The sequence below is a fragment of the Oncorhynchus gorbuscha genome, unplaced genomic scaffold, assembly GCF_021184085.1.
Source record: "Oncorhynchus gorbuscha isolate QuinsamMale2020 ecotype Even-year unplaced genomic scaffold, OgorEven_v1.0 Un_scaffold_3205, whole genome shotgun sequence".
NCBI classification, from domain to species: domain Eukaryota; kingdom Metazoa; phylum Chordata; class Actinopteri; order Salmoniformes; family Salmonidae; genus Oncorhynchus; species Oncorhynchus gorbuscha.
The window spans coordinates 1-54,164 of NW_025747515.1; the positions used below are offsets into that span (position 1 = coordinate 1).

At 50.7% G+C, this 54,164-nt stretch overlaps 1 protein-coding gene and 1 pseudogene across 1 annotated transcript; both read left to right on the forward strand.

Moving 5' to 3' along the window:
* Positions 1 to 1,428: 1,428 nt before the first annotated feature.
* Positions 1,429 to 33,817, forward strand: LOC124027424 (transcription factor ETV6-like; the record flags this gene model as incomplete). The annotated part of the gene is made up of 6 exons (XM_046339853.1): positions 1,429 to 1,626; positions 1,743 to 1,853; positions 7,792 to 7,911; positions 8,064 to 8,206; positions 32,124 to 32,224; positions 33,349 to 33,817. Coding segments are annotated over 6 exons (860 nt in total), but the record flags the coding sequence as incomplete, so codon positions are not given.
* Positions 33,818 to 47,906: 14,089 nt separating this feature from the next.
* On the forward strand, positions 47,907 to 54,096 carry LOC124027423 (annotated as a pseudogene).
* Positions 54,097 to 54,164: the final 68 nt, after the last annotated feature.

The window sequence follows — 54,164 nt, forward strand, 5'->3', positions numbered from 1 at the left end:
TCTCTCTGTTTCCAGGTGATGTACTGTATGAGCTCCTCTCTCTGTTTCCAGGTGATGTACTGTATGAGCTCCTCTCTCTGTTTCCAGGTGATGTACTGTATGAGCTCCTCTCTCTGTTTCCAGGTGATGTACTGTATGAGCTCCTCTCTCTGTTTCCAGGTGATGTACTGTATGAGCTCCTCTCTCTGTTTCCAGGTGATGTACTCTACAGGATCCTCCTCTCTCTGTTTCCAGGTGATGTACTGTATGAGCTCTCTCTCTCTGTTTCCAGGTGATGTACTCTACAGGATCCTCTCTCTGTTTCCAGGTGATGTACTCTACAGGCTCCTCTCTCTCTGTTTCCAGGTGATGTACTGTATGAGCTCCTCTCTCTGTTTCCAGGTGATGCTCTGAGCTCTCTCTCTGTTTCCAGGTGATGTACTGTATGGCTCCTCTCTCTCTCTGTTTCCAGGTGATGTACTGTATGAGCTCTCTCTGTTTCCAGGTGATGTACTGTATGAGCTCCTCTCTCTGTTTCCAGGTGATGTACTGTATGAGCTCCTCTCTCTGTTTCCAGGTGATGTACTCTACAGGATCCTCTCTCTGTTTTCAGGTGATGTACTCTACAGGCTCCTCTCCTCTCTGTTTCCAGGTGATGTACTGTATGAGGCTCCTCTCTCTGTTTCCAGGTGATGTACTGTATGAGCTCTTCTCTCTCTCTGTTTCCAGGTGATGTACTGTATGAGCTCTCTCTCTCTCTGTTTCCAGGTGATGTACTGTATGGCTCCTCTCTCTCTCTGTTTCCAGGTGATGTACTGTACGAGCTCCTCTCTCTCTCTGTTTCCAGGTGATGTACTGTATGGCTCTCTCTCTCTCTCTGTTTCCAGGTGATGTACTGTATGAGCTCCTCTCTCTCTGTTTCCAGGTGATGTACTGTATGAGCTCCTCTCTCTCTCTGTTTCCAGGTGATGTACTGTATGAGCTCCTCTCTCTCTCTGTTTCCAGGTGATGTACTGTATGGCTCCTCTCTCTGTTTTCCAGGTGCTCAGGCTCCTCTCTCTGTTTCCAGGTGATGTACTGTATGGCTCCTCTCTCTCTCTGTTTCCAGGTGATGTACTGTATGAGCTCCTCTCTCTCTCTGTTTCCAGGTGATGTACTCTACAGGCTCCTCTCTCTGTTTCCAGGTGATGTACTGTATGAGCTCCTCTCTCTCTGTTTCCAGGTGATGTACTGTATGAGCTCCTCTCTCTGTTTCCAGGTGATGTACTGTATGGCTCCTCTCTCTCTCTGTTTCCAGGTGATGTACTGTATGAGCTCCTCTCTCTCTCTGTTTCCAGGTGATGTACAATACAGGCTCCTCTCTCTCTGTTTCCAGGTGATGTACTGTATGAGCTCCTCTCTCTGTTTCCAGGTGATGTACAATACAGGCTCCTCTCTCTCTGTTTCTAGGTGATGTACTGTTCGAGCTCCTACAGTGTGTAAAGCAGCAGAGAAGGGAGGTCTCCACAGGCCACACAACTCCACCCATCCTGACCCTCACCGAGCCCCCTCTCAGTCTCAACAAACTCCCCTCTACTAAATACACCCAGCCACCCCAAACCAATGGAAGCCAGGGTCCCCAACCCCTCGGAGCCAATGGATCAACACGTGAGTGTATGAGGTTCTGTTCTAACTGAGTGGAATCCCCACATCTGCTTTTCAGGGAGAAGATGACTGTATCCCTTAAAACGAAGCGTTATGACTATAACTACTGTTCCCTGAAGGAGGGAAACGAGGTACAACACACTATGGGAAGCCCCGCCTTGAAGGATCTACAGTCACGCCTGAAAAGGCCAATGAAATCCGGGCCTCGCTGGAAGCCCCGCCTTCCACAGGTGATAAGCATGAGGCTTCAAATGAATTTTTAAATGTAATACCGCACTTCCCGAGCAAAGGGACGGTGTGCCTCATTCCCTCCTTCAGGGAACAGTAGATATACTCAGAACTTTATGCTCCTTTTCAGTCAGTCAACTTCGGTACAACATACTAGGAGGAAATATAATCACCCCCCAAGCCGACACAACAGATACTAAATGAAACAATAGTAGACCCCCCAGACCTGACCCCCAGACCTGACCCCCAGACCTGACCCCCCCCAGACCTGACCCCCAAGACCTGACCCCCCAGACCTGACCCCCCAGACCTGACCCCCAGACCTGACCCCCCAGACCTGACCCCCCCAGATGTAGTAGACACCCCCAGACCTGACCCCACCAGATGTAGTAGACCCCCCAGACCTGACCCCCAGACCTGACCCCCAGACCTGACCCCCAGACCTGACCCCACCAGATGTAGTAGACCCCCAGACCTGACCACACCAGATGTAGTAGACCCCCCATACCTGACCCCCAGACCTGACCCCCCCAGACCTGACCCCCCCAGACCTGACCCCGCCCAGACCTGACCCCCCAGACCTGACCCCACCAGATGTAGTAGACCCCCCAGACCTGACCCCCAGACCTGACCCCCCAGATGTAGTAGACCCCCAGACCTGACCCCACCAGATGTAGTAGACCCCCCAGACCTGACCCCACCAGATGTAGTAGATCCCCCAGACCTGACCCCACCAGATGTAGTAGACCCCCCATACCTGACCCCCCCAGATGTAGTAGACCCCGCCCAGACCTGACCCCACCAGATGTAGTAGATCCCCCATACCTGACCCCCCCAGATGTAGTAGACCCCCCCAGACCTGACCCCACCAGATGTAGTAGACCACCCCAGACCTGACCCTCCCCAGACCTGACCCCCCGACCTGACCCCACCAGATGTAGTAGACCCCCCAGTCCTGACCCCCCAGACCTGACCCCACCAGATGTAGTAGACCCCCCCCAGACCTGACCCCACCAGATGTAGTAGACCCCCCCAGACCTGACCCCCAGACCTGACCCCCCAGATGTAGTAGACCCCCAGACCTGACCCCACCAGATGTAGTAGACCCCCCAGACCTGACCCCACCAGATGTAGTAGACCACCCCAGACCTGACCCTCCCCAGACCTGACCCCCCGACCTGACCCCACCAGATGTAGTAGACCCCCCAGTCCTGACCCCCCATACCTGACCCCACCAGATGTAGTAGACCCCCCAGACCTGACCCCACCAGATGTAGTAGACCCCCAGACCTGACCCCCCAGACCTGACCCCCAGATGTAGTAGACCCCCAGACCTGACCCCACCAGATGTAGTAGACCCCCCAGACCTGACCCCACCAGATGTAGTAGACCCCCAGACCTGACCCCACCAGATGTAGTAGACCCCCCAGACCTGACCCCACCAGATGTAGTAGACCCCCACAGACCTGACCCCCCAGATGTAGTAGACCCCCAGACCTGACCCCCCAGACCTGACCCCCTCCATACCTGACCCCACCAGATGTAGTAGATCCCCCTAGACCTGACCCCACCAGATGTAGTAGACCGCCCCAGACCTGACCCCCCAGATGTAGTAGACCCCCAGACCTGACCCCCTCCATATCTGACCCCACCAGATGTAGTAGATCCCCCTAGACCTGACCCCACCAGATGTAGTAGACCCCCCAGTCCTGACCCCATTAGATGTAGTAGATCCCCCAGACCTGACCCCACCAGATGTAGTAGACTCCCCAGACCTGACCCCACCAGATGTAGTAGACCCCCAGACCTGACCCCATTAGATGTAGTAGATCCCCAGACCTGACCCCACCAGATGTAGTAGACTCCCCAGACCTGACCCCACCAGATGTAGTAAACCCCCCATACCTGACCCCATTAGATGTAGTAGATCCCCCATACCTGACCCCCCAGATGTAGTAGACCCCCAGACCTGACCCCATTAGATGTAGTAGACCCCCTAGACCTGACCCCACCAGATGTAGTAGACCCCCCTAGACCTGACCCCACCAGATGTAGTAGACCCCCAGACCTGACCCCACCAGATGTAGTAGACCCCCCACTACCTGACCCCCCAGATGTAGTAGATCCCCCCCAGACCTGACCCCACCAGATGTAGTAGACCCCCAGACCTGACCCCACCAGATGTAGTAGACCCCCCAGACCTGACCCCACCAGATGTAGTAGACTCCCCCCAGACCTGACCCCCCAGACCTGACCCCACCAGATGCTAGGTAACCCTGGTGTAGTGGGTACGCACACCGCTAGGTAACCCTGGTGTAGTGGGTACGTAGACCGCTAGGTAACCCTGGTGTAGTGGGTACGTAGACCGCTAGGTAACCCTGGTGTAGTGGGTACGTAGACCGCTAGGTAACCCTGGTGTAGTGGGTACGTAGACCGCTAGGTAACCCTGGTGTAGTGGGTACGTACACCGCTAGGTAACCCTGGTGTAGTGGGTACGTACACCGCCAGGTATCCCTGTGTAGTGGGTACGTAGACCGCTAGGTAACCCTGTGTAGTGGGTACGTAGACACAGAGACAGACAGAGACAGACAGAGACACAGAGACAGAGAGAGACAGAGACACAGAGACAGACAGAGACATAGAGAGAGACAGAGACACAGAGAGAGACAGAGACACAGAGAGACAGAGACACAGAGACAGACAGAGACACAGAGACAGACAGAGACACAGAGAGACAGACACAGAGAGAGACAGAGACACAGAGAGACAGACACAGAGAGAGACGCAGACACAAAGAGAGATAGAGACACAGAGACAGACAGAGACACAGAGACAGACAGAGACACAGAGAGAGACAGAGACACAGAGAGAGACAGACACAGAGAGAGACAGAGACACAGAGAGACAGACACAGAGAGAGACACAGACACAAAGAGAGAGAGAGACACGGAGACAGACAGAGACACAGAGAGAGACAGAGACACAGAGAGAGAGAGACACAGAGAGAGACAGAGACACAGAGAGAGACAGAGACAGACAGAGACACAGAGACAGACAGAGACACAGAGACAGACAGAGACACAGAGAGACAGACACAGAGAGAGACAGAGAGACAGACACAGAGAGAGACAGAGACACAGAGAGACAGACACAAAGAGAGAGAGAGACACGGAGACAGACAGAGACACAGAGAGAGACAGAGACACAGAGAGAGAGAGACACAGAGAGAGAGAGACACAGAGAGAGACAGAGACACAGAGAGAGACAGAGACATAGAGACAGACAGAGACACAGAGACAGACAGAGACACAGAGAGACAGACACAGAGAGAGACAGAGACACAGAGAGACAGACACAGAGAGAGACAGAGACACAGAGAGACAGACAGAGAGAGAGACACAGAGACAGACAGAGACACAGAGAGAGACAGAGAGAGAGACACAGAGACAGACAGAGACACAGAGAGACAGAGACAGACAGAGACACAGAGACAGACAGAGACACAGAGACAGACAGAGAGACAGAGACACAGAGAGAGACAGAGACACAGAGAGACAGACACAGAGAGAGACACAGACACAAAGAGAGAGAGAGACACAGAGACAGACAGAGACACAGAGAGAGACAGAGACACAGAGAGAGACAGAGACACAGAGAGAGAGAGACACAGAGAGAGACAGAGACACAGAGACAGACAGAGACACAGAGACAGACAGAGACACAGAGACAGACAGAGACACAGAGACAGACAGAGACACAGAGAGACACAGAGAGAGACAGAGACACAGAGAGAGACAGAGAGACACAGAGAGACAGACAAAGAGAGAGAAAGAGACACAGAGAGAGAGACAGAGAGACTTCCGTCTAACACTGTTTTCCCATCATTGTATTGTTCTTAGTGCTTATGACAGGGACACTTCCTGGTGCACTATGCAACACACACACTCACACAGCCACACACTGACACAGCCACACAGATCAGCTGTAGGTGGTTTCCGTGAGGGCAGTAGGGTGTGTGTTTTGTCCCACCCCCCACCTAATCACACAGGGAAGAAAGCACCCTAGCAGAAGTCAAGGCACCATACACTGTAATTGTCTAGCTGTAATTGAAACTATCTTTGCAGAGTTATCTTGCAGTAACAGTCACGGATTAGAAACAGGAACAACTGCTCCTTTGTTGAGAAGAGATGTATCTTTCACTTTCTCTCCTAGCTTCTCCCCTCCTCTCTTTTTCTTTGTCACTCTCTCCTCTCTGTCTCTCTCCTCTCTGTCTCTCTCCTCTCTGTCTCTCTCCTCTCTGTCTCTCTCCTCTCTGTCTCTCTCTTCTCTGTCTCTCTCCTCTCTGTCTCCCCCCTCTCTCCTCTCTGTCTCTCTCTTCTCTGTCTCTCTCTCTCTGTCCCTCTCCTCTCTGTCTCTCTCCTCTCTGTCTCTCTCTCTCTGTCTCTCTCCTCTCTGTCTCTCTCTCCTCTCTGTCTCTCTCCTCTCTGTCTCTCTCCTCTCTGTCTCTCTCCTCTCTGTCTCTCTCCTCTCTGTCTCTCTCTCTCTGTCTCTCTCTTCTCTGTCTCTCTCCTCTCTGTCTCCCCCTCTCTCCTCTCTGTCTCCCCCTCTCTCCTCTCTGTCTCTCTCCTCTCTGTCTCCCCCTCTCTCCACTCTGTCTCTCCTCTCTGTCTCTCCTCTCTGTCTCCCCCTCTCTCCTCTCTGTCTCTCTCCTCTCTGTCTCCCCCTCTCCCCCTCTCTCCTCTTCCTCTCTGTCTCCCCCCACTCCTCTCTGTCTCCCCCTCTCTCCTCTCTGTCTCTCTCTTCTCTGTCTCTCTCCTCTCTGTCTCTCTCTCTCTGTCTCCCCTCTCTCCTCTCTGTCTCTCCTCTCTGTCTCTCCTCTCTGTCTCTCCTCTCTGTCTCCCCTCTCTCCTCTCTGTCTCTCTCTTCTCTGTCTCTCTCCTCTCTGTCTCTCTCTTCTCTGTCTCTCTCCTCTCTGTCTCCCCCTCTCTCCTCTCTGTCTCTCCTCTCTGTCTCTCTCCTCTCTGTCTCTCTCCTCTCTGTCTCCCCCTCTCTCCTCTCTGTCTCTCTCTTCTCTGTCTCTCTCCTCTCTGTCTCTCTCCTCTCTGTCTCTCTCTTCTCTGTCTCTCTCCTCTCTGTCTCTCTCCTCTCTGTCTCTCTCTTCTCTGTCTCTCTCCTCTCTGTCTCTCTCTTCTCTGTCTCTCTCCTCTCTCTCTCTCCTCTCTGTCTCCCCCTCTCTCCTCTCTGTCTCTCCTCTCTGTCTCTCCTCTCTGTCTCTCCTCTCTGTCTCCCCCTCTCTCCCTCTCTGTCTCTCCTCTCTGTCTCTCCTCTCTGTCTCCCCCCCCTCTCCCCCTCTCTCCTCTCTGTCTCCCCCACTCCTCTCTGTCTCCCCCTCTCTCCCCTCTGTCTCTCTCCTCCCTGTCTCTCCTCTCTGTCTCTCCTCTCTGTCTCCCCCTCTCCCCCTCTCTCCCTCTCTGTCTCCCCCCACTCCTCTCTGTTTCCCCCACTCCTCTCTGTCTATCTAGTCTCCTAGTCCAATAGAGGTGTAGCTGTTCTGCCCAATGGTCCAGCAGCCATCTAGTACACACACTCTGCACAACACACACAGATTGGTCAGTTATTAACACACACACACACACACACACACACACACACACACACACACACACACACACACACACACACACACACACACACACACACACACACACACACACACACACACACACACACACACACACACACACACACACTGGTGAGTACCAAGCACTCTGCACATCAACTGCTGGTGAACATGCATTTGAATATGTTTGTGATCTCTCTCTCTCTCAATTCAATTCAAGGGGCTTTATTGAGATGGGAAACATGTGTTAACATTGCCAAAGCAAGTGAACTAGATAATAAACTAAAGTGAAATAAACAATAAAAATCTCTTTCTCTCAGATGTGTCGAAGTGTCATCCCACAATCCCTAGCTCCCAGGAGGAGGAGCCTCTCAACCTGTCCAATCAGGAGAGGACTGAGAGAGAAGTCCCACCTAGAGAGGCTAACGGCAAGATCCCAGGTAACACACACACACACACACACACACACACACACACACACACACACACACACACACACACACACACACACACACACACACACACACACACACACACACACACACACACACACACACACACAGACCCACTGTAGCTCTCTCTCTCTGTGTAGACTGCAGGTTGCTGTGGGACTATGTGTACCAGCTGTTGTCAGACCAGCGCTACCAGCCCTTCATCCGCTGGGAGGACCAGGAGAGCCTGGTGTTCAGGGTGGTCGACCCCAACGGACTAGCTCGACTCTGGGGGAACCACAAGGTACGCTGAGGGTCTGTCTGGAGCTCACAGTGGACGGATGGTGGAACAGAGTTTTAGTAAAGGCGACCACTTGCATGGTTCGGGTCAATTCCATTCCAATTCAGTCAATTCAGGAAGCATTTTTGGAAATAGAATTTCAGTTTCTTACTAGAATTTAAATGTAATTGACCCAACCTCTGGCTGGGTAGCGAGATGACCTCTGGCTGGGTAGGGAGATGACCTCTGGCTGAGTAGAGAGATGACCTCTGGCTGAGTAGAGAGATGACCTCTGGCTGAGTAGAGAGATGACCTCTGGCTGGGTAGGGAGATGACCTCTGCCTGAGTAAGGAGGTGACCTCTGGCTGAGTAAGGAGGTGACCTTTGGCTGGGTAGCGAGATGACCTCTGGCTGAGTAAGGAGGTGACCTTTGGCTGGGTAGCGAGATGACCTCTGGCTGGGTAGGGAGATGACCTCTGGCTGAGGAAGGAGGTAACCTTTGGTTGGGTAGCGAGATGACCTCTGGCTGAGTAAGGAGGTGACCTTTGGCTGGGTAGCGAGATGACCTCTGGCTGGGTAGGGAGATGACCTCTGGCTGAGGAAGGAGGTAACCTTTGGTTGGGTAGCGAGATGATCTCTGGCTGGGTAGAGAGATGACCTTTGGCTGGGTAGGGAGATGACCTCTGGCTGGGTAAGACCTCTGGCTGGGTAGGGAGATGACCTCTGGCTGGGTAGAGAGATGACCTCTGGCTGGGTAGGGAGATGACCTCTGGCTGGGTAGGGAGATGACCTCTGGCTGGGTAGGGAGATGACCTCTGGCTGAGTAAGGAGGTGACCTCTGGCTGAGTAAGGAGGTGACCTTTGGCTGGGTAGCGAGATGACCTCTGGCTGAGTAGGAGATGACCTCTGGCTGAGTAAGGAGATGACCTCTGGCTGAGTAGGGAGAGATGACCTCTGGCTGGGTATGACCTCTGGCTGGGTGGGGAGATGACCTCTGGCTGAGTAGGGAGATGACCTCTGGCTGGGTATGACCTCTGGCTGGGTAGGGAGATGACCTCTGGCTGGGTAGGGAGATGACCTCTGGCTGGGTAGGGAGATGACCTCTGGCTGAGTAAGGAGGTGACCTCTGGCTGAGTAAGGAGGTGACCTTTGGCTGGGTAGCGAGATGACCTCTGGCTGAGTAGGGAGATGACCTCTGGCTGAGTAAGGAGATGACCTCTGGCTGAGTAGGGAGAGATGACCTCTGGCTGGGTATGACCTCTGGCTGGGTGGGGAGATGACCTCTGGCTGAGTAGGGAGATGACCTCTGGCTGGGTATGACCTCTGGCTGGGTAGGGAGATGACCTCTGGCTGGGTATGACCTCTGGCTGAGTAGAGAGATGACCTCTGGCTTAGTAGGGAGATGACCTCTGGCTGGGTATGACCTCTGGCTGGGTATGACCTCTAGCTGGATAGGGAGATGACCTCTGGCTGGGTAGGGAGATTACCTCTGGCTGAGTAAGGAGATGACCTCTGGCTGAGTAGGGAGATGACCTCTGGCTGAGTAGGGAGATGACCTCTGGCTGAGTAAGGTGACCTTTGGCTGGGTAGCGAGATGACCTCTGGCTGGGTATGACCTCTGGCTGGGTAGGGAGATGACCTCTGGCTGGGTATGACCTCTGGCTGAGTAGAGAGATGACCTCTGGCTGAGTAGAGAGATGACCTCTGGCTGAGTAAGGAGGTGACCTCTGGCTGAGGAAGGAGGTGACCTTTGGCTGGGTAGCGAGATGACCGCTGGCTGGGTAGAGAGATGACCTTTGGCTGGGTAGCGAGATGACCTCTGGCTGAGGAAGGAGGTGACCTTTGGCTGGGTAGCGCAATGACCTCTGGCTGGGTAGAGAGATGACCTTTGGCTGGGTAGGGAGATGACCTCTGGCTGGGTAAGACCTCTGGCTGGGTAGAGAGATGACCTCTGGCTGAGTAGGGAGATGACCTCTGGCTGAGTAAGGAGGTGACCTCTGGCTGAGTAAGGAGATGACCTCTGGCTGAGTAGGGAGATGACCTCTGGCTGAGTAAGGTGACCTTTGGCTGGGTAGCGAGATGACCTCTGGCTTGGTAGAGAGATGACCTTTGGCTGGGTAGGGAGATGACCTCTGGCTGAGTAAGGAGAGATGACCTCTGGCTGGGTATGACCTATGGCTGTGTATGACCTCTAGCTGGATAGGGAGATGACTTCTGGCTGGGTAGGGAGATGACCTCTGGCTGGACAGGGAGATGCCCTCTGGCTGGGTAAGGAGATGACCTCTGGCTGGGTAGGGAGATGACCTCTGGCTGGGTAAGGAGATGACCTCTGGCTGGGTAAGGAGATGACCTCTGGCTGAGTAAGGAGATGACCTCTGGCTGAGTAGGGAGATGAACTCTGGCTGAGTAAGGTGACCTTTGGCTGGGTAGCGAGATGACCTCTGGCTGGGTAGAGAGATGACCTTTGGCTGGGTAGGGACATGACCTCTGGCTGAGTAAGGAGAGATGACCTCAGGCTGGGTATGACCTCTGGCTGGGTAGGGAGATGACCTCTGGCTGAGTAGGGAGATGACCTCTGGCTGGGTATGACCTCTGGCTGGGTAGGGAGATGACCTCTGGCTGGGTATGACCTCTGGCTGAGTAGAGAGATGACCTCTGGCTTATTAGGGAGATGACCTCTGGAGGAGTAGAGAGATGGCCTCTGGCTGAGTAGAGAGATGACCTCTGGCTGAGTAAGGAGGTGACCTCTGGCTGAGTAAGGAGGTGACCTTTGGCTGGGTAGCGAGATGACCTCTGGCTGAGGAAGGAGGTGACCTTTGGCTGGGTATGACCTCTGGCTGGGTAGGGAGATGACCTCTGGCTGGGTATGACCTCTGGCTGAGTAGAGAGATGACCTCTGGCTTAGTAGGGAGATGACCTCTGGAGGAGTAGAGAGATGGCCTCTGGCTGAGTAAGGAGGTGACCTCTGGCTGAGTAAGGAGGTGACCTTTGGCTGGGTAGCGAGATGACCTCTGGCTGAGGAAGGAGGTGACCTTTGGCTGGGTAGCGAGATGACCTCTGGCTGGGTAGAGAGTTGACCTTTGGCTGGGTAGGGAGATGACCTCTGGCTGGGTAAGACCTCTGGCTGGGTAGAGAGATGACCTCTGGCTGAGTAGGGAGATGACCTCTGGCTGAGTAAGGAGATGATCTCTGGCTGAGTAGGGAGATGACCTCTGGCTGAGTAAGATGACCTTTGGCTGGGTAGCGAGATGACCTTTGGCTGGGTAGGGAGATGACCTCTGGCTGGGTAGAGAGATGACCTCTGGCTGGGTATGACCTCTGGCTGGGTAGGGAGATGACCTCTGGCTGGGTATGACCTCTGGCTGGGTAGGGAGATGACCTCTGGCTGAGTAGGGAGATGACCTCTGGCAGGGTATGACCTCTGGCTGGGTAGGGAGATGACCTCTGGCTGGGTATGACCTCTGGCTGAGTAGAGAGATGACCTCTGGCTGAGTAGGGAGATGACCTCTGGAGGAGTAGAGAGATGACCTCTGGCTGAGTAAGGAGGTGACCTCTGGCTGAGGAAGGAGGTGACCTTTGGCTGGGTAGCGAGATGACCGCTGGCTGGGTAGAGAGATGACCTTTGGCTGGGTAGCGAGATGACCTCTGGCTGAGGAAGGAGGTGACCTTTGGCTGGGTAGCGCAATGACCTCTGGCTGGGTAGAGAGATGACCTTTGGCTGGGTAGGGAGATGACCTCTGGCTGGGTAAGACCTCTGGCTGGGTAGAGAGATGACCTCTGGCTGAGTAGGGAGATGACCTCTGGCTGAGTAAGGAGGTGACCTCTGGCTGAGTAAGGAGATGACCTCTGGCTGAGTAGGGAGATGACCTCTGGCTGAGTAAGGTGACCTTTGGCTGGGTAGCGAGATGACCTCTGGCTGAGTAGGGAGATGACCTCTGGCTGAGTAAGGAGATGACCTCTGGCTGAGTAGGGAGAGATGACCTCTGGCTGGGTATGACCTCTGGCTGGGTGGGGAGATGACCTCTGGCTGAGTAGGGAGATGACCTCTGGCTGGGTATGACCTCTGGCTGGGTAGGGAGATGACCTCTGGCTGGGTAGGGAGATGACCTCTGGCTGGGTAGGGAGATGACCTCTGGCTGAGTAAGGAGGTGACCTCTGGCTGAGTAAGGAGGTGACCTTTGGCTGGGTAGCGAGATGACCTCTGGCTGAGTAGGGAGATGACCTCTGGCTGAGTAAGGAGATGACCTCTGGCTGAGTAGGGAGAGATGACCTCTGGCTGGGTATGACCTCTGGCTGGGTGGGGAGATGACCTCTGGCTGAGTAGGGAGATGACCTCTGGCTGGGTATGACCTCTGGCTGGGTAGGGAGATGACCTCTGGCTGGGTATGACCTCTGGCTGAGTAGAGAGATGACCTCTGGCTTAGTAGGGAGATGACCTCTGGCTGGGTATGACCTCTGGCTGGGTATGACCTCTAGCTGGATAGGGAGATGACCTCTGGCTGGGTAGGGAGATTACCTCTGGCTGAGTAAGGAGATGACCTCTGGCTGAGTAAGGAGATGACCTCTGGCTGAGTAGGGAGATGACCTCTGGCTGAGTAAGGTGACCTTTGGCTGGGTAGCGAGATGACCTCTGGCTGGGTATGACCTCTGGCTGGGTAGGGAGATGACCTCTGGCTGGGTATGACCTCTGGCTGAGTAGAGAGATGACCTCTGGCTGAGTAGGGAGATGACCTCTGGAGGAGTAGAGAGATGACCTCTGGCTGAGTAAGGAGGTGACCTCTGGCTGAGGAAGGAGGTGACCTTTGGCTGGGTAGCGAGATGACCGCTGGCTGGGTAGAGAGATGACCTTTGGCTGGGTAGCGAGATGACCTCTGGCTGAGGAAGGAGGTGACCTTTGGCTGGGTAGCGCAATGACCTCTGGCTGGGTAGAGAGATGACCTTTGGCTGGGTAGGGAGATGACCTCTGGCTGGGTAAGACCTCTGGCTGGGTAGAGAGATGACCTCTGGCTGAGTAGGGAGATGACCTCTGGCTGAGTAAGGAGGTGACCTCTGGCTGAGTAAGGAGATGACCTCTGGCTGAGTAGGGAGATGACCTCTGGCTGAGTAAGGTGACCTTTGGCTGGGTAGCGAGATGACCTCTGGCTTGGTAGAGAGATGACCTTTGGCTGGGTAGGGAGATGACCTCTGGCTGAGTAAGGAGAGATGACCTCTGGCTGGGTATGACCTATGGCTGTGTATGACCTCTAGCTGGATAGGGAGATGACCTCTGGCTGGGTAGGGAGATGACCTCTGGCTGGACAGGGAGATGCCCTCTGGCTGGGTAAGGAGATGACCTCTGGCTGGGTAGGGAGATGACCTCTGGCTGGGTAAGGAGATGACCTCTGGCTGGGTAAGGAGATGACCTCTGGCTGAGTAAGGAGATGACCTCTGGCTGAGTAGGGAGATGAACTCTGGCTGAGTAAGGTGACCTTTGGCTGGGTAGCGAGATGACCTCTGGCTGGGTAGAGAGATGACCTTTGGCTGGGTAGGGACATGACCTCTGGCTGAGTAAGGAGAGATGACCTCAGGCTGGGTATGACCTCTGGCTGGGTAGGGAGATGACCTCTGGCTGAGTAGGGAGATGACCTCTGGCTGGGTATGACCTCTGGCTGGGTAGGGAGATGACCTCTGGCTGGGTATGACCTCTGGCTGAGTAGAGAGATGACCTCTGGCTTAGTAGGGAGATGACCTCTGGAGGAGTAGAGAGATGGCCTCTGGCTGAGTAGAGAGATGACCTCTGGCTGAGTAAGGAGGTGACCTCTGGCTGAGTAAGGAGGTGACCTTTGGCTGGGTAGCGAGATGACCTCTGGCTGAGGAAGGAGGTGACCTTTGGCTGGGTAGCGAGATGACCTCTGGCTGGGTAGAGAGTTGACCTTTGGCTGGGTAGGGAGATGACCTCTGGCTGGGTAAGACCTCTGGCTGGGTAGAGAGATGACCTCTGGCTGAGTAGGGAGATGACCTCTGGCTGAGTAAGGAGATGATCTCTGGCTGAGTAGGGAGATGACCTCTGGCTGAGTAAGATGACCTTTGGCTGGGTAGCGAGATGACCTTTGGCTGGGTAGGGAGATGACCTCTGGCTGGGTAGAGAGATGACCTCTGGCTGGGTATGACCTCTGGCTGGGTAGGGAGATGACCTCTGGCTGGGTATGACCTCTGGCTGAGTAGAGAGATGACCTCTGGCTTAGTAGGGAGATGACCTCTGGAGGAGTAGAGAGATGGCCTCTGGCTGAGTAGAGAGATGACCTCTGGCTGAGTAAGGAGGTGACCTCTGGCTGAGTAAGGAGGTGACCTTTGGCTGGGTAGCGAGATGACCTCTGGCTGAGGAAGGAGGTGACCTTTGGCTGGGTAGCGAGATGACCTCTGGCTGGGTAGAGAGTTGACCTTTGGCTGGGTAGGGAGATGACCTCTGGCTGGGTAAGACCTCTGGCTGGGTAGAGAGATGACCTCTGGCTGAGTAGGGAGATGACCTCTGGCTGAGTAAGGAGATGATCTCTGGCTGAGTAGGGAGATGACCTCTGGCTGAGTAAGATGACCTTTGGCTGGGTAGCGAGATGACCTTTGGCTGGGTAGGGAGATGACCTCTGGCTGGGTAGAGAGATGACCTCTGGCTGGGTATGACCTCTGGCTGGGTAGGGAGATGACCTCTGGCTGGGTATGACCTCTGGCTGGGTAGGGAGATGACCTCTGGCTGAGTAGGGAGATGACCTCTGGCAGGGTATGACCTCTGGCTGGGTAGGGAGATGACCTCTGGCTGGGTATGACCTCTGGCTGAGTAGAGAGATGACCTCTGGCTGAGTAGGGAGATGACCTCTGGCTGAGTAAGGAGGTGACCTCTGGCTGAGGAAGGAGGTGACCTTTGGCTGGGTAGCGAGATGACCGCTGGCTGGGTAGAGAGATGACCTTTGGCTGGGTAGCGAGATGACCTCTGGCTGAGGAAGGAGTAGACCTTTGGCTGGGTAGCGCAATGACCTCTGGCTGGGTAGAGAGATGACCTTTGGCTGGGTAGGGAGATGACCTCTGGCTGGGTAAGACCTCTGGCTGGGTAGAGAGATGACCTCTGGCTGAGTAGGGAGATGACCTCTGGCTGAGTAAGGAGGTGACCTCTGGCTGAGTAAGGAGATGACCTCTGGCTGAGTAGGGAGATGACCTCTGGCTGAGTAAGGTGACCTTTGGCTGGGTAGCGAGATGACCTCTGGCTTGGTAGAGAGATGACCTTTGGCTGGGTAGGGAGATGACCTCTGGCTGGGTATGACCTATGGCTGTGTATGACCTCTAGCTGGATAGGGAGATGACCTCTGGCTGGGTAGGGAGATGACCTCTGGCTGGGTAGGGAGATGACCTCTGGCTGGACAGGGAGATGCCCTCTGGCTGGGTAAGGAGATGACCTCTGGCTGGGTAGGGAGATGACCTCTGGCTGGGTAAGGAGATGACCTCTGGCTGGGTAAGGAGATGACCTCTGGCTGGGTAGGGAGATGACCTCTGGCTGGACAGGGAGATGCCCTCTGGCTGGGTAAGGAGATGACCTCTGGCTGGGTAGGGAGATGACCTCTGGCTGGGTAGGGAGATGACCTCTGGCTGGACAGGGAGATGCCCTCTGGCTGGGTAAGGAGATGACCTCTGGCTGGGTAGGGAGATGACCTCTGGCTGGGTAAGGAGATGACCTCTGGCTGGGTAAGGAGATGACCTCTGGCTGAGTAAGGAGATGACCTCTGGCTGAGTAGGGAGATGAACTCTGGCTGAGTAAGGTGACCTTTGGCTGGGTAGCGAGATGACCTCTGGCTGGGTAGAGAGATGACCTTTGGCTGGGTAGGGACATGACCTCTGGCTGAGTAAGGAGAGATGACCTCAGGCTGGGTATGACCTCTGGCTGGGTAGGGAGATGACCTCTGGCTGAGTAGGGAGATGACCTCTGGCTGGGTATGACCTCTGGCTGGGTAGGGAGATGACCTCTGGCTGGGTATGACCTCTGGCTGAGTAGAGAGATGACCTCTGGCTTAGTAGGGAGATGACCTCTGGAGGAGTAGAGAGATGGCCTCTGGCTGAGTAGAGAGATGACCTCTGGCTGAGTAAGGAGGTGACCTCTGGCTGAGTAAGGAGGTGACCTTTGGCTGGGTAGCGAGATGACCTCTGGCTGAGGAAGGAGGTGACCTTTGGCTGGGTAGCGAGATGACCTCTGGCTGGGTAGAGAGTTGACCTTTGGCTGGGTAGGGAGATGACCTCTGGCTGGGTAAGACCTCTGGCTGGGTAGAGAGATGACCTCTGGCTGAGTAGGGAGATGACCTCTGGCTGAGTAAGGAGATGATCTCTGGCTGAGTAGGGAGATGACCTCTGGCTGAGTAAGATGACCTTTGGCTGGGTAGCGAGATGACCTTTGGCTGGGTAGGAGATGACCTCTGGCTGGGTAGAGAGATGACCTCTGGCTGGGTATGACCTCTGGCTGGGTAGGGAGATGACCTCTGGCTGGGTATGACCTCTGGCTGGGTAGGGAGATGACCTCTGGCTGAGTAGGGAGATGACCTCTGGCAGGGTATGACCTCTGGCTGGGTAGGGAGATGACCTCTGGCTGGGTATGACCTCTGGCTGAGTAGAGAGATGACCTCTGGCTGAGTAGGGAGATGACCTCTGGAGGAGTAGAGAGATGACCTCTGGCTGAGTAAGGAGGTGACCTCTGGCTGAGGAAGGAGGTGACCTTTGGCTGGGTAGCGAGATGACCGCTGGCTGGGTAGCGAGATGACCGCTGGCTGGGTAGAGAGATGACCTTTGGCTGGGTAGCGAGATGACCTCTGGCTGAGGAAGGAGGTGACCTTTGGCTGGGTAGCGCAATGACCTCTGGCTGGGTAGAGAGATGACCTTTGGCTGGGTAGGGAGATGACCTCTGGCTGGGTAAGACCTCTGGCTGGGTAGAGAGATGACCTCTGGCTGAGTAGGGAGATGACCTCTGGCTGAGTAAGGAGGTGACCTCTGGCTGAGTAAGGAGATGACCTCTGGCTGAGTAGGAGATGACCTCTGGCTGAGTAAGGTGACCTTTGGCTGGGTAGCGAGATGACCTCTGGCTTGGTAGAGAGATGACCTTTGGCTGGGTAGGGAGATGACCTCTGGCTGGGTATGACCTATGGCTGTGTATGACCTCTAGCTGGATAGGGAGATGACCTCTGGCTGGGTAGGGAGATGACCTCTGGCTGGACAGGGAGATGCCCTCTGGCTGGGTAAGGAGATGACCTCTGGCGGGGTAGGGAGATGACCTCTGGCTGGGTAAGGAGATGACCTCTGGCTGAGTAAGGAGATGACCTCTGGCTGAGTAGGGAGATGAACTCTGGCTGAGTAAGGTGACCTTTGGCTGGGTAGCGAGATGACCTCTGGCTGGGTAGAGATGACCTTTGGCTGGGTAGGGAGATGACCTCTGGCTGAGTAAGGAGAGATGACCTCAGGCTGGGTATGACCTCTGGCTGGGTAGGGAGATGACCTCTGGCTGAGTAGGGAGATGACCTCTGGCTGGGTATGACCTCTGGCTGGGTAGGTAGATGACCTCTGGCTGGGTATGACCTCTGGCTGAGTAGAGAGATGACCTCTGGCTTAGTAGGGAGATGACCTCTGGAGGAGTAGAGAGATGGCCTCTGGCTGAGTAAGGAGGTGACCTCTGGCTGAGTAAGGAGGTGACCTTTGGCTGGGTAGCGAGATGACCTCTGGCTGAGGAAGGAGGTGACCTTTGGCTGGGTAGCGAGATGACCTCTGGCTGGGTAGAGAGTTGACCTTTGGCTGGGTAGGGAGATGACCTCTGGCTGGGTAAGACCTCTGGCTGGGTAGAGAGATGACCTCTGGCTGAGTAGGGAGATGACCTCTGGCTGAGTAAGGAGATGATCTCTGGCTGAGTAGGGAGATGACCTCTGGCTGAGTAAGATGACCTTTGGCTGGGTAGCGAGATGACCTTTGGCTGGGTAGGGAGATGACCTCTGGCTGAGTAAGGAGAGATGACCTCTGGCTGGGTATGACCTCTGGCTGGGTAGGGAGATGACCTCTGGCTGGGTATGACCTCTGGCTGGGTAGGGAGATGACCTCTGGCTGGGTATGACCTCTGGCTGGGTATGACCTCTAGCTGGATAGGGAGATGACCTCTGGCTGGGTAGGGAGATGACCTCTGGCTGGGCAGGGAGATGCCCTCTGGCTAGGTAACGAGATGACCTCTGGCTGGGTAGGGAGATGACCTCTGGCTGGGTAAGGAGATGACCTCTGGCTGAGTAGGGAGATGACCTCTGGCTGAGTAAGGTGACCTTTGGCTGGGTAGCGAGATGACCTCTGGCTGGATAGAGAGATGACCTCTGGCTGGGTATGACCTCTGGCTGGGTAGGGAGATGACCTCTGGCTGGGTATGACCTCTGGCTGAGTAGAGAGATGACCTCTGGCTTAGTAGGGAGATGACCTCTGGCTGGGTATGACCTCTGGCTGGGTATGACCTCTAGCTGGATAGGGAGATGACCTCTGGCTGGGTAGGGAGATTACCTCTGGCTGAGTAAGGAGATGACCTCTGGCTGAGTAAGGAGATGACCTCTGGCTGAGTAGGGAGATGACCTCTGGCTGAGTAAGGTGACCTTTGGCTGGGTAGCGAGATGACCTCTGGCTGGGTATGACCTCTGGCTGGGTAGGGAGATGACCTCTGGCTGGGTATGACCTCTGGCTGAGTAGAGAGATGACCTCTGGCTGAGTAGGGAGATGACCTCTGGAGGAGTAGAGAGATGACCTCTGGCTGAGTAAGGAGGTGACCTCTGGCTGAGGAAGGAGGTGACCTTTGGCTGGGTAGCGAGATGACCGCTGGCTGGGTAGAGAGATGACCTTTGGCTGGGTAGCGAGATGACCTCTGGCTGAGGAAGGAGGTGACCTTTGGCTGGGTAGCGCAATGACCTCTGGCTGGGTAGAGAGATGACCTTTGGCTGGGTAGGGAGATGACCTCTGGCTGGGTAAGACCTCTGGCTGGGTAGGGAGATGACCTCTGGCTGAGGAAGGAGGTGACCTTTGGCTGGGTAGCGAGATGACCTCTGGCTGGGTAGAGAGTTGACCTTTGGCTGGGTAGGGAGATGACCTCTGGCTGGGTAAGACCTCTGGCTGGGTAGAGAGATGACCTCTGGCTGAGTAGGGAGATGACCTCTGGCTGAGTAAGGAGATGATCTCTGGCTGAGTAGGGAGATGACCTCTGGCTGAGTAAGATGACCTTTGGCTGGGTAGCGAGATGACCTTTGGCTGGGTAGGGAGATGACCTCTGGCTGGGTAGAGAGATGACCTCTGGCTGGGTATGACCTCTGGCTGGGTAGGGAGATGACCTCTGGCTGGGTATGACCTCTGGCTGGGTAGGGAGATGACCTCTGGCTGAGTAGGGAGATGACCTCTGGCAGGGTATGACCTCTGGCTGGGTAGGGAGATGACCTCTGGCTGGGTATGACCTCTGGCTGAGTAGAGAGATGACCTCTGGCTGAGTAGGGAGATGACCTCTGGAGGAGTAGAGAGATGACCTCTGGCTGAGTAAGGAGGTGACCTCTGGCTGAGGAAGGAGGTGACCTTTGGCTGGGTAGCGAGATGACCGCTGGCTGGGTAGCGAGATGACCGCTGGCTGGGTAGAGAGATGACCTTTGGCTGGGTAGCGAGATGACCTCTGGCTGAGGAAGGAGGTGACCTTTGGCTGGGTAGCGCAATGACCTCTGGCTGGGTAGAGAGATGACCTTTGGCTGGGTAGGGAGATGACCTCTGGCTGGGTAAGACCTCTGGCTGGGTAGAGAGATGACCTCTGGCTGAGTAGGGAGATGACCTCTGGCTGAGTAAGGAGGTGACCTCTGGCTGAGTAAGGAGATGACCTCTGGCTGAGTAGGGAGATGACCTCTGGCTGAGTAAGGTGACCTTTGGCTGGGTAGCGAGATGACCTCTGGCTTGGTAGAGAGATGACCTTTGGCTGGGTAGGGAGATGACCTCTGGCTGGGTATGACCTATGGCTGTGTATGACCTCTAGCTGGATAGGGAGATGACCTCTGGCTGGGTAGGGAGATGACCTCTGGCTGGACAGGGAGATGCCCTCTGGCTGGGTAAGGAGATGACCTCTGGCGGGGTAGGGAGATGACCTCTGGCTGGGTAAGGAGATGACCTCTGGCTGAGTAAGGAGATGACCTCTGGCTGAGTAGGGAGATGAACTCTGGCTGAGTAAGGTGACCTTTGGCTGGGTAGCGAGATGACCTCTGGCTGGGTAGAGAGATGACCTTTGGCTGGGTAGGGAGATGACCTCTGGCTGAGTAAGGAGAGATGACCTCAGGCTGGGTATGACCTCTGGCTGGGTAGGGAGATGACCTCTGGCTGAGTAGGGAGATGACCTCTGGCTGGGTATGACCTCTGGCTGGGTAGGGAGATGACCTCTGGCTGGGTATGACCTCTGGCTGAGTAGAGAGATGACCTCTGGCTTAGTAGGGAGATGACCTCTGGCTGAGTAGGGAGATGACCTCTGGCTGAGTAAGATGACCTTTGGCTGGGTAGCGAGATGACCTTTGGCTGGGTAGGGAGATGACCTCTGGCTGAGTAAGGAGAGATGACCTCTGGCTGGGTATGACCTCTGGCTGGGTAGGGAGATGACCTCTGGCTGGGTATGACCTCTGGCTGGGTAGGGAGATGACCTCTGGCTGGGTATGACCTCTGGCTGGGTATGACCTCTAGCTGGATAGGGAGATGACCTCTGGCTGGGTAGGGAGATGACCTCTGGCTGGGCAGGGAGATGCCCTCTGGCTAGGTAACGAGATGACCTCTGGCTGGGTAGGGAGATGACCTCTGGCTGGGTAAGGAGATGACCTCTGGCTGAGTAGGGAGATGACCTCTGGCTGAGTAAGGTGACCTTTGGCTGGGTAGCGAGATGACCTCTGGCTGGATAGAGAGATGACCTCTGGCTGGGTATGACCTCTGGCTGGGTAGGGAGATGACCTCTGGCTGGGTATGACCTCTGGCTGAGTAGAGAGATGACCTCTGGCTTAGTAGGGAGATGACCTCTGGCTGGGTATGACCTCTGGCTGGGTATGACCTCTAGCTGGATAGGGAGATGACCTCTGGCTGGGTAGGGAGATTACCTCTGGCTGAGTAAGGAGATGACCTCTGGCTGAGTAAGGAGATGACCTCTGGCTGAGTAGGGAGATGACCTCTGGCTGAGTAAGGTGACCTTTGGCTGGGTAGCGAGATGACCTCTGGCTGGGTATGACCTCTGGCTGGGTAGGGAGATGACCTCTGGCTGGGTATGACCTCTGGCTGAGTAGAGAGATGACCTCTGGCTGAGTAGGGAGATGACCTCTGGAGGAGTAGAGAGATGACCTCTGGCTGAGTAAGGAGGTGACCTCTGGCTGAGGAAGGAGGTGACCTTTGGCTGGGTAGCGAGATGACCGCTGGCTGGGTAGAGAGATGACCTTTGGCTGGGTAGCGAGATGACCTCTGGCTGAGGAAGGAGGTGACCTTTGGCTGGGTAGCGCAATGACCTCTGGCTGGGTAGAGAGATGACCTTTGGCTGGGTAGGGAGATGACCTCTGGCTGGGTAAGACCTCTGGCTGGGTAGGGAGATGACCTCTGGCTGAGTAAGGAGGTGACCTCTGGCTGAGTAAGGAGATGACCTCTGGCTGAGTAGGGAGATGACCTCTGGCTGAGTAAGGTGACCTTTGGCTGGGTAGCGAGATGACCTCTGGCTTGGTAGAGAGATGACCTTTGGCTGGGTAGGGAGATGACCTCTGGCTGAGTAAGGAGAGATGACCTCTGGCTGGGTATGACCTATGGCTGTGTATGACCTCTAGCTGGATAGGGAGATGACCTCTGGCTGGGTAGGGAGATGACCTCTGGCTGGACAGGGAGATGCCCTCTGGCTGGGTAAGGAGATGACCTCTGGCTGGGTAGGGAGATGACCTCTGGCTGGGTAAGGAGATGACCTCTGGCTGGGTAAGGAGATGACCTCTGGCTGAGTAAGGAGATGACCTCTGGCTGAGTAGGGAGATGAACTCTGGCTGAGTAAGGTGACCTTTGGCTGGGTAGCGAGATGACCTCTGGCTGGGTAGAGAGATGACCTTTGGCTGGGTAGGAACATGACCTCTGGCTGAGTAAGGAGAGATGACCTCAGGCTGGGTATGACCTCTGGCTGGGTAGGGAGATGACCTCTGGCTGAGTAGGGAGATGACCTCTGGCTGGGTATGACCTCTGGCTGGGTAGGGAGATGACCTCTGGCTGGGTATGACCTTTGGCTGAGTAGAGAGATGACCTCTGGCTTAGTAGGGAGATGACCTCTGGAGGAGTAGAGAGATGGCCTCTGGCTGAGTAAGGAGGTGACCTCTGGCTGAGTAAGGAGGTGACCTTTGGCTGGGTAGCGAGATGACCTCTGGCTGGGTAGAGAGTTGACCTTTGGCTGGGTAGGGAGATGACCTCTGGCTGGGTAAGACCTCTGGCTGGGTAGAGAGATGACCTCTGGCTGAGTAGGGAGATGACCTCTGGCTGAGTAAGGAGATGATCTCTGGCTGAGTAGGGAGATGACCTCTGGCTGAGTAAGATGACCTTTGGCTGGGTAGCGAGATGACCTTTGGCTGGGTAGGGAGATGACCTCTGGCTGGGTAGAGAGATGACCTCTGGCTGGGTATGACCTCTGGCTGGGTAGGGAGATGACCTCTGGCTGGGTATGACCTCTGGCTGAGTAGAGAGATGACCTCTGGCTGAGTAGGGAGATGACCTCTGGCTGAGTAGGGAGATGACCTCTGGCAGGGTATGACCTCTGGCTGGGTAGGGAGATGACCTCTGGCTGGGTATGACCTCTGGCTGAGTAGAGAGATGACCTCTGGCTGAGTAGGGAGATGACCTCTGGCTGGGTATGACCTCTGGCTGGGTAGAGAGATGACCTTTGGCTGGGTAGGGAGATGACCTCTGGCTGGGTAAGACCTCTGGCTGGGTAGAGAGATGACCTCTGGCTGAGTAGGGAGATGACCTCTGGCTGAGTAAGGAGGTGACCTCTGGCTGAGTAAGGAGATGACCTCTGGCTGAGTAAGGAGATGACCTCTGGCTGAGTAAGGTGACCTTTGGCTGGGTAGCGAGATGACCTCTGGCTTGGTAGAGAGATGACCTTTGGCTGGGTAGGGAGATGACCTCTGGCTGAGTAAGGAGAGATGACCTCTGGCTGGGTATGACCTATGGCTGTGTATGACCTCTAGCTGGATAGGGAGATGACCTCTGGCTGGGTAGGGAGATGACCTCTGGCTGGACAGGGAGATGCCCTCTGGCTGGGTAAGGAGATGACCTCTGGCTGGGTAGGGAGATGACCTCTGGCTGGGTAAGGAGATGACCTCTGGCTGGGTAAGGAGATGACCTCTGGCTGAGTAAGGAGATGACCTCTGGCTGAGTAGGGAGATGAACTCTGGCTGAGTAAGGTGACCTTTGGCTGGGTAGCGAGATGACCTCTGGCTGAGGAAGGAGGTGACCTTTGGCTGGGTAGCGAGATGACCTCTGGCTGGGTAGAGAGTTGACCTTTGGCTGGGTAGGGAGATGACCTCTGGCTGGGTAAGACCTCTGGCTGGGTAGAGAGATGACCTCTGGCTGAGTAGGGAGATGACCTCTGGCTGAGTAAGGAGATGATCTCTGGCTGAGTAGGGAGATGACCTCTGGCTGAGTAAGATGACCTTTGGCTGGGTAGCGAGATGACCTTTGGCTGGGTAGGGAGATGACCTCTGGCTGGGTAGAGAGATGACCTCTGGCTGGGTATGACCTCTGGCTGGGTAGGGAGATGACCTCTGGCTGGGTATGACCTCTGGCTGGGTAGGGAGATGACCTCTGGCTGAGTAGGGAGATGACCTCTGGCAGGGTATGACCTCTGGCTGGGTAGGGAGATGACCTCTGGCTGGGTATGTCTCTGGCTGAGTAGAGAGATGACCTCTGGCTGAGTAGGGAGATGACCTCTGGAGGAGTAGAGAGATGACCTCTGGCTGAGTAAGGAGGTGACCTCTGGCTGAGGAAGGAGGTGACCTTTGGCTGGGTAGCGAGATGACCGCTGGCTGGGTAGAGAGATGACCTTTGGCTGGGTAGCGAGATGACCTCTGGCTGAGGAAGGAGGTGACCTTTGGCTGGGTAGCGCAATGACCTCTGGCTGGGTAGAGAGATGACCTTTGGCTGGGTAGGGAGATGACCTCTGGCTGGGTAAGACCTCTGGCTGGGTAGAGAGATGACCTCTGGCTGAGTAGGGAGATGACCTCTGGCTGAGTAAGGAGGTGACCTCTGGCTGAGTAAGGAGATGACCTCTGGCTGAGTAGGGAGATGACCTCTGGCTGAGTAAGGTGACCTTTGGCTGGGTAGCGAGATGACCTCTGGCTTGGTAGAGAGATGACCTTTGGCTGGGTAGGGAGATGACCTCTGGCTGGGTATGACCTATGGCTGTGTATGACCTCTAGCTGGATAGGGAGATGACCTCTGGCTGGGTAGGGAGATGACCTCTGGCTGGACAGGGAGATGCCCTCTGGCTGGGTAAGGAGATGACCTCTGGCTGGGTAGGGAGATGACCTCTGGCTGGGTAAGGAGATGACCTCTGGCTGAGTAAGGAGATGACCTCTGGCTGAGTAGGGAGATGACCTCTGGCTGAGTAAGGTGACCTTTGGCTGGGTAGCGAGATGACCTCTGGCTTGGTAGAGAGATGACCTTTGGCTGAGTAGGGAGATGACCTCTGGCTGAGTAGGGAGATGACCTCTGGCAGGGTATGACCTCTGGCTGGGTAGGGAGATGACCTCTGGCTGGGTATGACCTCTGGCTGAGTAGAGAGATGACCTCTGGCTGAGTAGGGAGATGACCTCTGGCTGGGTATGACCTCTGGCTGGGTAGAGAGATGACCTTTGGCTGGGTAGGGAGATGACCTCTGGCTGGGTAAGACCTCTGGCTGGGTAGAGAGATGACCTCTGGCTGAGTAGGGAGATGACCTCTGGCTGAGTAAGGAGGTGACCTCTGGCTGAGTAAGGAGATGACCTCTGGCTGAGTAAGGAGATGACCTCTGGCTGAGTAAGGTGACCTTTGGCTGGGTAGCGAGATGACCTCTGGCTTGGTAGAGAGATGACCTTTGGCTGGGTAGGGAGATGACCTCTGGCTGAGTAAGGAGAGATGACCTCTGGCTGGGTATGACCTATGGCTGTGTATGACCTCTAGCTGGATAGGGAGATGACCTCTGGCTGGGTAGGGAGATGACCTCTGGCTGGACAGGGAGATGCCCTCTGGCTGGGTAAGGAGATGACCTCTGGCTGGGTAGGGAGATGACCTCTGGCTGGGTAAGGAGATGACCTCTGGCTGGGTAAGGAGATGACCTCTGGCTGAGTAAGGAGATGACCTCTGGCTGAGTAGGGAGATGAACTCTGGCTGAGTAAGGTGACCTTTGGCTGGGTAGCGAGATGACCTCTGGCTGAGGAAGGAGGTGACCTTTGGCTGGGTAGCGAGATGACCTCTGGCTGGGTAGAGAGTTGACCTTTGGCTGGGTAGGGAGATGACCTCTGGCTGGGTAAGACCTCTGGCTGGGTAGAGAGATGACCTCTGGCTGAGTAGGGAGATGACCTCTGGCTGAGTAAGGAGATGATCTCTGGCTGAGTAGGGAGATGACCTCTGGCTGAGTAAGATGACCTTTGGCTGGGTAGCGAGATGACCTTTGGCTGGGTAGGGAGATGACCTCTGGCTGGGTAGAGAGATGACCTCTGGCTGGGTATGACCTCTGGCTGGGTAGGGAGATGACCTCTGGCTGGGTATGACCTCTGGCTGGGTAGGGAGATGACCTCTGGCTGAGTAGGGAGATGACCTCTGGCAGGGTATGACCTCTGGCTGGGTAGGGAGATGACCTCTGGCTGGGTATGTCTCTGGCTGAGTAGAGAGATGACCTCTGGCTGAGTAGGGAGATGACCTCTGGAGGAGTAGAGAGATGACCTCTGGCTGAGTAAGGAGGTGACCTCTGGCTGAGGAAGGAGGTGACCTTTGGCTGGGTAGCGAGATGACCGCTGGCTGGGTAGAGAGATGACCTTTGGCTGGGTAGCGAGATGACCTCTGGCTGAGGAAGGAGGTGACCTTTGGCTGGGTAGCGCAATGACCTCTGGCTGGGTAGAGAGATGACCTTTGGCTGGGTAGGGAGATGACCTCTGGCTGGGTAAGACCTCTGGCTGGGTAGAGAGATGACCTCTGGCTGAGTAGGGAGATGACCTCTGGCTGAGTAAGGAGGTGACCTCTGGCTGAGTAAGGAGATGACCTCTGGCTGAGTAGGGAGATGACCTCTGGCTGAGTAAGGTGACCTTTGGCTGGGTAGCGAGATGACCTCTGGCTTGGTAGAGAGATGACCTTTGGCTGGGTAGGGAGATGACCTCTGGCTGGGTATGACCTATGGCTGTGTATGACCTCTAGCTGGATAGGGAGATGACCTCTGGCTGGGTAGGGAGATGACCTCTGGCTGGACAGGGAGATGCCCTCTGGCTGGGTAAGGAGATGACCTCTGGCTGGGTAGGGAGATGACCTCTGGCTGGGTAAGGAGATGACCTCTGGCTGAGTAAGGAGATGACCTCTGGCTGAGTAGGGAGATGAACCCTGGCTGAGTAAGGTGACCTTTGGCTGGGTAGCGAGATGACCTCTGGCTGGGTAGAGAGATGACCTTTGGCTGGGTAGGAGATGACCTCTGGCTGAGTAAGGAGAGATGACCTCAGGCTGGGTATGACCTCTGGCTGGGTAGGGAGATGACCTCTGGCTGAGTAGGGAGATGACCTCTGGCTGGGTATGACCTCTGGCTGGGTAGGGAGATGACCTCTGGCTGGGTATGACCTCTGGCTGAGTAGAGAGATGACCTCTGGCTTAGTAGGGAGATGACCTCTGGAGGAGTAGAGAGATGGCCTCTGGCTGAGTAAGGAGGTGACCTCTGGCTGAGTAAGGAGGTGACCTTTGGCTGGGTAGCGAGATGACTCCTCTGGCTGAGGAAGGAGGTGACCTTTGGCTGGGTAGCGAGATGACCTCTGGCTGGGTAGAGAGTTGACCTTTGGCTGGGTAGGGAGATGACCTCTGGCTGGGTAAGACCTCTGGCTGGGTAGAGAGATGACCTCTGGCTGAGTAGGGAGATGACCTCTGGCTGAGTAAGGAGATGATCTCTGGCTGAGTAGCGAGATGACCTCTGGCTGAGTAAGATGACCTTTGGCTGGGTAGCGAGATGACCTTTGGCTGGGTAGGGAGATGACCTCTGGCTGAGTAAGGAGAGATGACCTCTGGCTGGGTATGACCTCTGGCTGGGTAGGGAGATGACCTCTGGCTGGGTATGACCTCTGGCTGGGTAGGGAGATGACCTCTGGCTGGGTATGACCTCTGGCTGGGTATGACCTCTAGCTGGATAGGGAGATGACCTCTGGCTGGGTAGGGAGATGACCTCTGGCTGGGCAGGGAGATGCCCTCTGGCTAGGTAACGAGATGACCCTGGCTGGGTAGGGAGATGACCTCTGGCTGGGTAAGGAGATGACCTCTGGCTGAGTAGGGAGATGACCTCTGGCTGAGTAAGGTGACCTTTGGCTGGGTAGCGAGATGACCTCTGGCTGGATAGAGAGATGACCTTTGGCTGTGTAGGGATATGACCTCTGGCTGAGTAAGGAGAGATGACCTCTGGCTGGGTTTGACCTCTGGCTGGGTAGGGAGATGACCTCTGGCTGAGTAGGGAGATGACCTCTGGCTGGGTAAGGAGATGACCTCTGGCTGGGTATGACCTCTGGCTGGGTAGGGAGATGACCTCTGGCTGAGTAGGGAGATGACCTCTGGCTGGGTATGACCTCTGGCTGGGTAGGGAGATGACCTCTGGCTGAGTAGGGAGATGACCTCTGGCTGGGTATGACCTCTGGCTGAGTAGGGAGATGACCTCTGGCTGGGTATGACCTCTGGCTGGGTAGGGAGATGACCTCTGGCTGGGTAAGGAGATGACCTCTGGCTTAGTAAGGAGATGACCTCTGGCTGGGTAGAGAGATGACCTCTGGCTGAGTAGGGAGATGACCTCTGGCTGAGTAGGGAGATGACCTCTGGCTGAGTAGGGAGATGACCTCTGGCTGAGTAGAGAGATGACCTCTGGCTGAGTAGGGAGATGACCTCTGGAGGAGTAGAGAGATGACCTCTGGCTGAGTAGAGGGATGACCTCTGGCTGAGTAGCGGGATGACCTCTGGCTGAGTAGAGAGATGACCTCTGGCTGAGTAGAGAGATGACCTCTGGCTGGGTATGACCTCTGGCTGGGTATGACCTCTGGCTGGGTAGGGAGTGACCTCTGGCTGAGTAGAGAGATGACCTCTGGCTAGGTATGACCTCTGGCTGGGTAGGGAGATGACCTCTGGCTGGGTAGGGAGATGACCTCTGGCTGATGATGATGATGAAGAATGTAGTGATTATGATGATGGTGGTGATAATGAAGACAGTAGTGATGATGATGATGGTGGTGATAATGAAGACAGTAGTGATGATGATGATGATGGTGGTGATAATGAAGACGGTAGTGTGATGATGATGGTGGTGATGATGAAGACAGTAGTGGTGATGATGATGATGGTGGTGATTATGAAGACCGTAGTGATGATGGTGGTGATGAAGACAGTAGTGGTGATGATGATGGTGGTGATGATGACAGTAGTGGTGATGATGATGGTGGTGATGATGATGATGGTGGTGATGATGAAGACAGTAGTGGTGATGATGATGGTGGTGATGAAGACAGTAGTGGTGATGATGATGGTGGTGATGATGAAGACAGTAGTGATGATGATGAAGACAGTAGTGGTGATGATGATGGTGGTGATGATGAAGACAGTAGTGATGATGATGATGATGGTGGTGATGATGAAGACAGTAGTGATGATGGTGGTGTTGATGATGAAGACAGTAGTGATGATGATGAAGACAGTAGTGATGATGATGAAGACAGTAGTGATGATGATGGTTGATGGTGTTGATGATGAAGACAGTAGTGATGATGATGAAGACAGTAGTGTTGATGATGAAGACAGTAGTGTTGATGATGAAGACAGTAGTGATGATGGTGGTGTTGATGATGAAGACAGTAGTGATGATGATGGTGGTGATGATGATGGTGATGACAGTAGTGGTGATGATGATGGTGGTGATGATGAAGACAGTAGTGATGATGATGATGGTAGTGATGATGGTGGTGGTGATGAAGACAGTAGTGATGATGATGGTGGTGATGATGATGGTGATGACAGTAGCGGTGATGATGATGGTGGTGATGATGAAGACAGTAGTGATGATGATGAAGACAGTAGTGATGATGGTGGTGGTGATGATGAAGACAGTAGTGATGATGGTGATGGTGGTGATGATGAAGACAGTAGTGGTGATGATGATGATGGTGGTGATGAAGACAGTAGTGGTGATGATGATGGTGGTGATGATGAAGACAGTAGTGGTGATGATGATGATGGTGGTGATAATGAAGATGGTAGTGTGATGATGATGGTGGTAATGATGAAGAATGTAGTGATTATGATGATGGTGGTGATGATGAAGACAGTAGTGGTGATGATGATGGTAATGATGAAGACAGTAGTGATGATGATGATGATGGTGGTGATGATGAAGACAGTAGTGATGATGATGATGATGATGGTGGTGATGATGATGAAGACAGTAGTGATGATGATGATGATGATGGTGGTGATGATGAAGACAGTAGTGATGATGATGATGGTGGTGATGATGAAGACAGTAGTGATGATGATGATGATGGTGGTAATGATGAAGACAGTAGTGATGATGATGATGATGGTGGTGATGATGAAGACAGTAGTGATGATGATGATGATGATGGTGGTGATGATGAAGACAGTAGTGATGATGATGATGGTGGTGATGATGAAGACAGTAGTGATGATGATGATGATGGTGGTGATGATGATGGTGGTGATGACAGTAGTGATGATGATGATGGTGGTGATGATGAAGACAGTAGTGATGATGATGATGATGGTGGTGATGATGAAGACAGTAGTGATGATGATGATGGTGGTGATGATGAAGACAGTAGTGATGATGATGAAGACAGTAGTGATGATGATGATGATGGTGGTGATGATGAAGACAGTAGTAGTGGTGATGGTGGGGATGAAGAAGACAGTAGTGATGATGAAGAAGACAGTAGTGATGATGAAGAAGACAGTAGTGATGATGAAGAAGACAGTAGTGATGATGAAGAAGACAGTAGTGATGATGATGATGATGGTGGTGATGATGAAGACAGTAGTAGTGGTGATGGTGGTGATGAAGAAGACAGTAGTGATGATGAAGAAGACAGTAGTGATGATGAAGAAGACAGTAGTGATGATGATGAAGACAGTAGTGATGATGATGATGATGATGGTGGTGATGATGAAGACAGTAGTGATGATGATGATGATGATGGTGGTGATGATGAAGACAGTAGTGATGATGATGATGGTGGTGATGATGAAGACAGTAGTGATGATGATGATGATGGTGGTGATGATGATGGTGGTGATGATGATGATGGTGGTGATGATGAAGACAGTAGTGATGATGATGATGATGGTGGTGATGATGAAGACAGTAGTGATGATGATGATGATGATGGTGATGATGAAGACAGTAGTGATGATGATGATGATGGTGGTGATGATGAAGACAGTAGTGATGATGATGATGATGGTGGTGATGATGAAGACAGTAGTGATGATGATGATGATGATGGTGATGATGAAGACAGTAGTGATGATGATGATGATGGTGGTGATGATGAAGACAGTAGTGATGATGATGATGATGGTGGTGATGATGAAGACAGTAGTGATGATGATGATGGTGTTGATGATGAAGACAGTAGTGATGATGATGATGGTGGTGATGGTGTTGATGTTGAAGACAGTAGTGGTGATGATGATGATGGTGGTGATGATGGTAGTGATGATGAAGACAGTAGTGATGATGGTGGTGGTGATGATGAAGACAGTAGTAGTGGTGATGGTGGTGATGATGAAGACAGTAGTGATGATGGTGGTGATGATGAAGACAGTAGTGATGATGGTGGTGGTGATGATGAAGACAGTAGTGATTATGATGATGGTAGTGATGATGAAGACAGTAGTGGTGATGATGATGATGGTGGTGATGATGAAGACAGTAGTGGTGATGATGATGATGGTGGTGATGATGAAGACAGTAGTGATGATGATGATGGTGGTGATGACAGTAGTGATGATGATGGTGGTGTTGGTGATGATGAAGACAGTAGTGACGATGATGATGATGGTGGTGATGATGAAGACAGTAGTGGTGATGATGATGATGGTGGTGATGATGAAGACAGTAGTGGTGATGATGATGATGGTGGTGATGATGAAGACAGTAGTGATGATGCTGAATACAGTAGTGATGATGATGGTGGTGTTGGTGATGATGAAGACAGTAGTGGTGATGGTGATGGTGGTGATGATGAAGACAGTAGTAGTGATGGTGATGGTGGTGGTGATGAAGACAGTAGTGATGATGATGATGGTGGTGATGATGAAGACAGTAGTGGTGATGATGATGATGATGATGATGATGAAGACAGTAGTGGTGATGATGATGGTGGTGATGATGAAGACAGTAGTGGTGATGATGATGATGATGATGATGATGGTGGTGATGATGAAGACAGTAGTGGTGATGATGATGATGGTGGTGATGATGAAGACAGTAGTGATGATGGTGATGGTGGTGATGATGAAGACAGTAGTGGTGATGATGATGATGATGAAGACAGTAGTGATGATGGTGGTGATGATGGTGGTGATGATGATGGTGGTGATGATGAAGACAGTAGTGGTGGTGATGATGATGATGATGATGATGATGGTGACAAAGAGGAAAGTGTGTGTCTCCCTGTAGAACCGAGCCAACATGACGTATGAGAAGATGTCTCGTGCTCTGAGACACTACTACAAACTCAACATCATCAAGAAAGAACCAGGACAGAAACTACTCTTCAGGTGGGAACACACACACACACACACACACACACACACACACACACACACACACACACACACACACACACACACACACACACACACACACACACACACACACACACACTGAAACACACACTGAAACACACACAGACACACACACTGAAACACACACAGACACTACTACAAACTCAACATCATCAAGAAAGAACCAGGACAGAAACTACTCTTCAGGTGGGGAACACACACACACACGCACACTCACTGAAACACACACACACACACACACTGAAACACACACACACACACACACACACTGAAACACACACACACACACACTGAAACACACACACACACACACACACACACACACACACACTGAAACACACACACACACACACACACACACACACACACACACACACACACACACACACACACACACACACACACACACACACACACACACACACACACACACACACACACACACACAGAAACACACACACACTGAAACACACACACACAGAAACACACACTGAAACACACACACACACCGAAACACACACACACACACACACAACACACACACACACACACACACACACACACACACACACACACACACACACACACACACACACACACACACACACACACACACACACACACACACACACACACACACACTGACACACACACACACACACACACACACACACACACACACACACACACACACACACACACACACACTGAAACACACACTGACACACACACACACACACACACACACACACACACACACACACACACACACACACACACACACACACACACACACACACACACACACACACACACACACACACACACACACACACACACTGAAACACACACACACACACTGAAACACACACACACACACTGAAACACACACACACACACACTGAAACACACACACTGAAACACACACACACACACACACACACACACACACACACACACACAACACACACACACACACACACACACACACACACACACACACACACACACACACACTGAAACACACACACACTGAAACACACACACACTGAAACACACACACTGAAACACACACTCAGCCCTTCTCCTCTCTCCAGGTTCCTGAAGACCCCTCAGGAAATCAAGCGACACAGAGTGGACCGCCTCGACTTAGCAGATTCCCCTGAACACTCACCCTCACACTCACCCTCACACTCACCCCGGCGGGACTTCAGTGAGGAAGGTTTGGAGGTGTCCCCTGAATACAGCGCCCCAAGCTCTAACACCCTAAGCATGACGGTATGAACACGGGTACTCCTGTGTTGAGGTATTGGCTCTCTTGCACTGTGAAATGGCTATGTTTTTGTGGCAGTAATCTACAACCCACTATTACACTGTGGAAACTTTATGGAGGTGCTGCGTAGCTAATAACTAGCGTGTCCCCCCCCCCTTCCCCCCAAAAAACACTATTCATCAGGAAAGATCAGAGCTGTCTGATCACAAACGTTTACTACTAATTTACTAATAGTAGTTTACTAGTTTACTAATCTGCAGCTTCATGAATTACAGCATCACTTTAAAACTATACACACAAATACTACAACTAACAGTCCGGTTTCCAGTTCTTCCTGGGTCTGACGTGGGACTTGTCAAATGCACTGGGTAAATAGAATTGTAATATGATCAAAATAAAAGTTGCACCTTACAAGCAGGTCCCACACGCTAATAGCTGTCCCCATTAGTAGTCATTCATTTGATCATAATATTTACCTTTTGCTTCTGTACATATTTTCAAACTCTGAATTTGTGGAATGAATTAAATTGTTTTTTTTTGTAATGTTTTTTGTTTGTAGTTTTAATGATTTGTTGTTGTTGTTGTTGTTGTTGTGGCAACCCATCCCTTATGGGATTAATTGACCCATGGTAGAAAGGACAATAGAGGATAACATGAGTTTCGTTCACTACTTCTTCAGGGTCACAATAGTTACATAGGCCTTCCTCTTCCAGGTCACCACTGTTAGGAGTTAATGTTCTTAAAATAACACAGACCTCAGAGCAAATCAGGGGGAGACAAATAGATTCATTTGAAAAGGACAAATCATAGATGTTATGCTGGGAGGTACATGTTTATTCCCCCTGACCTCAGCTTGTCACCATAGAACAAAGAGACAGGATGCCCCTTACAGCCCCCCCCACGCTCACCTGGGGTTGACCAATCAGAAGTCCTTGCATTACAACTGGGCAGACCAATGAAAACATAGCACACATAGCTCTGTGGAGTGTCAGGACTGACATACCATAGATTCTATCCAGCTGTTGAACTGAGACCATAGATTCTATCCAGCTGTTGAACTGAGACCATAGATTCTAACCAGCTGTTGAGCTGAGACCATAGATTCTATCCAGCTGTTGAACTGAGACCATAGATTCTATCCAGCTGTTGAAATGAGACCATAGATTCTAACCAGCTGTTGAACTGAGACCATAGATTCTAACCAGCTATTAAACTGAGACCATAGATTCTAACCAGCTGTTGAACTGAGACCATAGATTCTATCCAGCTGTTGAACTGAGACCATAGATTCTATCCAGCTGTTGAACTGAGACCATAGATTCTAACCAGCTGTTGAGCTGAGACCATAGATTCTAACCAGCTCTTGAACTGAGACCATAGATTCTATCCAGCTGTTGAAATGAGACCATAAATTCTATCCAGCTGTTGAACTGAGACCATAGATTCTAACCAGCTGTTGAACTGAGACCATACATTATATCCAGCTGTTGAACTGAGACTATAGATTCTATCCAGCTGTTGAACTGAGACCATAGATTCTAACCAGCTGTTGAACTGAGACCATAGATTCTAACCAGCTGTTGAACTGAGACCATAGATTCTATCCAGCTGTTGAACTGAGACCATAGATTCTAACTGAGACCAGCTGTTGAACTGAGACCATAGATTCTAACCAGCTGTTGAACTGAGACCATAGATTCTAACCAGCTGTTGAACTGAGACCATAGATTCTAACCAGCTGTTGAACTGAGACCATAGATTCTAATCCAGCTGTTGAACTGAGACCATAGATTCTACACCAGCTGTTGAACTGAGACCATAGATTCTAACCAGCTGTTGAACTGAGACCATAGATTCTAACCAGCTGTTGAACTGAGACCATAGATTCTATCCAGCTGTTGAACAGAGACCATAGATTCTAACCAGCTGTTGAACTGAGACCATAGATTCTAACCAGCTGTTGAACTGAGACCATAGATTCTAACCAGCTCTTGAACTGAGACCATAGATTCTAACCAGCTGTTGAACTGAGACCATAGATTCTAACCAGCTGTTGAACTGAGACCATAGATTCTAACCAGCTGTTGAACTGAGACCATAGATTCTAACCAGCTGTTGAACTGAGACCATAGATTCTATCCAGCTGTTGAACAGAGACCATAGATTCTAACCAGCTGTTGAACTGAGACCATAGATTCTAACCAGCTGTTGAACTGAGACCATAGATTCTAACCAGCTGTTGAACTGAGACCATAGATTCTAACCAGCTGTTGAACTGAGACCATAGATTCTATCCAGCTGTTGAACAGAGACCATAGATTCTAACCAGCTGTTGAACTGAGACCATAGATTCTAACCAGCTGTTGAACTGAGACCATAGATTCTAACCAGCTGTTGAACTGAGACCATAGATTCTAACCAGCTCTTGAACTGAGACCATAGATTCTAACCAGCTGTTGAACTGAGACCATAGATTCTAACCAGCTGTTGAACTGAGACCATAGATTCTAACCAGCTGTTGAACTGAGACCATAGATTCTAACCAGCTCTTGAACTGAGACCATAGATTCTAACCAGCTGTTGAACTGAGACCATAGATTCTAACCAGCTCTTGAACTGAGACCATAGATTATATCCAGCTCTTGAACTGAGACCATAGATTCTAACCAGCTGTTGAACTGAGACCATAGATTATATCCAGCTGTTGAACTGAGACCATAGATTCTAACCAGCTGTTGAACTGAGACCATAGATTCTAACCAGCTGTTGAACTGAGACCATAGATTCTATCCAGCTGTTGAACTGAGACCATAGATTCTAACCAGCTGTTGAACTGAGACCATAGATTCTAACCAGCTGTTGAACTGAGACCATAGATTCTAACCAGCTGTTGAACTGAGACCATAGATTCTAACCAGCTGTTGAACTGAGACCATAGATTCTAACCAGCTGTTGAACTGAGACCATAGATTATAACCAGCTGTTGAACTGAGACCATAGATTATATCCAGCTGTTGAACTGAGACCATAGATTCTAACCAGCTGTTGAACTGAGACCATAGATTATATCCAGCTGTTGAACTGAGAACATAGATTCTAACCAGCTGTTGAACTGAGACCATAGATTCTAACCAGCTGTTGAACTGAGACCATAGATTCTAACCAGCTGTTGAACTGAGACCATAGATTCTAACCAGCTGTTGAACTGAGACCATAGATTCTATCCAGCTGTTGAACAGAGACCATAGATTCTAACCAGCTGTTGAACTGAGACCATAGATTCTAACCAGCTGTTGAACTGAGACCATAGATTCTAAACAGCTGTTGAACTGAGACCATAGATTCTAACCAGCTCTTGAACTGAGACCATAGATTCTAACCAGCTGTTGAACTGAGACCATAGATTCTAACCAGCTGTTGAACTGAGACCATAGATTCTATCCAGCTGTTGAACAGAGACCATAGATTCTAACCAGCTGTTGAACTGAGACCATAGATTCTAACCAGCTGTTGAACTGAGACCATAGATTCTAACCAGCTCTTGAACTGAGACCATAGATTCTAACCAGCTGTTGAACTGAGACCATAGATTCTAACCAGCTGTTGAACTGAGACCATAGATTCTAACCAGCTGTTGAACTGAGACCATAGATTCTAACCAGCTGTTGAACTGAGACCATAGATTCTATCCAGCTGTTGAAATGAGACCATAGATTCTATCCATTCTATTCCAGCTGTTGAACTGAGACCATAGATTCTAACCAGCTGTTGAACTGAGACCATAGATTCTAACCAGCTGTTGAACTGAGACCATAGATTCTAACCAGCTGTTGAACTGAGATTCTATCCAGCTGTTGACGTGGAAGATTCAGAATTTGTTGGTAACATTTGTACTATGTTCTATATTCATCAAATGTGTGTAAGGTAATTCTCATCAGAATGGTATTTTTGTATAATACTGTGGCGAGGTTGCAGTTATCTGTTCTATGTCAAAACTAAGTTGCCTGGGCCACAGAGAGGGGAGAGGTCAAAGTGTCATCATGTGGGCGGCAGGGTAGCCTAGCTTTGGACTAGTAACCGGAAGGTTGCGAGTTCAAACCCCGAGCTGATAAGGTACAAATCTGTCGTTCTGCCCCTGAACAGGCAGTTAACCCACTGTTCCTAGGCCGTCATTGAAAATAAGAATTTGTTCTTAACTGACTTGCCTAGATAAATAAAGGTAAAATAAAAATAAATAAAAATGTGTAAACATCCTTTACTCCCTACCTTTCCCAGTGGGGAAAGGAGGGTGGCAGTGTCTGGAATCATTCTATGCTCCCTCTAATGTTGTTTCTATCTTAACCTATAGCCTCACTCTCATCTCCGTGAGTTTGTATTTAGAGTGGTTGTATCTAAATGACAATTTGATATATGCCTGTTGATTTGGAGGATTGGTTTATGGTTCTGGGGTTTGAGAAAGGAGAAAAAGCTGAACGATGAATTATGTCTATGCTGTCTGACTATGTGTGTTCTTTGCTATGAAGGATCCCATTTTGCCATTGTGTGGGGACTCTCAACTTTTCATTAGAGATACTGAACTGTTGAAAGTCAAAATGCTATTGCAAAAGCTTAATTATTATTAAAGGTGAAGATGAAGCATATCTCTGACTCGTGTGATTTGCTCTCTCATCAGTTGGTAATTAAGGAAATTTCCACGACACTGTTGAACTGAGACCATAGATTCTATCCAGCTGTTGAACTGAGACCATAGATTCTAACCAGCTGTTGAACTGAGACCATAGATTCTATCCAGCTGTTGAACTGAGACTATAGATTCTATCCAGCTGTTGAACTGAGACCATAGATTATATCCAGCTGTTGAACTGAGACCATAGATTCTAACCAGCTGTTGAACTGAGACCATAGATTCTAACCAGCTGTTGAACTGAGACCATAGATTCTATCCAGCTGTTGAACTGAGACCATAGATTCTAACCAGCTGTTGAACTGAGACCATAGATTCTAACCAGCTGTTGAACTGAGACCATAGATTCTATCCAGCTGTTGAACTGAGACCATAGATTATATCCAGCTGTTGAACTGAGACCATAGATTCTAACCAGCTGTTGAACTGAGACCATAGATTCTAACCAGCTGTTGAGCTGAGACCATAGATTCTATCCAGCTGTTGAACTGAGACCATAGATTCTAACCAGCTGTTGAACTGAGACCATAGATTCTAACCAGCTGTTGAACTGAGACCATAGATTCTATCCAGCTGTTGAACTGAGACCATAGATTATATCCAGCTGTTGAACTGAGACCATAGATTCTAACCAGCTGTTGAACTGAGACCATAGATTCTAACCAGCTGTTGAGCTGAGACCATAGATTATATCCAGCTGTTGAACTGAGACCATAGATTCTAACCAGCTGTTGAACTGAGACCATAGATTCTAACCAGCTGTTGAGCTGAGACCATAGATTCTATCCAGCTGTTGAACTGAGACCATAGATTCTAACCAGCTGTTGAACTGAGACCATAGATTCTAACCAGCTGTTGAACTGAGACCATAGATTCTATCCAGCTGTTGAACTGAGACCATAGATTCTATCCAGCTGTTGAACTGAGACCATAGATTCTATCCAGCTGTTGAACTGAGACCATAGATTCTATCCAGCTGTTGAACTGAGACCATAGATTCTATCCAGCTGTTGAACTGAGACCATAGATTCTATCCAGCTGTTGAAATGAGACCATAGATTCTATCCAGCTGTTGAAATGAGACCATAGATTCTATCCAGCTTGTTAACTGAGACCCCACCTCTGGCCTGCTCGCCTCCCTACCACTGAGGAAGTACAGCTCCCGCTCAGCCCAGTCAAAACTGTTCGCTGCCCTGGCCCCCCAATGGTGGAACAAACTCCCTCACGACGCCAGGACAGCGGAGTCAATCACCACCTTCCGGAGACACCTGAAACCCCACCTCTTTAAGGAATACCTAGGATAGGTTAAGTAATCCCTCTCACCCCACCCCCCTAAGTTTTAGATGCACTATTGTTAAGTGACTGTCCCACTGGATGTCATAAGGTGAATGCACCAATTTGTAAGTCGCTCTGGATAAGAGCGTCTGCTAAATGACTTAAATGTAAATGTAAATGTATTGACCATTATTCCTCTATTTAGCTGTTTGTCCTCTACATCTTCTGTGTTTTTATCTTCAAAATATACTGACCTGTTTCAATTCGCAAAGGCAATATCCCTGATCTGACCTGTTTCAATACGCAGAGACAATATCCCTGATCTGACCTGTTTCAATACACAGAGACAATATCCCTGATCTGACCTGTCTCAATACACAGAGACAATATCCCTGATCTGACCTGTTTCAATACACAGAGACAATATCCCTGATCTGACCTGTTTCAATACACAGAGACAATATCCCTGATCTGACCTGTTTCAATACACAGAGACAATATCCCTGATCTGACCTGTTTCAATACACAGAGACAATATCCCTGATCTGTACAATAAAGGCCTGATTGGTGAAATGCTGCAGAGATGGTTGTCCTTCTGGAAGGTTCTCCCATCTCCACAGAGGAACTCTTGTTACAGGTGGTTCTTCTGGAAGGTTCTCCCATCTCCACAGAGGAACTCTTGTTACAGGTGGTTCTTCTGGAAGGTTCTCCCATCTCCACAGAGGAACTCTTGTTACAGGTGGTTCTTCTGGAAGGTTCTCCCATCTCCACAGAGGAACTCTTGTTACAGGTGGTTCTTCTGGAAGGTTCTCCCATCTCCACAGAGGAACTCTTGTTACAGGTGGTTCTTCTGGAAGGTTCTCCCATCTCCACAGAGGAACTCTTGTTACAGGTGGTTCTTCTGGAAGGTTCTCCCATCTCCACAGAGGAACTAGTGTTACAGGTTGTCATGTGCCTTTTTGAATAGTCCAGAACAGGACACAGACATGTCTGATACGGTCGGTTTGGAATACGCAGCATAATCAATATCTTTGAGTGGTTTTTGTTTTTCCTATAATTCCCCCAAGAGCTCTACTTGCTGAGTCGGCCAGGACAGATGTTCTGTTTTGAAAGGTAATATGTTCATCAATAAAAATACCCAAATATGTGTAATTGCTAGTGAACTCAAGAATGTCTTCACTAAAACAAAACTGAAAAACACTTCTCTTAGTAACTGTTTTTCTCAAATGCATTATCTGTGTTTTAGTCTGGTTGATCAAGAGTCTCCATGTTTAACACCAAGACATTATCTGTGTTTTAGTCTGGTTGATCAAGAGTCTCCATGTTTAACACCAAGACATTATCTGTGTTTTAGTCTGGTTGATCAAGAGTCTCCATGTTTAACACCAAGACATTATCTGTGTTTTAGTCTGGTTGATCAAGAGTCTCCATGTTTAACACCAAGACATTATCTGTGTTTTAGTCTGGTTGATCAAGAGTCTCCATGTTTAACACCAAGACATTATCTGTGTTTTAGTCTGGTTGATCAAGAGTCTCCATGTTTAACACCAAGACATTATCTGTGTTTTAGTCTGGTTGATCAAGAGTCTCCATCTTTAACACCAAGACATTATCTGTGTTTTAGTCTGGTTGATCAAGAGTCTCCATCTTTAACACCAAGACATTATCTGTGTTTTAGTCTGGTTGATCGTGAGTCTCCATCTTTAACACCAAGACATTATCTGTGTTTTAGTCTGGTTGATCAAGAGTCTCCATCTTTAACACCAAGACATTATCTGTGTTTTAGTCTGGTTGATCACGAGTCTCCATCTTTAACACCAAGACATTATCTGTGTTTTAGTCTGGTTGATCAAGAGTCTCCATGTTTAACACCAAGACATTATCTGTGTTTAGTCTGGTTGATCACGAGTCTCCATCTTTAACACCAAGACATTATCTGTGTTTTAGTCTGGTTGATCAAGAGTCTCCATCTTTAACACCAAGTCATTATCTGTGTTTTAGTCTGGTTGATCATGAGTCTCTTTAACACCAAGACATTATCTGTGTTTTAGTCTGGTTGATCACAAGTCTCCATCTTTAACACCAAGACATTATCTGTGTTTTAGTCTGGTTGAACATGAGTCTCCATGTTTAATACCAACTGACTGCACATAATAAGATGTTCTGCAGGTCTTGTTCAGTTTCTGAATAAAATCATCATCATGTTAAAGGATACTCAGCATTTAATCATCATATCTTACTCCAGTATTTAACTGTTTCATTTATTTTGCCAAATCATTTATAAACAAAGCAAACAAAGTCTGTGATGAGGCGTCTCCTTGTTTTACACCCGAGAATGTGGGAAACCAATCTGTACGATATTCATTAACACCAGAATTTGGGATTTTGTAAAGGGACTGGATTGTGTTTTAAAAGTCCCCATCAACAACACCTGTCTTTAACAAACTATCGGGTCAAATATTCCTATTTACAAAATCAAAAGCATTCTGTGGAAATAAATGAATTGATTTTGATGAATATTTTATTATTTCAATAAATGACATAGAACTAGTCATGCATACGACCCACAAGGAGCCCTACAGTACGAGACTGGTCAGAAAGAGGTCAGCTACTATCCCATCCACCCCCCATCACCTAGCAACCTGCTAGCCCATCCATCACCTAGCAACCTGCTATCCCATCCACCACCCTCACCTAGCAACCAACACCCATCCCCTAGAGACGTGCTATCCCATCTACCTCCCTCACCTAGCAACCACCACCCATTCCCTAGAGACCTGCTATCCCATCCACCACCCCTCACCTAGCAACCTGATATACCATCAACCACCCCTCACCTAGCAAGCTGCTATCCCATCTACCACCCTCACCTAGCAACCACCGCCCATCCCCTAGAGACCTGCTATCCCATCCACCACCCCTAACCTAGCAACCTGATATACCATCTACCACCCCTCACCTAGCAACCAACACCCAGCAACCTGTTATCCCATCCACCACCCATCACTTAGCAACCTGCTATCCTATCTACCACCCCTCACTTAGCAACCACCACCCATCCCCTAGAGACATGCTATCCCATCCACCACCCCTCACCTAGCAACCACCACCCATCTCCTAGAGACCTGCTATCCCATCCACCACCCATCACCTAGCAACCTGCTATCCCATCCACCAGCCATCACCTAGCAACCGGCAGCTCATTCTGTTATACCACTGATAGTCCTCTGCTGCTCTCTAGTGGTTGCTAACTTTACTACAGTCGCTGGCCTGCACACTGGTTTGTATTTATTAGTGCAGACCGTAGCATTACCTTTTGAAACAGAAAATGTAATGCTACAGTCAGAAGCTGGCTGACGTTATTTCAAACAGTTTTACCAGCTGGAGGCTGCAGAGAGGGATAACTTTACCAGCTGGTACTGGGAGGCTGAGGAGAGGGATAACTCTACCAGCTGGTACTGGGAGGCTGAGGAGAGGGATAACTCTACCAGCTGGTACTGGGAGGCTGAGGAGAGGGATAACTATACCAGCTGGTACTGGGAGGCTGAGGAGAGGGATCACTCTACCAGCTGGTACTGGGAGGCTGAGGAGAGGGATAACTATACCAGCTGGTACTGGGAGGCTGAGGAGAGGGGTCACTCTACCAGCTGGTACTGGGAGGCTGAGGAGAGGGAACACTATACCAGCTGGTACTGGGAGGCTGAGGAGAGGGATCACTCTACCAGCTGGTACTGGGAGGCTGAGGAGAGGGATCACTCTACCAGCTGGTACTGGGAGGCTGAGGAGAGGGATCACTCTACCAGCTGGTACTGGGAGGCTGAGGAGAGGGATCACTCTACCAGCTGGTACTGGGGGGCTGAGGAGAGGGATAACTCTACCAGCTGGTACTGGGAGGCTGAGGAGAGGGATCACTCCAGACTACAGGGTCTATGACAGCTATAATAACTACAATACCAGACTACAGGGTCTATGACAGCTATAATAACTACAATACCTCCAGACTACAGGGTCTATGACCACTATAATAACTACAATACCAGACTACAGGGTCTATGACAGCTATAATAACTACAATACCAGACTACAGGGTCTATGACAGCTATAATAACTACAATACCTCCAGACTACAGGGTCTATGATCACTATAATAACTACAATACCTCCAGACTACAGGGTCTATGACCGCTATAATAACTACAATACCTCCAGACTACAGGGTCTATGACCGCTATAATAACTACAATACCTCCAGACTACAGGGTCTATGACAGCTATAATAACTACAATACCTCCAGACTACAGGGTCTATGACCGCTATAATAACTACAATACCTCCAGACTACAGGGTCTATGACAGCTATAAGAACTACAATACCAGACTACAGGGTCTATGACCACTATAATAACTACAAAACCAGACTACAGGGTCTATGACAGCTATAATAACTACAATACCTCCAGACTACAGGGTCTATGACCGCTATAATAACTACAATACCTCCAGACTACAGGGTCTATGACCACTATAATAACTACAATACCTCCAGACTACAGGGTCTATGACAGCTATAATAACTACAATACCTCCAGACTACAGGGTCTATGATCACTATAATAACTACAATACCAGACTACAGGGTCTATGACCACTATAATAACTACAAAACCAGACTACAGGGTCTATGACAGCTATAATAACTACAATACCTCCAGACTACAGGGTCTATGACCACTATAATAACTACAATACCTCCAGACTACAGGGTCTATGACCGCTATAATAACTACAATACCTCCAGACTACAGGGTCTATGACAGCTATAATAACTACAATACCTCCAGACTACAGGGTCTATGACAGCTATAATAACTACAATACCTCCAGACTACAGGGTCTATGATCACTATAATAACTACAATACCTCCAGACTACAGGGTCTATGACCACTATAATAACTACAATACCAGACTACAGGGTCTATGACTGCTATAATAACTACAATACCTCCAGACTACAGGGTCTATGACAGCTATAATAACTACAATACCTCCAGACTACAGGGTCTATGACCGCTATAATAACTACAATACCTCCAGACTACAGGGTCTATGACAGCTATAAGAACTACAATACCAGACTACAGGGTCTATGACCACTATAATAACTACAAAACCAGACTACAGGGTCTATGACAGCTATAATAACTACAATACCTCCAGACTACAGGGTCTATGACCACTATAATAACTACAATACCTCCAGACTACAGGGTCTATGACCACTATAATAACTACAATACCTCCAGACTACAGGGTCTATGACAGCTATAATAACTACAATACCTCCAGACTACAGGGTCTATGATCACTATAATAACTACAATACCTCCAGACTACAGGGTCTATGACCACTATAATAACTACAATACCTCCAGACTACAGGGTCTATGACAGCTATAAGAACTACAATACCAGACTACAGGGTCTATGACCACTATAATAACTACAAAACCAGACTACAGGGTCTATGACCGCTATAATAACTACAATACCTCCAGACTACAGGGTCTATGACAGCTATAATAACTACAATACCTCCAGACTACAGGGTCTATGACCGCTATAATAACTACAATACCAGACTACAGGGTCTATGACAGCTATAATAACTACAATACCTCCAGACTACAGGGTCTATGACAGCTATAATAACTACAATACCAGACTACAGGGTCTATGACCACTATAATAACTACAATACATTTACATTTACATTTACATTTAAGTCATTTAGCAGACGCTCTTATCCAGAGCGACTTACAAATTGGTGCATTCACCTTATGACATCCAGTGGGACAGTCACTTTACAATAGTGCATCTAAATCTTAAAGGGGGGGGGTGAGAGGGATTACTTATCCTATCCTAGGTATTCCTTAAAGAGGTGGGGTTTCAGGTGTCTCCGGAAGGTGGTGATTGACTCCGCTGTCCTGGCGTCGTGAGGGAGTTTGTTCCACCATTGGGGCCAGAGCAGCCAACAGTTTTGACTGGGCTGAGCGGGAGCTGTACTTCCTCAGTGGTAGGGAGGCGAGCAGGCCAGAGGTGGATGAACGCAGTGCCCTTGTTTGGGTGTAGGGCCTGATCAGAGCCTGGAGGTACTGAGGTGCCGTTCCCCTCACAGCCCGTAGGCCAGCACCATGGTCTTGTAGCGGATGCGGCTTCAACTGGAAGCCAGTGGAGAGAGCGGAGGAGCGGGGTGACGTGAGAGAACTTGGGAAGGTTGAACACCAGACGGGCTGCGGCGTTCTGGATGAGTTGAAGGGGTTTAATGGCACAGGCAGGGAGCCCAGCCAACAGCGAGATTGCAGTAATCCAGACGGAGATGACAAGTGCCTGGATTAGGACCTGCGCCGCTTCCTGTGTGAGGCAGGGTCGTACTCTCACGGATGTTGTAGAGCATGAACCTACAGGAACGGGCCACCGCCAGACTACACCGCCAGACTACAGGGTCTATGACAGCTATAAGAACTACAATAGCAGACTACAGGGTCTATGACAGCTATAAAAACTACAATACCAGACTACAGGGTCTATGACCACTATAATAACTACAATACCTCCAGACTACAGGGTCTATGACAGCTATAATAACTACAATACCTCCAGACTACAGGGTCTATGACTAGCTATAATAACTACAATACCAGACTACAGGTTGACTTTTTTAATTACATTTTTAATTCATCTTTATTTAACCAGCTTACGCCCAATTTTTCAGTTTTTGATTTGTTAAAAGTTTGAAATATCCAATAAATGTCGTTTCCACTTCATGATTGTGTCCACTTGTTGTTGATTCTTCACAAAAAAAATGCAGTTTTATATCTTTATGTTTGAAGCCTGAAATGTGGCAAAAGGTCGCAAAGTTCAAGGGGCCGAATACTCGCAAGGCACTCTAAATGTATCACTCCACCAAGTAATGTAAATGTATCCCTCCACCAAGTGTGTAAATGTATCCTCCACCAAGTGTGTAAATGTATCCCTCCACCAAGTGTGTAAATGTATCCCTCCACCAAGTGTGTAAATGTATCCCTCCACCAAGTGTGTAAATGTATCCCTCCACCAAGTGTGTAAATGTATCCCTCCACCAAGTGTGTAAATATATCACTCCATCTATCAGTGTAATTAGGCTCCATGTCTGTCACTGTGTTGGGTAAATACCAACTAGTCTCTTTAGACAGATGGGTTGCCTCCCATAATGTACTAATGTTCCAGCAGACTGTTTTCTTAGGTGTGGGATTTCTGGGACTGAGGGGCTCGTTTATTCAATCTGTATGGCTGAAGTTCAGCATTATAGTTGAAATGTAAACACAGCTGCCGTTAACCTGGGAACATTGTCTTTATTAAATTTGTATCACGCTGTAGCGCAGCTCTTCAGCACTATGGAGTTTAATTGAGCCATAAGAACAACTGTCTCAGCTACATTATATACTGCTGCCCTCTAGTGGATAACAATGGAATGAACATGACACTGCTGCCCTCTAGTGGATAACAATGGAAATTCTTATTTACAATGGCGGCCTAGGAACTGTGGGTTAACTGACGACAGATCTTTACCTTGTCAGCTCGGGGATTCGATCAAGCAACCTTTCGGTTACTGGCCCAACGCTCTAACCACTACGCTACCTATTCACAAACAGTGAATGAATGGCCATCATGGTGAGAGAGGAGAGATGAGGTTGCACTTGCAAAATTCCAAAATTCCCAAGTTTATCCAAAATTCCGGTTGGAAGATTCCAGGAATCAGATAAGGAATACACATGAATCCTCCAACCAGGATTTCTGAAAAGCTGGGAATTTTGGGAAAACTACTGGAATTTTGCAACCCTATATGAGATATACGAGCCATTAGAACTATTCTACATAACTGTACCACTGTACCAGTGTGATCTGAAACACTCAACACTGCAAAACACACCAAAACACTGGACAGACTTCAAACAAGACTCAACTGCAAGAATCCTCACACACATCCTCCCGACTCTCACCAGACTCCACTGGCTCCCAGTTCAATAGAGGATCACCTTCAAATCACCACATGGACCTACTGACCTCCTTCACACTCCTACAATCCAACTCCTTTACTGGGCTCCTCTGACACTGTCCTGCTCAGGATCGACTGCTCTCATTGTATTTTGCGTTACTCTTTCCCAACTCTTTTACCGTACAACTATAAAGTCTGTTTTATTTCAGTATAGTTATTAAAAGAGCTGCGCAAACTTGCTCAACATTTCAATATTCGCATATTTCCACTTTTCAAAGCCATTATACCCTTACACACGTGTGTGCTGCAACATTTATGTTGATGGAAACCTACATCCACTAGGTGGCGATGTACGACGTGGGAGTAGAATTAACTTCAGGTTCACCATAGAAGAAGTAAACGGAAACAATAAAAAGACGTTCATCCTTCCTGTCACAACTCTCACAACGTTTAGCGTCTGTTTCAGACTTCAAGTAAGTAATGATGATTATTGGTTTTTATTATTATTATTTAAATGCCTTATACAAGGTTTGACCTACAAAATTGATTTGATATGCTGTGAAAACTGGCTAATATATAACTGACACTTCGATTTACATGACGCGAAAAAGATTAGTTAACTGCTATCTTTAGGTTCTCGCAAAAGTTGACATGATCTTTCAGATATTTTTTTTGTTGCTGAAATGAAAGTTGATATTATTTCCTATTTGTTAGTAACGGTCCCCCAGTGGGAGTCTGGCGTTGCAGGTGTTCTGCTAACTGAGCCACACGGACCACCAGACGGTCAACCAACGCATACATAATACATATCGGACGCTTGCTGTACGCAGAACGCACCGCAGCCGAGCGCGGTAAAAAAAAAAACACACCAACGAAGCGTTGCGTTTCCACTCCATTGACAATGAATGACTTCCGTCAGAACGCGAAGAGTTTAAACGCGTCACAGTGGACATGAGGCGTCAAGTCACTACGGACTGGGGATTAACACAAACACTGGTACTAAAACCAAATATATTGATCTGTTTTTTAAAGTATCGATTTTGTGAGATCGCGATGACTGTAAACTTTAATAGTAACATCAGAAATCTGAGGTTAAAAGGTGTATTTCCTGTAAATATTGTGTGCTGCAAACTTTACTCAGTGTAATGCGTCCACGTAGGGGAATTACGTGTTATATAACATCATGAAATACGTCAAAGTAATTAAATATTACAATAAGTGATGACGGTAAATATAGCACTCTATTTCTTCCATTTGTAAACATAAACATCTAACCTTAATTTAACGAGTGAAGTTAATTAAGAACAAATGGTTGTTTACAATGCTGGCCAACACCGGCACAAACCCGGACGATGCTGGGACAATGTCCCTATGGGACTCCCAGTCACGGCTGGTTGTGATTCAGCCTGGAATCAAACCAGGGTCTGTAGTGACGCCTCTAGCACTGAGATGCAGGGCCTTAAACCTCTGTGTCACCCGGGAGGGCCCTACTTTGACCATGCAGAGAGTTTAAACATCGTCTGAGCAATATTTAAGCAGGCGCTCTAGACTAGAGCCTCCATGGGGTCCGTGCAGCATGCTGAAAGTCTGACGTCCCTACAACTGTAATTGACAATGTCTACCAAAGCTACATGAAAAGACTATCAACCTTACAATCCCATCTACATCTAAGTTAGCCACCTAGCTATCATGCTGATTGCTAACCCTGTCTGTCTATCTTGTCTGAGTTGGGGGGGTTGAGGACTTTTCAGGTGAAATGTATATTTTCTATTTTATTCATGCAACATGATAGTCATCTTGAGTGATTTCCAGAATCACAATTTAACCCTGTAATCCGTCCTCTTTGCTGTAGAATGCGTTACGTGGCCGCCTACCTGTTGGCAGCGCTGGGTGGCAACACCAACCCCAGCAGTCAGAACATCAAGGACATCCTGGGCAGCGTTGGCATCGAGGCTGATGACCAGCGCGCCTGGCTAAGGTGGGACACAGAGAGAGACAGCTGGTAGTAAACCCTCACTCTGTGGGACACACAGAGAGAGAGGCGGCTGGTAGTAAACCCTCACACTGTGGGACACACAGAGGAGACAGCTGGTAGTAAACCCTCACTCTGTGGGACACACACAGAGAGAGACAGCTGGTAGTTAACCCTCACTCTGTGGGATACATAGAGAGAGACAGCTGGTAGTTAACCCTCACTCTGTGGGACACCGAGAGAGACAGCTGGTAGTAAACCCTCACTCTGTGGGACACACAGAGAGAGAGAGACAGCTGGTAGTAAACCCTCACTCTGTGGGACACACAGAGAGAGACAGCTGGTAGTAAACCCTCACTCTGTGGGACACACAGAGAGAGAGACACAGCTGTTAGTAAACCCTCACTCTGTGGGACACACAGAGAGAGAGAAGACAGCTGGTAGTTAACCCTCACTCTGTGGGACACACAGAGAGAGACAGCTATTAGTAAACCCTCCTCTGTGGGACACCGAGAGAGACTGCTGGTAGTAAACCCTCACTCTGTGGGACACACAGAGAGAGAGAGACTGCTGGTAGTAAACCCTCACTCTGTGGGACACACAGAGAGAGACAGCTGGTAGTAAACCCTCACTCTGTGGGACACACAGAGAGAGAGACAGCTGGTAGTAAACCCTCACTCTGTGGGACACACAGAGAGAGAGACAGCTGGTAGTAAACCCTCACTCTGTGGGACACACAGAGAGAGAGAGACAGCTGGTAGTAAACCCTCACTCTGTGGGTACACAGAGAGAGAGAGAGACAGCTTAGTTAACCCTCACTCTGTGGGACACACAGAGAGAGAGACAGCTGGTAGTAAACCCTCACTCTGTGAGAGAGAGACAACTTCAGTAGTAAACCCTCACTCTGTGGGAGAGAGAGACAGCTGGTAGTAACCCTCACTCTGTGGGACACACAGAGAGAGAGAGACAGCTGGTAGTTAACCCTCACTCTGTGGGACACACAGAGAGAGAGACAGCTGGTAGTAAACCCTCACTCTGTGGGACACACAGAGAGAGAGAGACAGCTGGTAGTTAACCCTCACTCTGTGGGACACACAGAGAGAGAGAGACAGCTGGTAGTAAACCCTCACTCTGTGGGACACACAGAGAGAGACAGCTGGTAGTAAACCCTCACTCTGTTGTGATGTTGAGTTATTCCACTACAGGTCATCAGTGAGCTGATGGGAAAAGATATCAATGAAGTCCTGAACGCAGGTAAACATCTGTCTGGTTCCCTCCCACACTCCCTATTCCCTCCCACACTCCCTATTCCCTCCCACACGCCCTATTCCCTCCCACACGCCCTATTCCCTCCCACACGCCCTATTCCCTCCCACACGCCCTATTCCCTCCCACACTCCCTATTCCCTCCCACACTCCCTATTCCCTCCCGCACGCCCCTTCCCTCCCGCACGCCCTATTCCCTCCCGCACGCCCTATTCCCTCCCGCACGCCCTATTCCCTCCCGCACTCCCCACACTCCCTATTCCCTCCCGCACGCGCACGCCCTATTCCCTCCCGCACGCCCTATTCCCTCCCGCACGCCCTATTCCCTCCCGCACGCCCTATTCCCTCCCGCACGCCCTATTCCCTCCCGCACGCCCTATTCCCTCCCGCACGCCCTATTCCCTCCCGCACGCCCTATTCCCTCCCGCACGCCCTATTCCCTCCCGCACGCACCCTATTCCCTCCCGCACTCCCTATTCCCTCCCGCACTCCCTATTCCTCCGACTCCCTATTCCCTCCATCCCCACACTCCCTATTCCCTCCCACACTCCCCACACTCCCTATTCCCTCCACTCCCTATTCCCTCCCGCACTCCCATACACGCCCTATTCCTCCCACACGCCCTATTCCCTCCCACACTCCCTATTCCCTCCCGCATTTCCCTATTCCCTCCCGCACTCCCTATTCCCTCCCGCACTCCCCGCACTCCCTATTTCTCTCCATGCCCTATTCTCTCCCGCACGCCCCTATTCTCTCCCGCAGACGCCCTATTCTCTCCCGACGCCCTATTCCCTCCCGCACCCTATTCCCTCCCGCACGCCCTATTCCCTCCCCCCACGCCCCTACCCTCCCCGCACGCCCCTACCCTCCGCACGCCCTATACCCCCTCCCGCACGCCTCCCGCACGCCCTATTCCCGCCCGCACGCCCTATTCCCTCCCACATGGAACCCTATTCCTCCCACATGGAACCCTATTCCCTCCCACATGGAACCCTATTCCTCCACATGGAACCCTATTCCCTCCACATGGAACCCTATTCCCTCCCACATGGAACCCTATTCCCTCCCACATGGAACCCTATTCCTCCCACATGGAACCCTATTCCCTCCCACATGGAACCCTATTCCCTCCCACATGGAACCCTATTCCCTCCACATGGAACCCTATTCCCTCCACATGGAACCCTATTCCCTCCCACATGGAACCCTATTCCCCCCCATGGAACCCTATTCCCTCCCTATTCCCTCCCACACGCCCCCTATACTCTCCCACACGCCCTATTCCCTCTATTCCTCCCACACGCCCTATTCCTCCCTCCACTCCCTATTCCTCCCACAGATCTAGGATCAGCTTCCCATTCTGTTTCTAGAGCAGCTTAACTGATAGAGGACTTTATTGGTCCCTGGTCAGCGCTAGAGGACTGTATTTGGTCCCTTCCCTGGCCAGCGCTAGAGACTGTATTGGGTCCCCGGTCAGCGCTAGAGGACTGTATTGGGTCCCCGGTCAGCGCTAGAGGACTGTGGGTCCCGGTCAGCGCTAGAGGACTGTATTGGGTCCCCGGTCAGCGCTAGAGGACTGTATTGGAGTCCCGGTCAGCGCTAGAGGACTGTATTGGGTCCCCGGTCAGCGCTAGAGGACTGTATTGGGTCCCCGGTCAACGCTAGAGGACTGTATTGGGTCCCCGGTCAGCGCTAGAGGACTGTATTGGGTCCCCCGGTCAGCGCTAGAGGACTGTATTGGGTCCCCGGTCAGCGCTAGAGGACTGTATTGGGTCCCGGTCAGCGCTAGAGGACTGTATTAGGTCCCCGGTCAGCGCTAGAGGACTGTATTGGTCCCCCGGTCAGCGCTAGAGGACTGTGTGGGTCCCCGGTCAGCGCTAGAGGCCTGTATTGGGTCCCCGGTCAGCGCTAGAGTCCCGGTCAGCCTGTATTGGGTCCCCGGTCAGCGCTAGAGGACTGTATTGGGTCCCCGGTCAGCGCTAGAGGACTGTATTGGGTCCCCGGTCAGCGCTAGAGGACTGTATTGGGTCCCCGGTCAGCGCTAGAGGACTGTATTGGGTCCCCGGTCAGCGCTAGAGGACTGTATTGGGTCCCCGGTCAGCGCTAGAGGACTGTATTGGGTCCCAGCGCGCTAAGAAGAGGACTGTATTGGGTCCCCGGTCAGCGCTAGAGGACTGTATTGGGTCCCGGTCAGCGCTAGAGGACTGTATGGGTCCCCGGTCAGCGCTAGAGGACTGTATTGGGTCCCGGTCAGCGCTAGAGGACTGTATTGGGTCCCCGGTCAGCGCTAGAGGACTGTATTGGGTCCCCGGTCAGCGCTAGAGGACTGTATTGGGTCCCCGGTCAGCGCTAGAGGACTGTATTGGTCCCCCGGTCAGCGGTAGAGGACTGTAATGGGTCCCCGGTCAGCGGTAGAGGACTGTATTGGGTCCCGGTCAGCGCTAGAGGCCTGTATTGAGTCCCGGTCAGCGCTGACTGTATGGTCCCTTCCCTGGTCAGCGCTAGAGGACTGTATTGGTCCCTTCCCTGGTCAGTGGTAGAGGACTGTGGTCCCTTCCCCTGGTCAGTGGTAGAGGACTGTATTGGTCCTTCCCTGGTCAGTGGTAGAGGACTGTATTGGGTCCCATTCTAGACTCATCCTCTGACTCATTAGAAATAGCAGTGTCTGCTTCCCTCTCCCTGTACCCTACCGCTCTGGTTCCTGTACCTACCGCTCTGGTCAGTCTTGGCAGATTTAGTTGTTCTGTGTATGATTGTTATATTGGGTAGTGTATCATTCTCCAGGCTCAGTTTCCCTAGGATCTGCTTCCCATTCTCAGGGGCTCCAGTTTCCTAGGATCTGCTTCCCATTCTCAGGGCTCAGTTTCCCTACTAGGATCTGCTTCCATTCTCAGGGGCTCAGTTTCCTAAGATCTGCTTCCCATTCTCAGGGGCTCAGTTTCCCTAGGATCTGCTTCCCATTCTCAGGGGTTCAGTTTCCCTTGATAAAGATCTAGGATCAGCTTCCCATTCTCCAGATCCCAACTTTAGTTGGGGAAAATGGTGAACTGAACCAAGGTCAGCATCTAGTGGCTACTTCCCCTTACTCTGTGTAGCTCTAGTCTAACCCATGTCTGTCTGTAGGAATGTCCAAGTTGGCCTCCGTGCCAGTAGGGGGGGCTGTGGCGGTGTCAGCGGCTGGTGGATCTGCTGCTGATGCTCCTGGGGCTGCTCCTGCCTGTGAGAACCAATCTCGATGGGAAGATCTCAACTGCATTTTCCTCACAGCCTCATCTCCTTTACAAACCCCATTGGATGAGAAAGCCAGAGGTCCCTCTTTGACCTTTTTTCAATGGGTTTTGAGGAGGAGATGAGAGGATGTGGAAAATGCAATTGAGATTCCCCCTGTATCTGTCTCTCTGTTTT